This window comes from Euleptes europaea, chromosome 1 (genome assembly GCF_029931775.1).
Source record: "Euleptes europaea isolate rEulEur1 chromosome 1, rEulEur1.hap1, whole genome shotgun sequence".
Taxonomy (NCBI): domain Eukaryota; kingdom Metazoa; phylum Chordata; class Lepidosauria; order Squamata; family Sphaerodactylidae; genus Euleptes; species Euleptes europaea.
Window position 1 is genome coordinate 80,572,789 of NC_079312.1, and position 72,089 is coordinate 80,644,877.

Here is a 72,089-nt window from a genome sequence, read left to right on the forward strand (position 1 = left end):
AAATGAGATCTCGTAAGTTGTCAGTTGTCAGCTACTAATTCCCAATGCATGTGATCTGTGCTGTCAGATGGAGCAATCCTAAGCAGGTTTACTCAGAAGTAATTCAACTTTTATTCAATGGGGCTCACTCCCAGGAAATTGCTTTTAGAATTGCAGCCATTATCTATCAACTGCTCTGATAAAAATACCATTAAGAGACAACAATCAAATACTATCTAATATTAGAAACTAGTGCAAGCATTAAGTACCGTCAAATATGTTTTCAAACTTCAAGGAGAATATTCAAGCACTAAAGAAAATATCTGGAAAATAGTTGATTGGGATCAGCCTCGTTATTCATGAAGAATTCTAATGAGAATTTTGGGAGCAAATTCATTTCAGCTTTAATTTTTTTTATATAATTGGTCTTCCAGAGGTTATGTCCTTAATCTCTTTGACATTGACTTTGAGCCTCCATTTGGTAGACCAGTTTTCAGAGAGCCACTTTAACGCTTTACCATTTTATCATTTCCATGAATCCTCTAAATCCTGAAGATCTCATTCCCAGTAGAAAATAAGGTTAAATCAATTATTGCATTTGTTTCTGTCTCTTCACTCTCCCTTCCTTCCCATCTCTTTGTTGTCCACTGTACTGGTAAAACTGACATTGTAATCTTTGGGAGAGGGTGAGACAATGACCAGAACTGTTTATTTTTTTATTATGTAAAGTGCTATAATCTACAGCAGCAGCAGCAGCAGCTGGATCCACAGGTTGCTGGGCATTGCACTGCTGCACCACTTGGATTTTCCAGTTGTGACAAGAACATTTAGGAGGCCACTGATTGTGTGTGTAAGCTGCCGTCAAGTTGCAGCCATCATATGACAACCCAGTAGGGTTTTCAAGGCAAGAGACTAACATAGGTGGTTTGCCACTGACTGTCTCTACATAGCGACTCTGGTATTCCTTGGTGGTTTCCCATCCAAATACTAACCATGGCTGACCCTGCTGGCTCTCAATGTCCCTTTAATATTTTTCATAATTGAAAACTCTGAGTGTTCTTCCCTTTCCCCCAAGCACAAAATCATCCTATCATATACATTGGTCTAGATGAGATTATGGCCAATTTATCATGAGGCTCACAACAGGCAAAATTAAGGAGGACCAAAGTATTGATGGATTCTTCCAGTACTATCAACTATGGCAAAATACATGACATGACATCATCATGTTGAAAGATGCCCTGCCCAGCAAACGTCAAACAATGTTCAACAGAGGCAGGAACAATTGCACAATGGCAACATTATATTACATCTTTTGTAATAGTCAATACCTGTATTACATGGGAGAAGGGAGGAAAAGATATGGAGTTGCTACTTTCAGTGGAGACACACATGGATTATAATATCTCGTTTTGCCCTTAGTCAATTTATGCAAGGTAGGCATTTTGATTTTTAAGATTTCTGTAAGGAAACAGAACCATTATTTTATTTAAAATATTCCACTCCCAAGTGGCTTATAACATGTTAAAGTTACACTAACCAATTAAAAGCTTTAAAATAGTACCCCCAACCCAGTATGCATCAGACTAAAAGAAAAGCCTATAAAGATTAACTGCTCAACAATGAAACAGAGAAGATTAAAAACGCCAGACCTAAACATCTACAGAGCTACAAGGCATAATAAAATAGGCACAGTAGTAAGACTTTAAAAAAAAAAAAAAACAGTTAAGGGATCTAAAGCAAATTGTAGAATCAAAATGTCTTCATCTGACATGTAAAAAAAAAAAGTCAACTTGGCACCAGTTGAACCTTTGTAGGGAAGGAGTAAATGAAATACCATTTTTGACCTCACCTGTTTTCCCACCTACATTTTATCTATCACATTTTTCTCTCTTCCTTCCTTATAGCAGCATACATGAGTCTCTACCCTTTGCCTATTTTGTGTTCAGAACAACCCTATGAAGTAATGTGGGCTGAGAGAGATAGCAAGAGAGATAAAGACTGGCCCAAGGTCACACAGGCTGCAATCCTAAGGACACTTTGGTGTCCTCTGTGTAACTCCCATTAAATAATATAGAATTTACTTCTGAGTAGATCTGCCTAGGATTCCTCTCACAGTGAGTACTGGGGCTGAGAGGGGATTGGAATCCAGGTGTGCCCATTCCTAGTGTGACACTATTACTATTATACCATACTGATTCTCTCCATGTTAACCTCCATACAAACCCTCCATTTTACCGGAGACTCAGGCACTGGCAGGAGCTGATGAGCAACAGGGGAGGGGACGAATTGTGGCATGAGCCAGGGCACCTGGACACTAGGGATGCCAGCTTCTGGGTACTAGCTGGAGATCTCCTGCTATTACAACTGATCTCCAGTCGATAGAGATCAGTTCACCTGGAGGAAATAGCTGCTTTGGCCATTGGACTCTATGGCATTAAAGTCCCTCCCCAAACCCTGCCCTAATCAGGGTCCGCCCCAAAAACCTCCCACCAGTGGTGAAGAGGGACCTGGCAACCCTACTGGACACCCTATAGCTTATCCCCCTTGCTTCCTGAGATTCTGGCAGTGTAGGGTTGCCAGCTTCGGGTTGGGAAATGCCTGGAGATTTTTGGAGCAGAGCCAGAGGAGGGTGGGGTTTGGGGAGGGGAGGGACTTCAATGCCATAGAGTCCAAATGCCAAAGTGGCTATTTCCTCCAGGTGAACTGATTTCTATCAGTTGGAGATCACTTGTAATAGCAGGAGATCTCCAGCTAGTACCTCAAGGTTGGCAACCCTATGGCAGTGTGAGGGGGGAGTGATCAGCTATAGGGTGGTTGGGAGTCCCAACCACCACCTGCTCACCCTCACTGCTGCCTGAGTGATTCTGAGGTACAACTTTATACTAAATACTCTTTGCTTGGCTTGGACTTTGTTATTGCTCTCTTATTCCTGTTTATATGGTTACATCTTCCTTTGTAAATAACAAAGGTGCCAACAAAAGGGAAAAAAAATCTTAGTTACAAAAATCACTACTAAAACCTAAGACTACCATTAGGAAAACGCGTCCAACAGTCCAACGGCAGAAAACCATTAGTGAAAAAAGTGAATCACAGTTAACCAGATGCCCAATAAAGCAAATATGTCTTTGCTTAGTTCTTTAAACACTAATAATGATGGCACCAGTAGACATCTCAAGGGAAGTGCAGTGGCACAGCTGAGAATGTCCTATCCCTGGTTTCCTCATGCTTCAGCTCAGACAGCTGTGAGATGCTTTTCTATAGGCCTCTGAGGCAGACCTTAATGAACTTGTAGGTCCTAGAGCTAGTCCTGTATTGCACTGCAAATCTCTTTGAACATCTTCTAGTCCAACTTGTGTCCTTCTTGAGTCATGGGGATACAATCCAAAGGGTTCTGAATGGGAACAGGAAAAAAAGGGAAAGGGTGTTGCCTGCTAACAAGTTCATCCCAGGTACGTGGGTCACAGCCATGCAAATTCAGGTTGGCCGTAGACACAGACTTTCATATGGCTCTAGGCGTGGACATCTCTCCCTCTGCCTGTGCAAGAGGCAAAGCCTCCCTCTTCTGTGGAAATGGAAACCAAGCAGTGTCTCTTCCTTAAAGCAAACTGCTGATCCCGGCATTTTTCTGACTCCATGGTGCAGGAGGTACTTCAGAAGGAGGCCTTGCCTACAGGAAGTGCCCATTGGGATGCTTGACTTGGAACCTCCCCAAATACTTTGGAACTTTACAGAGTTTTGTGATTGCTCCCCCCAGAAGCACCCACTCCCCTTCCTCAAAATTTCAACAAGGAGAAACAAAGTTGGGGGCTCCTGTTTTGTGCAATAGAAAAGTGTGTTTGGAGGCAAGGCCAGCGATTTATAAACCTTCAAATGGTCCCTTTTCACAAATGAACAGTTGTAGTGACTTTACCTTTCTCTAAAGTATTCTGTCATGAGAGAGATGATGGGTGTGGTTTACTGTAAAATGGGACTCTTCCACCATCTACATGATGTTTCTAGGGATGCCAGCCTCTCGGTGGGACCTGGGGATCCCCTGGAATTACAGTTCATCTTCAGACTACATGTATCAGTTAAATAAGATGCTATGGAGGGTGGACTCTATGGCATTGTACCCCACTGAGGTTCCTGTCCTCCCCAGGCTCCATTCCCAAATCTCCAGGAGTTTTCCAACCTGGATCTGGCACCCCTACCCCCCATCCCCTGCTGGAGGCCATGGCGGACCTGGCAATCATACATGCTTCTCTTTCTCTCAGGTCTGTCTAAGCATGCATGAGAATGAGAAGAGTACTGACATGATAGAATGGACTCTACCACTTCAGACAGTAGGTGTGAGGCATCACAGTTTTGAAGGTTAGTTTTCTGTCTGCAGGGATTGAAAAGTGATTTCTTCACCTACTATTTAAAGCTGAACAGACCATTTTTGCCATTTCAGCATTTTACCACCTCATTCCCACTTAATCCAACTCATGTATAGCTTCGGCCTCAGCCTCCTTTACCATGCTGGGTAACATATGAGAAGCACTTCATTTGCATTTCACTTTTTTAGTTAACCGTGGTGGGAAGTTCCACAGCAGTGTCACAGTATTGCATTTAGTGCAAGGAATAGGCAAGGATAGGATGTGACGATACCATTTTCTGAAACTTACATGCAAGATGAATATGTATTGACTCCCTGCCAATGTGGTAGGTGTGGTGTGAATGGCACCTCAGATACAACCTTAATGCAAATAATGGTTTTTATAAAATAAAACATTTTCATTGGTAAACCACAGTTCTGCATGGGGGGAGGGAAGTGAAACATTTTAAATTTAGCCCCCAAAATAGAAGTACAATGTATCATTGGAATGGTATGAAAATTATCTGGCTCAGGTTCTTTTCATGAAAACACATCTACTTACTGTTCTGCGCCAAATATCTTCAGGCTGAGATGTTTCCTTCAGCCTACACAAAAATTTGAAGCTGAATTTCTGAAACAGATGGAGGTTTGTTGTATCAGTATTAGGGTTGCCAGCTGCAGGGACAGGCGTGTCAATAATTCATTGGTGTGTAACATCATTTCAGGTCAAAAACTGGAATCAACATTATGATATCAGGGGTGAGGCTCAAGGATTTGATGAAACCTTGGTTAAACAGATGCCATGATGTAACTTAAGGTTTTTTTTTTTTTGCCAGAATTGATATCCCATGCCAGTCTCACCTCCCTATTTCCCCCCATTTCTTTCTTGATGGCCTTGAAGCACCAGTGGGGGCTGGGTAAATGACCGCGAGGACTCCTGCTTGGTGTCCCTAATCAATAACAAAGGGGTTGACTGTAAAAGAGCCAATTCATGTGTTACAAAGTTGTCATGGCTACCACAGTTTGGGAGTTTTAAGTTTCAAGGCCAGATTCTGATCATGACTGTAGCATGCAGAATGGCCTTCAGCCCTGTGTCACTTTTACATCTGGAAACTGCCCCAAGGAGCTGGGGTTTGCTCCTTTAAAAAAACATTGTAACTTAAATGGCTACATGTAATTTTTACCACAAATAGCAGTTCCCTGGGGCTGTTTCAAGACATGAAAACAGCTTGAGGGTGAAGGCTAAAGCCTCTTCTCCATGATTGTTAGAGTGAGAGGAGAGCGACTCAGCATGCCCGGACATTGGGGAGCGCTAATTCATTCGAAATGTATTGGTGTTATCTCTTGAATGGGATGCTCCTCTTCGTCTGAACTTGGGGACTGCCCTGAGGGGGGCGGGGTTTGGGGAAGGGAGGGACTTTAATGCCATAGAGTCCAATTGCATAAGCAGCCATTTTCTCCAGGTGAACTGATCTCTATCGGCTGGAGATCAGTAGTAATAGCAGGAGATCTCCAGCTAGTACCTGGAGGTTGGCAACCCTAATCCCAAGTTGATGGGAGGCCTGTGGAATGCTATGTACGAAGAGCAATCCCTTCTAACTCCTGAAGGCAAACAGTTTACACCCTGAATTATTTTGATTGCTCTTACCTAAGCTACAAATACTGTTAGCAATCATGAAATTAACCCTCTCTTTTCAAATGAGTTGGTAGCCTCCGGAGGCAAGGAATTGCACTTCCCTTAGATGTTGATCTAATTTTTGTTGGGAACAATTATGTTTCCTGCACAGCTGTGGTTTATTGCTACACCACATAGTTGCCCTCCATCTTGACAAGGGTCATATCAGTTGTCCCGGGGCATCATGGTGTAGGCACTGGTTCTCACTCAGTCCTTTCCCTGCTCTATTATGGCCACTTAGTTTGTGGACTTGCTGGGTAGAATTTTTCTTCCGTTTACTGCTAAGAATATTTTGCATATGAGTTGGATAGTATAAACACTACACTATTTTCAGCTCCGGAAGCCAGAAAAAGCATAGTTGTGAAATATTTATGGGGCTCAAGTTGCAGACCGTGTTACCCCACCCCATCTCTTTATAGAATGCATATATTATTATAGTGTGTGCTTTCCATTTTGTTCATCATAATGTAATGGTTTCTGCTTCCAGCTTTCATTTAATTTTTCCTCTTTGTCAACTGAAAAAGGGTAACGTTTAGATATGTTACAGTACAACAGGTTGTAGTTCTATCTCTAATATTTGTAATTACTATTTGAACGACAGAAAACCTATTTAATTCATACAGATCCTAGGATTATTTCATATACAAAGTTAAGGCTTAAACAGAATTGACCATGTATGGACTGGCCACTGCGCCCCCCCCCCACTTGAGCCAGTCCAACCCAGTGTAGAAGGGCCATGTGTGGCCTGGGGAAGGTGGTGCCTGACCCATGCAAGTTGCACAGGTCCAGAGCAAGCAGTGCATGGCCCAGAGAAGGTGGTACCCAGGCTGGGCAAACCATGTATATCCTCTCTCTCCTTGAACCATGGCCCTGATCAAAATTAGGTGGTTGGGCACCAGGTATTTAAAGGGGAAAAAATGCCACTGGGAATCCATTCACAGAACTCCCAGTGTCATGTTTCCTTTGCCTGTCAAGCATAACTCATGTCATTCATGTTTTTTAAACCAGTAAAACAAGTTTAAGGTTCACAAATATTGCATAAATATCACATTTCTCCCTAAGTTCTGTTTTTTCCTCAGGGGAAAAAGACACGAAAACCACTGTTCTCCACCCCTCCCCCCATTTCATAGTCTATGGACATTTTACAACATTCACTGGAATCCAAAGTTGCACAGTCATCCTCATCTCAACACGGAAGTCCTGATCCAGCTACACGTGTGAGAAGCAGCCAGAGGTAAACACAGGTAATACAAGTCAGATAACTGTTGATTGTATGATCAGCTCCTCTGGGGAAGGAGGGAGCAAGGGGAGGCAGCAAAATTCAACTTTCCTCCCCTTCCCAAACAAGGAAGGCTTTTTGACTGGAATATATATATCCTTACAAGTGGAACTGCACAAAGAACCATAAGCACAGCAGCTGTTTCTGCACATGCTTCTAAATAGGGCTAGGGACAGGCCATCAAAATCTGCTTCCATTGACTGCTTAGCTGGATCTGTGCAAGAGCACATGCATCACTCTGATTTAGGGGTTCAGTACAAGTTTGGTTTTATTTCTGCCCTTCCCTAAGCTCTGTGGAATCCTGTGGGGAAATAGTAGAGCAGATTCAGAGGGATCATCCTCATGCATTTGTCTTTGTTTTCTGCGAGCATCTTGAATAACATCGCACAGCAAGATATTTCTGGGATGTTTAAAACCCAGAATGTTACTGACTTTTACATTTCCCTATATATCACTCCACGTTTGCCTCCATTAAAAGTTGCAACACCTTGAACCAGTATATCTGCTAATCAAAATATTACACTCAAAATTGGCATGACAAATTGGACCATAATTGAGACAACCCAAGGTTAAGGTCTGATACATTTTGTGTGTGGCAAGTACTTGGTGGCGGCAAGCAAAATCCCGACAATCCCCCCCTCTGCCCACCGACCAGCTGAGGGTCAGCGCCCGCACACCGTGCCCAAGGCACTTCCGGGTTTAGCAGAGACTCCAGCAACCACTGCCATAACTCTATAAAAAACACAGAGTTTCGTCAGAGACTGCTAGCGCGTCCATGCCGCTTCCAGGTAAACCTGGAAGTGACGTAGGCATGGTGTGTGAGACACATGCACGCATCACACGCCCCAGCCACACCCCCAAAAAGCTCCCGCCGGTGAAGCTAAGGGACCTGGCAACCCTAATTGTGTGTAAATTGCAGTTGACTCATGCTGACAACAGCAAGAGGCTTTCAAGGCAAGTGAGAAGCAGAGATGGTTTGCCATTGCCTTCCTCTGCAGAGACTTCCTTGGAGCACCAACCCTGCTTAGCTTCCAAGATCTGACGTGATGGGGCCGGGCTATACCATGCCGCTTTCCCTCCCCTGATACATATTACCAGTCCTTTTTTGTTTAAAAAGTGCCAGTACATATATAAAGTTGCACCAGTTTCCACCAATTCTCCTCTCTGGATTTGGGAGATCCTCAAAAAAGGTGTCAGTAATATTGGTGAGTACCATCACACATACATACACACACACACACACACACACACACATGTACACACACAAAAAGTCATGCATATCACTATTTTTGGGTTGAACCTGGAAAAAGCAGCAGCTGTGGTCATAGCCCTCATGATGAGTGCCTTTGGAGTGGTTTACCCCAACTTAGAGCTGCGAGGTCCCTCTTTGCCACCGGCAGGAGATTTTTGGGGGCAGAGCCTGAGGAGGGCGGGGTTTGGGGAAGGGAGGGACTTCAATGCCATAGAGTTCAATTGCCAAAGCAGCCATTTTTCTCCAGGTGATCTGATCTCTATCGGCTGGAGATCAGTTGAATTAGCAAGAGATCTCCTGCTCCTACCTGGCAGTTAGGAAAACAGTACAGGATGATATATATACACAAAGTGCAAATTTTATAAGCTACTGAGATGAAACAAGGACCATATACATGACACATATAAAGCACAAATATATACAATATGTACAATCTGCATAAAGCAGAAATGATTCCAAAGGTCTCAACAGAGTATCAGGTAAGTATTAGTATTGTAATCTTTGTGTATAAAGTCCATATAAAGCCACAATCATCAATGGATACGGCCGTTTCAGATCCACAGCAGTGGAAATCTTTCTTCAGTCCTTCCTAAAATTAATATTATACAATCAGTATATAAATATATAAAGATTATGACTATTAAAATATAATTGGATTTGATACAATATACTCACAAAAAAGTGCTGTTATACATTCATAATTCCTTCCCATGCAGGGTAAGTACAAATTGATTCAATCAGACGTCAGCAAAGTACATCACATAGTGCAGCTAGTAAAGTCAAACACAGCCTTACTCAATTACATAGGAAAACCCAGGTGTGCACGGTTGCTGGTGATGCATACCAAATGCAAGTTAGAAGTCTTAAAGTGACAGTGTACATTTAAACAGAAGCCAACTCAGACTTATAAAAAACATGTCAGATCATTATCTAGATATAACCCATTTGGAGACATCATATTCAGGAGGTGAATGAAAAAAGCCTCCTTCTGTCTTAACAATCTTTCATTGTCACATCTATTGAAACGTTTCTTTTGAAGTCGCCAAATTACAAAATAGCGGAGCTCATTTTCATTATGATGCTGCTCAAGAAAATGTTCTACTACCGGGGCAGAAGCTATTTTCGCCCGTATTCTAGATTTGTGTTCTAATATGCACATTTTAATCGGTCTAATTGATGAACCTATGTAAAATTTGCCACACGGGCAGCACAAGCAGTAAACACAGAAGCGTGTGTCACAGTTGGTATAGGACTGCAGTTTGAAAATGAAGTTACTGTCAGTTCTCCTAAACTCTTTAACTTCGAGACATAGGTCACAAGCCATGCATTTGTGACACTTATAGTGTCCAACAACAGATTTGTTAGAAACATCCCTATATATATCTGAGTGTACTACCTTATCCTTAATGGACTGGGTTTTGCGAAAGCCTATTCTGGGCGGAGTCCTGCAACCTGGAATGTCCTTTAAGAGGTGCCAATGTCTTTTCACAATGCTTGCAATATGTCCTGATAAGTGGGTATACTGTAAAGCAAAAGTAATAGGCTGTACTTTGTTCCTACTTCTGGATTCCCTATATAGTAAATCCTGTCTATCAACTCCACTGATTCTAGATTGAGCATTGATGATAACTTTAGGGGGGCAACCTCTATTGGCCAGGGCTTGTGATAGCTCCCCAACTGTCTGTAAGTAATTCCTGGTTTCAGTAGTATTTCTTTTAGATCTCCTGCTACTACCTGGCAGTTGGCAACCCTACCCCAACTTCTGACTAGGATTGCCAACTCCAGTTTGGGAAATTCCTGGAGATTTTGTGGTGGAATCTGAGGAGGGCAGGGTTTGGGGATGGGAGAGGCCTCAGCTGAATATAATGCCATAAAGTCCACCATCCAAAGCAGTCATTTTCTCGAGGGGGACTTATCTCTGTTGTCTGGAGATCAGTTGTAATTCTGGGAGATCGCCATGTCCCACCTAAAGGTTAGCAATCCTATTTCAGACTGCTACTAAACCTTTTTTGATCCACAATTTAAACTTCTTCAGTTTGTCAGTAATCTGTGGTTGTCAGTAATCTGTGCTGATAGTGATCTGCACCCAGACAATAGGATCATTATTACTGATATACTGGGCAGAAGAACCTAGATTCAAGCCTTCTAATGATAGATTTCTGGATCCAACCCAGATCTCCAGTTTAGACAGGTTGCTTGCTAGCATTACAGCTAGACACATATTAGCCTAAATTGATGGAGCAAGAAGGATCAGGAAACTTACTGTATGATGGTTTGTTTTATTTTATTTACTTCATTTATACCCCACCTTTCTCCACAATGGAGTTCCAGAGCAGCTTACATTTTTCTACTCTCCTGCATTATTTCCTCATAACAACCTCACCTGAGAAGAAGGTTAGGCTGAGAGTATACGTCACTCAGCAAGCTTCCATGGCAGAGTGGGGATTTCAACCTCAATCTCCCAAAATCCTAGCCCAGTGATGTAATGGCTATCCCACACTGGATCTAACAATAGCAACTTTAACTGGAAAAATTTCATTTGAATTTCCAGCTTCAGACTTGGAACCATCCTGATTAATAGGTGACCTTTTCTGTTGGGATATGGGGCATGACAGGTATTCTCCAACTTCCTGTCTCAATAGTGAAGGTAATCCTTTAGTTCTCTTCCTGCTTTGGGAGTGAACACAGAAGTTGTGAGGAATTCTGTCACTGTGAGCCCCCTAGTCAGGGCTTTGGCCTTTCTTCTCCTTCTACATTTTCTTCCAGCTTCTTTTCCTGACACAGCATTTGGATACAGAGTGCTTAAGAAGGTGATTTAGCAATTTCTCATGTTACCTCCTGGGGAGGTGGTAAGCTCTCCTTTCCTGGAGGTTTTTAAGAAGAGACTAGATGGCCATCTGTCAGCAATACTGATGTTATTACCTTAGGCAGATCATGAGAGGAAGGGCACCTTGGCCATCTTCTCGGCATGAAATATGGGTCACTGGGGGTGTGGGGGGGGGAGGCAGTTCAGAATTTCCTGCATTGTGCAGTGGGTTGGACTAGATGACCCTGCTGGTCCCTTCCAACTTTATGATTCTATTAAAACCAGGGAGCCTACCGAGATACTGTTGGACATTTTATCATTCAGGATGCTCTCCTCCTTCACATAAAAATGGACTTCCAACAGGTGGCTTTTTCTATTCAGAGGTAGGGAGAGCACACTGCCTCACTTGTTCAATATGATTGCACATCTTTGATACAGCTTTTTTCTCAGTATGCCAAACTGTTATATATTTTTGTCTTCTTTAATTAGAATCATTATCTCTTGGATATATAGAGGCTTTTGTTATTGGCCTTGGGAGTCCTTTATTTTGCATCAGCTGTGAAAGTTGCAAGCTGAAGAAAGAGTAAACTCCCCCAATCTGGACAGGAAACTGGAGAATCATCCTGTCTCTAGAAAGAGAGTCCACAATAAGTCTAGTGCTCTGACTCTGTCCATCAACAGAACAACAACAAAAGTGGGGGGGGGGGGGACTCAACCAAATATGTAGACAGAGCTTCAAAGGTTAAGTTACAAACTATACAGTATAACAAAATAATTACATTTATTGCAAGGTGTACACAGTAAAACTGTTAAAAACACAGGGCCTGGAATACACGCTACATATAAAAATCAGTTATGAAATTCTTATGCACAATTGATATACTAACAATGTAAATGACCAAATCTTGACCAGACACATTTCAGCCTGTGTAGGCTTTTCTCAGTGGTCATAAATATATAACATTATAAAGAAAACACATCCAGAAATAAACGTTATGAAAAAGCCTGACATCACCGAGATTACTCTGATTTTCTTGCATAGGTGGGGAAATTTGAAATAAGGATTCTAAAGTGTGGAGTCATTAACTGAACTGAGGAAAGATGTGTTTGCTGGGGGTGGGAGATTTCCTGCCTCCATTGGCCCTTGCCCACTGGCACACCAGTGGCTGGTAGAAGAAAGAATGTTTAAAATTGCCATCAGCGATGACGTGATGCCACTTTTGGGTTTTCTCCAGAAGTGACATCAGTCCTCTCTAGGAATCATCAGAAACGCCATAAAACTGGGGGAAGCCCTGAAGTGATGCCAGCCCTTTCTAGGAATTGCCCCAAACTCTATGGTTTTACAATTCCTAGAGAGGACTGATGTCATTCCTGGATTTTCCTGGAAATGACATCATGCCATCACTGACTGCCCTCCCCATATTATCCACTGGTTGCCAAGCCAGTCTCCTGCTGGCTATATCTAGGAAAGATATAGGAACACTTCATACCTCGTAGGGAAGACAGACAGAACATAAAAACAATTATGGGATATTCAAAACTAAATTAGCTGGGGGTGGAGTTGTCAGGCTGCTTTCAGTTGGCCCACGCTTGTATACAAATGAATTTAAACATACACATGTACCTATAAACTGGGAGACCTCCAAGGTATACCAGGAGCATGACACAGAGGCAAGCAATGGCCAACCACCTCGGGATGTCTCCTGCCTTGAAAACCCTATGGGGTTGCCATAAGTCAGCTGTGACTTGATGGCAAAAAAATAAACAAATTTGGGGGGAGCAGGTGGTTTGGAGAGGGTTAAGCTAGGTGGTTTGGCTAGGTTAAGTAGACCAGACCTTAGAAATATGGGCAATATTAGACAGTTTTGTCACAAGGGGCAATGGAAATGAAAAAACAAAAATTTTGACAAAAAAGGCTGAAAAATCATTGAAAAGTGGAAACCTGAGTTCTTTTGACTTGGCTCCAGTAATTAATCTCTCAGTTCCCTTGAAGTATCAGGAACTACGTTTTACAGATAAAACAGGTAAAGTCTGGAGACCCTTACAAGTATTGTACAAAAAACATACAAATAAATATTTACTTGCTTATAAGAGAAAGGAATGTTAGGTTTCTAAAATACAGTTCCCGTAACTATTACTGCTGATTCTATTCATACCAATCTCAGAGTGTTTAGCCAGGGCCTGCTATGTGCTGGTTGCTTGAAATTGTACTTGCCCCCACATAGAGACTGTTCTATGCAATGTGGGTTGTCTCTACATCATCAAAAACATTCCAGCTGGCAATTTGCATGGAGAAAACTGCACAGTGTCAATGGATCTATATTATACCCTGCTATATACAAACACCTTATTTTGTAGAGCAGTTGACATGCAGATGCAACCTCAGGCAGCCTCCACATAGCCACTATTGTCTAAAAGTAAGAGATAAAAATGGAGTTTGGCATCTGTCAGTAAAGGATCAAGCAACCTTTTGACTTGTACAAAACTTTGTATCACAGAGAAAGGTGGCAAACTGTTAGCAATCTCCCCCCTGCCCAATAAAACCTCAGCACTACTTACAGTGAAACAAAGACTGTTATAATGACCCCAGAATCCAAGGTTTGGGGGGGAATCACCTTACACATTCTGTATCTCTTTTATTGTCAAAATAATTCTAAATAACTTGGTGGAGATTTATAATAAAAAGGACACAAATGTAAAACTATCCTAATGTTGTTGTTATGAAGATATTTTCTGGCAGTATTTTTTCATAGTTGTAAAATCTAACCTCCATTTTCATGTAATAGTATATATTCTTCTATTTAGAATATGAGGTTGTATCCTACTGCTCAGCTAACCATGGCATGTTCTTCTGAAGTGATGAGCCTTCCTCTGATGAAAGGCTTCTTGAACTAGTGGGATATATTGCTGTTAGCTGAGCAGAATGGTAAGATACAACTCATAATTCTCAAGCATTGTCAGCAATAGACAGGTAAAGTACAAAAAGAGCATTTTGTCACACACTTAGCAGGACTTTAGAAACTGTGGTGGCACAGGTGCATGGAAGTTAAGCAGGAGTCACCAAGATGATAAGTAAGTTGTCTTTCTGTATTTTTTTAAATGGAACTAATAGTTAATGGAATCTGATAAGGGAGTCAGGAAGACTTAAGTATTATTGTTATCATTGTCATTATCTGAAGGCACTTGACTTGAGCAGCCTTTAGACATTCAGCCTTCACTATTGTTCTCCTCCTGCTTCACATTTTCCCTAAACAAGTCAAACATACAACAAATGAGGCATGTTTTGTAAAGGAAGGTGCATAAAAGGACTGGAGTTTAAGTTAGCGTTGCTAGATGAGGATAGAATTGCTAGTAAATTTATTGCACTGGTAGAACAAACCATTATACCAGCACATTGTGATGCCGTTGAATCTCATAATTATGGATTCAGACTATGGACCACATTGCATGTTACAAAGTCATTGTCAGCTGTGGGTCCTTACAACCCGACATGGGTGTTCTGTGCTCACAATTTAATTCTCAGGTGTATGAGGCCTGATTTGAATAGGTGTTATGATCCATAGGGAGAGGAGGCTTAAGCTGTTCCTCCATAGTATTTTGCTGACCTGAAACAGCCTGAGGAGCTGCTATTTGCCCGGTTGGCACATAAGTTTTCCCAATGGACCAAATAGAGGCTTCCAAGTATGTTTCAGGCAGGGAACATGCCATGCAGGGGGAAGGTTGTACTGATCGGAATCAGGCTCAGACAGGCCTCAGAGTTGAACTCCCAGAATGCATCTGCTGAAAGGACACATGAGGGACACTGTAATGTGTGAATTGGCTCAAATTACTATGAGTTTTGTATGCTTATTATGTGTGTCTGTGTTCTGCACTGGGCCCATTCCTTCCACGGGTTTTTTTTTAGCTAGTCTGCTCTCTCCCGTTTTCAACTGCTTTCCTGGCTTCTGCAACAGTGGTGATAGCAATGGTGGTGGCAGGGAAAGTGTCTTCTCACTTCCCCCTGCGTACAACCACCTCCTCTCTATCCCCCCTCTGCTCCACTAGCCACATTGCTGGATTGCATTGAATTAACTCAGGAGCCAATCACTGTGGAGCATCAATGGCATATAGGGTTGCCAAACTCCAGGTGGCACCTGGCGATCTCCCGCTATTACAATTAACCTCCATAAGACCAAGATCAGTTCCCCTAGAGAAAATGGCTGCTTTGGAGGGTGACCTTTACGGCATTATAACTTGCTGAAGTCCCTCCCCTCCCCAAACCCCACCCCCAGAATCTCCAAGTATTTTGCAACCCGGAGCTGGCAATTTTAATGGTATATGTACCAGAAAGGGAACACAGCTTATATATCAAGATGCAAAGCACTGGGCAATGCTCCTTTGCTACTGCTTCTGTAGAATTATGAACACCCAAATGGGAAAACTGGTGATGGGAACCTTGGTGCAAGAGTACTTAGTACAAGGAGGACTTTACACAAACAATCAACAGCCAAGGCTAACAACAAGTATAGGAGGAGCAGATGTTGTGATCTCCAATTCTTTGCAGATAGTCTGCTTCAGGGATCTAGACACAAATACCTACTATTGCTACATCAACATGGTTTGATTGTCAGCAACAGTGAGTTCATTTCCTACTGGCTCTGCTTGAACTGGTAAAGGTCCCAAGATGCTGAAGTTCAAGATAGCAAAAGTATGTTATAAACCCCTCATTATGATATTTGATTTGAGTGTACCTCTTAGATGGAGTTTCCAACAGCCAGGGTGCTCTGCTTGTTCTGAAAAATGAGATACTGTATTGGTAAATGTCTCGTTTTGATAAAATCCAGGGTGTAACTCTCAGCCTGTCCCATCCTGATGAAAATTATGTTGATGGAATCATCAGAATTCAAATTATCCCTCATCAGACTGGTTTTCATGGCTAATGATGGCTGTTCTAAAGATTATGTCATAAGGAAGGCGGAGAAACTGGCCTCCCATATGTACTTACACAATTGAAGCTTACTCTGTGAAGTTTCTTGTGAGCAATGAACTAATAGAATCAAGGCACGCTTACCACCACTATTCTTACCATGAAGGTAACCGATGTCTTTGTGGTCCTGACACTTTTCAGCTACTTTGAAGGTAAGTAATTTTTGTTATAATCGTTACAGGTCCATGTGTCTGCCTTTGCCTAAAGAATAGGAGTTAGTGCCTTTTAGTTCTTAACTGAATTGAGAAAACTGGGGAAAGCCAATGTTAGGAACAACCACCCTGTTATACTTCACCCATGATTGTGACATAGATCTTTTTGATATTATTAAGGAATGATATTATTAATGATACAATTCTGCCACTGGTAAATATTTTCAAATTTTGCATGTGAAAATCCTTTTCAAAAGATTTTTCTGCCAATTGTTTACACTGATTTTGTTTTTCTTGGAGAGGACCATTCCAGTGTGCCTTCTGAGTAAATAGCTTTCATCTGTTAAAGAATTGTGATCTGTGTATTTGTGAAAGCTAGATTACATTTTTAATTCTTCTAACAATGTTCCTGTTGGAAAGGGATGAAAGTGAACAGAGGAATATGATAGAGAGGGTGTGATTCTGCAGTATTTACATTATTTGTATTGACATCTAGATTAACACTATGGTGTGAATGTCAAAAAGAAGTGATAAAATGTGGATAGAGGCCAACTAAATATGACTCAATAGAGCTTGTTGTTTTTTATACAAACATCATCCTATTTATATGGATAGTTTTATTATCAGAAAGTCTAGGGAGTCCTATAATTGCAAACTGTGGGTTTAGGTGAGTCCTCAGAGATAGAGTTTTGTTTTTTAGTTCTTTGATTGTATTATTTAACCCAGTATTTATCTTTGAGGACTCCTTTGTAAGTTATTATTACCGGTAGCTAACTAATTTATCTATGACATGGCAAGAGAAATAAGTTTATATGGCAGGGCCAGAGGAAGTATAATAGGGCTTGGATCATGTTGATGGATAAAAATCTAAGGTCTTTAGTGGCATTTTCCATGTTCTGGATTAGTTCATGGTTGTGACCATTAATGAGTTTTTCTGCTTGAGGCCCTAGTTAAAAATCATCTGATTCGGATGTTTACCAGGTCACCCATGTGTCATGGTATCCCTAGTATGGCATCTCTTGGAGACAGTAGTTTAGAATTACCTCCTGGTACCTGAGGAATTGTCTTGTGGGCCAGCCTGTGAAGCCTGTATGGAAAGATGGAGGTAGTGCTTGGGGGCTATTAACTAGAACAGGATGTTATTAGCACCTACTTTTTCGAATGCCTCCAAAATGTGGAGGCCTTGTTTTACAGCAGTAGGTTGGTCCATATGCCATTCAAATTATCTGTAATCTGGAACGTCCACTCTGGATTCCAGTACATCATGTTGGTTTGTTCTTCATTCAAATTGGTATCAGGGGATTGTGGCTTTCTATGCTCAGTTGGCTTTGCCTTTCTTGGAGGACCTTGGGTCCCCATTCTAGTGGTTTGATGCAAGTGTTGCATCTTCTTTGCCTGCAGCTTCCAGAGTAGTCTTCAAATTGTGGTAAGTGGCAAGATATGCCTATCCGAATGTGCCCGCAGAAGATAACACTGTACAAAGGAATTAACCTGTTTATTGGATCTTGGAAGCTAATCAGGGTGAACCCTTGTTATTGCTTGGATGGGAGACCACCAAGGAAGTCTAGGATTGCTATGCAGAGGTACGCAATGGCAAACACCTCTGTGTTGTTCTTGTCTTGACAGCTCTATGGGCCTCCATAAGTTGACTACAATTTGATGGTTTAAAAAGTGCTGCATATTAAAGAGAAGGAGTAGGAGCACTAGGAGGAACAAATTTTGTGATGTTTGGTCAAAATAATGGATGGGTTGACTGAAAAAATGTTAAAAGAGAGATTGTAAAAAGCACTTTAGATCTGTGATTTCATAGAGGAGAATGTTATTGTATTTACATAGCTGCTATACTGATTGGTGATTGGGCTGGTCTACAGGACTAGTTACACACTCTCAGCCTATCTCACAGGGTCGTAGGTGATGATAAAATAGAGGAGAGGAGAATGGTGAAAGCTGCTTTGGGTTCCCATTGGGGAGAAAGGTAAGGTTCAAAGAAGTAAAAAATAAATAGTAAATAATGTGATAAAATAGCATTGAATTAATTACATTTTAGAAATGCTGAAGAAGATAAAAACACCAAAAGGGAAACCAAATATAGATCTTGTATACTGAGTATGCCCTGACCTGGATAGCCCCAGGCTAGCTGGATCTCGTCAGATCTCAGAAGCTAAGCAGGGCCGGCACTGGCAAGTATTTGGATGGGAGACCTCCAAGAAATGCCAGGGTCGTGACATGGAGGCAGGCAATGGCAAACCACCTCTGAATGTCTCTTGCCTTGAAAACCTCACCAAAGGTTACCATAACTCAGATGCGACTTGATGGCAAAAAAATAAATGAAAGACTGCATCTGGAAAATTAGAAGGTCTGGTTCCTTTTGAAGATGAGGTGGAGTGCTACAAAAGGTGATTCTAATATGGGGATGGAGGATGTTCAAATGTGAGATTTCTGAGGTTATATAGTATTGCAAGGTGTGTAAGTAAGGTAAAGGTCCCCTGTGCAAGCACCGGGTCATTCCTGACCCATGGGGTGACGTCACATCCCGACATTTCCTAGGCAGACTTTGTTTGCGGGGTGGTTTGCCAGTGCCTTCCCCAGTCATCTTCCCTTTACCCCCAGCAAGCTGGGTACTCATTTGACCGATCTCGGAAGGATGGAAGGCTGAATCAACCTTGAGCCAGCTACCTAAAACCAACCCCCGTTGGGATCAAACTCAGGTCGTGAGCAAGCTTGGACTGCAGTACTGTAGCTTACCACTTTGCGCCACGGGGCATGTACTACATGCTTTTCTGTATATTCGAACCAGCCTTGTTGAGGATAGGTCTGCTAGGACTGGATTTGGCAAGGAGGATGGTATTTTTATGACAAATGCTACAAAATACCTAGTACTTGCTAAGAACTTCCTATCACTCAGCCAGTAAATGATAGGTTTCATGAAGAAATGCCTGGGTGTTAGTTAGATGTTAAAATTACATTATGATAATGACTATTTCTTGTTTTATAATCGGGATGGGAGTCAAAGGGCTTCATGTGCACTTCTGCTCGAGAAAGGGAGGGGTGTCCCTGATTTCTACTCATTCCATCCCTCAAGAAGGACTTCCGCATGCTATTCCAGAGGGAGTTGCTTGGGGGAAGCTTTGCCAACCTGCAAATAGGGCTTGGAGACCCCCCAGAATTACAACTGATCTCCAGACTTTGGTGATCAGTTCCCCTGCTATTATATACAACTGCAGTCCCTCCTCTCCCAAAATTCTGCCTTCCCTTGGCTCCACTTCCAAATCTCCAGGAACTTCCAAACCCAAAGTTAGCAACACTACTTGGGGGTTTGTGAACAAGGTGTTGCAATTGGAAGGAGGAAACCAGAAAATATTGTGGTGTCAGCTGAATTCGTTTTATGATTTGGCACTATGAATCTAGGTATTTACAGTAAGTGGATGTGTACTTTGGTGCATCTTTACTCAGAGGTATTGCATTAGTTGAGTTGATGAACAGCCCAAGCAACAATCTTGTCATGAAATTCTTTAGAAAGTTCCCGTTAAAGTGAACACCATGCTAAGAACAATGTTCCTATAGGCTGCCCATCACCACTTATGGGAAATGGAATGATCTGCAAGCACATGATCTGCAGAAAGTATTTCTCTTCTATAGGTGCCAATGGAGAAGCATATCCCCTAGATTTATGGGCAATTAGACTGACAAAACATAGGTGGTTTCCACATGGGGACAGGTTTGTGTGGTTTCCCCATTGCTGATTCAGCTGCTGATAAAGCGTGATAACAGCGGGGCTCCCACATGGCAGGTTTCTCCCCAGTTTCCCTGCCCCAGTTTCCCAGCAGCAGCTAGTCCCCTTCTCCTGGGCATTTTTTTTAAATAATAATAAGAGTTTGTTTTTATATGCCAACTTTCTCTACCACTTAAGGGAGAATCACCTTCCCTTTCTTCCCCACAACAGGCACCCTGTGAGGTAGGTGGGGCTGAGAGTGTGTGACTAGCCCAAGGTCACCCAGCTGGCTTCATGTGTAGGAGTGGAGAAACCAACCCAGTTCACCAGATTAGCTTCTGCCGCTCATGTGGAGGAGTGGGGAATCAAACCCGGTTCTCCAGATTAGAGTCCAACCGCTCCAAACCACCGCTCTTAACCACTACACCAGCAGTAGAATATTAATAAACTGATATAACACTATAAGCATAGGTGTAACAGCTTCTCTGAATTCCCAGCTCTCATCTTTCAAAAAAGTAAGCCTCCAGCCCCTTCTGTTGTGGAGACATGCCTTCATCCTTATATTTCTGCTAAGAAAGGGGCCAGACATTTACTTAAAAAAAAAAAAAACATGGAAACTAGGCATTCAAAGAACCTGTTACACATACTGTTACAATGGAATATAAATATAAAAATATTCTAGTGTGAATTTTTTTTAAAGCCCCTAGGTGGCAAAGGCCTTGACCTGAATGGCGCAGGCTAGCCTGATCTCGTCAGCTCTCAGAAGCTAAGCAGGGTCAGCTCTGGTTAGTATTTGGATGGGAGACCACCAAGGAAGTCCAGGGTTGCCGTGCAGAGGAAGGCACTGGCAAACCACCTCTGTTAGTCTCTTGCCATGAAAACCCCAAAAAGGTGTCTCCATATGTCGGCTGCGACTTGATGGCACTTTACACACACACACAGGTGGCAAAGAGGAGAAAAGGGCTGCTGAGGGGACCGTGTCAGGGAAATTGTCTGCCATGTGGTTTAGAAGAAGAAAACACTTCCCAACAGCATTGAAGCTAAGGCAGATAAACCTTGTGGAAATGGCCCTAATCATGTTTACTCAGAAATAAGCCCTATTGGAATAATGCGATTTATTTCTGAGCAAATGTACTCAGAATCAAAAGCACTGAAAATCCTACTCAAACCAGTCAAAGAAGGGAGATCTGTATAAGCAGCTGCTCATTTGTGTTGTGCTTGGATAGGTACGAGTACCCCATCTGGGGTCACTGTGTCAATGTGCAACAAAACACAACAAATTTGGATCAGAGCCAGAAGCCGAGATTCACTGGCTACCTGTTCAAATTAAGTAACCATTTTATTTGTTTTCTGAAGGACTTTCCAACATTTCACAGTCTGTATATTTTTGTTGCAGATGTTGTCAGTCAAGCTAGATACAAGGTTAGTCCAAACTTTTCTATTACTTTTTCTTAGATAGTTCATACAAACTGTAAAGAAGGAATCTGAGCTGCTGCCGGTCAGATTAGACAATACTGACTTTGATGGACCAAGGGTGTGGGGTCTGATTCAGTATAAGGCAGCTTCATGTGTTCATGTGTTCATAAATCTCCTAAATATGAAAGGCTGTTTTCAAAAATATTTATGAATGTACTGAAATATCTTCAGACTATAAATAACATAAGATGAGGGTCATAATTAAAATTGAGGTTATTCTGTTAATAATATATAATGTGTTAATAATACGTAGGTCTCAACAAAAGCAAAAATGAAAATTCAGATACTCAGATATATGAACATCTAGAGAACGCACATGTAGTCATTACAGTTTATCAGCTCAATGTGAAATCATATTTTAGAAGACAAATAAGGAAAGACTCTTTTTAGAATTCTGTTCTTACAGTGCACTCTTAAGCAGAGTAACATCCTTCTCATTAAAGTCAGTGGGTTTAGAAGGGTGCAACTGTGCTTAGGATTGCAAGACACCTATCGTATATTATCCCCCTCTCGCCCAACTGTCACACCAACGGCCACACAGCACATTGCTGGGAACTAATTTCCCAATAAGGTTGCCAACCTCCAGGTGGCGGCTGGAGTTCTCCCACTATCACAGCTGATCTCCATGCAATAGAAATCAGTTCCCCTGGAGAAAATGGCCGCTTTGACACCCTCCTCAGGCTCCATCCCCAAAATCTCCAGGTATTTCCCAACCCAGAGCTGGCAACCCTATTTCCCAAGCATGTGGGGCCCCAATTTGGATTGGGACCACGGGGTGGTGGTGGGGAGTGGGCATCAGACAGATGATCTGCACATGCAGTCGTCCCCCCCCCCCCCCGCAGTGTGGCAAATGGCCCACTCAGGGCTGTTTTGGATTTTGTGAAAACCACACAGGGGGAAGGCTGAAGCCCCAAATACTTTTGAAATGAGTTCCCAGCAGCATGCCAGGTGGCTGTTGGTATGAGAGTCAGATTAGGGAAGCCAGACACATCTCTCAAAAAATTGTCTCATCTTGTTTGGCCCTTATTTTCCATCACTCTTTTCCTGAAAGCACTATCTGAAATCTGGAGGTAGTCGTTTGTTTTATGGACTTTTCCAGTCCTTGACATAAGTCTTGAAACTTGGTATCAACTTAAATGTGATTGAGAGCATAGGTCTCAACCAGCCTTTTAAAGAGGGAGTTGAACTTTTCCTTCCCTGCATGGTGTTGCTTAATTGAAACTGAGGGGACAGGACACTGCTGTGAATCTTTTAAAGGAAAAAAAGGCAGGTATCCATATTTTGCCTGAATCTTTTAAAGGAAAAAAAGGCAGGTATCCATCTTTTGCCTGTCATTTTGCTTTAAAGGGCTATTTTTTTTGGGGGGGGGACCAATAGGTTTAAGCACCCTCTTTAATTAAGCTCTAAAAGATCCTAAGAATATCCAGTCATGAGTCTCCTAGTGTCTTATCCTTTTTTTGACAGAGGAAAGCAAAGCGGAGCAAAGCATAGGAAGAGGTTGTGTATTCCTCAGATTGCTGACTCCATTGTAAACAATTTAAGGATTGCAGCCTAAGGCAGGCAAGCCTCACTAAATGCTCCTTTGTTCCTCTAGGAAGGCATGTGCCTTGAATTCCAGCCCTTATTACACAATGGGAGTTTATATTGCAGTAGAGACATCAACCCTATCATTGGTCCAGATGGCAAGACACACACGAACAAGTGTGTCATGTGCCGCGAAGTCTTGTGAGTATTAAAAATAAGCAATTGCTTCAGGGACATTAAAGCAATGATAAGAGTTGCTATACTGGTTGTTTTCCCTGTGTCTTCTCCTCCTACAGACAGATTCCTAGTTTCATCTTTATGGCAGAAACCTTTGGCTGAGGCAAATGTTGCAAGCTATAACTCCCAGAACAGAGAGGTCAGTTTCTGCCCTTTCTCTAGCACACAAGGTCGATATCTGAATTCAAGAATCCTGTTGGCATTTTCTTCAAAGCCAGCAGGATTACACATTAAGAATTATGCAGGTGTTTAATATTAATGTGTACCTGTTGTGATACTTGTGAGTGTGCCTTTAAGAAGGATGTAACATTCCCACTTCCTTTTCCTCCTGTACCTCTTCAGGTACTTACATGTGTGGATTGGTCTGTGAATCTGCTCTTTTCACATGAAAGATGCTTAAGTAAATGTGTTCTCCTGTATGATATTTTAAACCACAAATCTTTGCTTCTCTCTGAGTGCCCTCTCTGGGATGGGATGTGTGAGAGGTTCTCTTATGCAGGAGGCCTCTGCTTCTATAGGTTCCTATCACTCTGGTGGGTATATGACTGCCAGCTGGAACACACACAGAGATCCAAGATACTGGATCATTTTGCAAATGAAACGCTTTATTGGAAGGCACTATTATATAATACGCTATGAAAGCAACCTGCATGATATATGACGAAATGATAAAAGACATGGATATAGAAATACCAGAAGATGTATATAATATGGGACACATAAACAGGCAGTTCATAAGCATGAGCACCCCGTCCTTAGAGATGGGAACAGAGGTGTTGACTTAATTTCCCCCTCATTCACTTTGGCACCCAGGGAGCAAAAAGCCCCATACCCATAACATCTTCCAGCATCCCCAAACTGTATGCTGGTCTTCATATCAGTCATGAGATTGTTTTTGTTTGTCACAGTGCATTCCTAAGGAGTGTTACTCCAGTCTAAGCCCATTGAAATGAATGGGCTTAGACTGGAGTAACTCGCCTTAGGAATGCACTGTCAGAGTTGCACTTGGTCCTGGTGGCTTTATGCTTTATTAGCAGTCAGCAGCACCTCCTGGAGGCTTCCAGTCAGGGTTATTTAGGCTAGGGTTCAAGGAATGGTGCCCTTGTACAGCATGACTGTGCATGCAAACTGTTTTTCTTGTGGGGGGGGGATCCTTCTTAAATACAGGATTAAGGCCAGCGCAATTTTGTTTTCTATTCCTGTAGTTCCTCATACATCAGAAATCTACAGACTTCTGTTGGCATCCCAGTAGCTACTTATCTTAACTCAGCAGACACAGTAGATATAACATATTCCCATGGATGACCACCTCCTGTTCTCCTTCAACTGAATCCACAGATTCTCCTGAAGCCATTGGAACAATAGTTCAAAGTAGGCTTGCCATTTGCCCATTATTAGCAGGAAGGCTCCCACAATGCTCATCTGACCCTACTGGTGCTCAGTTGAGCAGTGGTGGGGAAATGGGAACACACAACAGCAATGCATCAGTGTCACTTCCAGCTGGAACTCAGAAATGACATCAGCCATGCTCTAGGAATCTTCCAGATTTCTACCGTTTTTACCACTTAGAATGGGTGCAATCCTAGAGAGTCGGTGATGTCACTTGGGGGTTCCAGCCAGAAGTGACAGTGCTATGTTCCCAATCGCCTTTCCCCCATGCCTCATCCCTAAAAGTCTCCCAGGGGTTCCAGACATTCCCCTGGCAACCCTAACTCAAAGTAAGATTAAAATTCAAAGTGCCTCTCCCCACACCAAATATATTGCACAGTGAAACACAGGTGGGGTTGTCTGGAGGGAGAGTCTTGCAAAAAAATCATTTGGACAAGCTGGCCCCCTCAATATTAAGAAGTACTTGTGATTAGTGGTACTTGCAGTTCCATGTTCCTCAGGGAATGCTAAACAATGGCCCAGGGCTGTATCATTGTGATCTCAGCAAAAGCCACAGCTGCTGATGGCAAACTATATAGAGCTGCCTTGGACAGCTTCCTGGAGAGGCAGTATTAAAATGTTTTAAATAAATACATTATACAGAGTCAAGGTCTGAAATTCATTTTGTTCAAAGATAGGGCTGTCCACTGGGCCAATCCAGGGTCAAAAACTGTGCTGGACTACCATTCCCCCCCTTTGACATACTGATTGGCTAAGGCCAAGCATGAATATCACATCCAGTGTGACCAAATTATACGCCACTCTCTACCACCTTGGCATCACCAATGATCAAGGTTGATGTGCAGTTACGATTCCCTTATTCAACATCCAACATATGGAAATAGTACAATAATATCATAATACTACACATCAATAGTACAATAATAGCATAATAGCATACTGAACAACTGTAGTACAACTATAGTACATTAGTACAACTATAGTATGACTATAAGTGGAAACAAACAAAAAATAGAGTCAAGGTGCTGCTTTCATGAATCTTCTGCAGGAAATCCTTCAGTAATCTTTCTTTTGTCCTGGTTTGTCCATTGTGTGAAATAGAATGCTGGGCTAGATAGACCACTGGTGTGATCCAGCAGGGCTAATAATTATGAGAGGGAACCATTTGTAGGAATGATTGCATTCATACAGCCTTGTGTTATAGGCATATGTTATTTAAATTTTCCATTCATAACCCTGACCTGTGCTTTCTATTGTCTTTATTAATAGGAAAAAAAGAGGATTTGTTATTAATGAAGGCTGGTCTACAAGTACTTCAGAAAAGGTGGGAAGGCATTGTTACTAAAGCATGAGAAGTCTTATTACCTAATCTGATGATGCTTAATCCTGCATTTGATGGTTTTGGTGGTGGCTGTGTTGAAATGGAAGACTTCAAATTTCTTTGTGAGTTGGAGTGTATAGTCCAGATTTACAACAATGTTAATTGATTTAAGAGTCAGGATAGTGATTGATCTTTGTATTTAAGTATATTCACAAGAAATACAAATGCAGACCTGCAGCATTACATAGAAATGTGCAATGGTCTCCTCCTTCACAGCCTTATTGATTGTTCAGTAGAAAGATGCCAGGAATGGTCCGCTTTTAATGCATGCTTTCTGACAGCCAGATTATGTGTGTTCTTCCCCCATCACCCCTAGCTTTTGAATTAATTAATATTGGATTGATTGACACTAGAAATTTGGAAACTGGGAACTGAAGGCCCACTCACCATCATCCTCTTTCCAATGAGGACAGGATGCACCTTCCCCATTCCTTTCCAGGATTATGCTCATATATATTATATTCTGGCTTGGATCCACTGGACAGGGGACTCCCAGAAGCAACATTTCAGGGTGGGGAGATTTGGGACTACGAAGTGAATTTCAAAGAGTTCAGAAAACAAATGTTCTGAAATTTTTAAAGGGTTTTTATGTAGTATCTGAATAGAGGTGTAACCAGAATGGAGCAGTTGCATCTTTCATTTCCTGGAACCTACAGTACTTTAGGAAAACATGTGAGTAATAGAACCACTTGGGTTCAGATAGGAAGTTCACACTTCAGTGCCCAACTTCCCTGAGTGGTTATGAGACAGCAGAGATGTGGGACTGCCAATCCCATATAATTATGTTATTGAAACCTCACTGGACAATGTGGCATCCTGCAAGTGGGAAATGGCAACTACTCTTCTCCAGTGAAGTATGAATGCCATCATATACCATAACTGCGAGGGCAGTATCTGTCCACAATAGGAAAGGAATGCAAAACTGAAATATGTGTAGGAGACAAGCGTGATGGTTATGCTGGAAGCAGAGAAGGCTCATTTGTTTTGTGCAGAAGATTCCTCCTTCGTGCAAGGAACCAGATCCAGATCCAAATATTTTCACTCCAGTTGATGTAATTTGTAACATTCTAGCCCTGAAATGTACTATTATTTGGTTAAGTGCAACCGAAACTTTAGCATGTTTTCGGTTTATGCCAAGCACAAAGCAGAATGCCTTGAAGATTTTTTTTTTTTGCCTTTTCCCTATTGTCTTTCTGAGACTATCAAGTCTTCAGGGGAGAGCAAGGACTACCTTCCCTGTCTGTAAAGGTGCAAGCACATTGTTGCCACTGGATTCATGCTTAGTGAAGCAATAACACACAAGAACTCCAGCTAGGACAAGGTGTGGGATCAAGTAAGCCCTAACTGCACCTTATTTATCTGGCCAATCCTTTTCTTACACAAATGTTTCTCTAGATAGCAAATAGGTTTTTACTGACTTTTCTTAATCAGCTCTTTGTTTCTTTGCCAAACTTTTTTTTAATCCTTTGACCAGCCTATAATGTAGGTAAAATTTTGAACATGCCTCTAGAAATCCAGCTGGAAGTAAAGGGGGAGCTGAAAAGGAAAAGTGGTAGGTGGGAGAAAGGTGAAGTGTGGCTTCTCCCTTGCAAATTGCTTCATCCAGCATGGTGTAGTGCTTCATCCAGAGCCAGTGTGGCATAGTGGTTAAGAGTGGTGGTTTGGAGTGGTGGACTCTGATCTGGAGAATCTGATTTGATTCCCCACTCCTGCATATGAGCAGCAGACGCTAATCTGGTGAACTGGATTTGTTTCCCCACTCCTACACATGAAGCCAGCCTTGGGCTCATCACACTCTCTCAGCCCCACCTACCTCACAGGGTGTCTGTTGTGGTGAGGGGAAGGGAAGGTGATTGTAAGCTAGTTTGATTCTTCTTTAAGTAGTAGAGAAAGTTGGCATATAAAAACCATCTCTTCTTCATACTTGTTTGTATTTGACAGAAAAAGAGTAGCAGCTGGGGTTTCTAAGCATGATCACAAAAATGTGTCTCTTATATATTTAAAATCTACCAGTCAAGAGCAGAGAGCAAAGTTCATAGTAGCTATTATACATTTATAGGTTTAGTGGAATCTCAGGCAGTGGGCAGAAACCTGAAGTTCAAGAAGACCCTCTAATAAGGTCCTTTTTACACATTACAAAATCCTCATGTTTGTTAAGCGATAACGTGAGGGATTTGAAACAGATGTAGGGCTGTTGAAAAAAAAATCGGTAAAATTCAGATTCGGCAAAATTTGGCCCATTTTGATTCGGGAAATGCCGAAGTCCAAACTCCCCCGATTCGGATCCATGCAATTCGGCGCGAGATTCGGAGTTCGGAAAAAAAATTGGCTGTTTAAAGCCATTAAAAACACATTCACGCCTTTCTGCGGCTCCGGGGGGCATGTTTGGAGGTAGAGGTCCCAAACCTTCAGTGTAGCTTGAGGGGACCCTTCTTGCATGTACCCCCAAGTTTTGTGAAGATTTGGTCAGGGCTCCCCAAGATATGGGGTCTGGAAGGTGTCCCCCCCAATCTGCCCATCGCAATAAAGCTATTACAAACACATTTGCGGCTTTCCGTGGCTCCGGGGGGGGGGCTTTTTGGAGGTAGAGGCCCCAAGCTTTTCAGCATAGCTTGAGGGGACCCTTCTTGCAAGAACCCCCAAGTTTGGTGTCGATTGGGGCTGGGGGTCCCGAGTTATGGGGCCCGGAAGGGGTCCCCCCTCCACCCATTGGAATGAATAGAAATAAATAGATCGTTTGGACTCGGAGTTTGCAAAACCATGCAAAGCAACACGTGACGCAACCTTGGGAGTTTGCAAACCATGCAAAGGGACAGAAGTGCGCTAGCTATGCATAAGGAGCAGGTGGGGTGGAATTTCCCCTTTTGCACGTACTTGAGAGTCGGGATTCTCGGGACTGGGCAAATGCAGAATGACCAGGCAGAATGGGCAACCCCCCCCCTCAAACCAGTATGGCTCAGCCCCAAACGGGGGAAAAACCAAGGAGGAGGAGGAGCGGGTGCCGAGCGGCGCCAGGGAGCGACTCACGCAAGCCGCACTGTCACACTCAATGCCAGGCTAGGGGCAAAAAACAAAAACACAGCACCACATGCACTCCCGCAGAGGTGAGCGGGCACACACCCTCTGCAGAACGGGAGAAGCCCCCCCTCAAACCAGTACAGTTCGGCTCAACCCCAAATGGGGAAAAAACCAAGAAGGAGTAGGTGCGGCCCGGGTGCCTAGCGGAGAGAGACTCGCTATCCGCCGCACAGACTCAACTTAAAACTTTAAAAGCAGAACACACACTCCCGCAGAGGCTAGTAGGCACACCCCTCTTGGCAGAACGGCTTCCCCACCCACCCACAGAAACTGCTCCCCCACACATACACACAGACTCTGCTTCCCCCCCACACACACACACACAGGAGAAAAGGTATAGAGAAAAAACCCCAAAATCAAACTGTGTGGATGTCTTCCAGCAGGAGCACGGAGGAGAAGTAAATCCAATCCTATTTCGGTAAGTACCAGCAGCTCGGCCCAGTCAGGAATCGGATCGCTCAGCAGCACTGCCACCAAATTGGAAGGCAATGAATACAGTCGGGGCGGGAGAGGAGGGACAGTAGTTTTTAGACTCTTCTCTTGGCCATTTCAAAAGTGAGAATCCCTGCTCTGATTGGCCAGGAGAAGACCCAGCTTGACCACCACTGGCCGCGGGAGAATGCTGCTTACTAACTGACGGTTATGCTGCTGATTCTGAGCCCCTGAATTTGCTGAATTTATTTGGCGTGCCCCAAACTCACTGAATTCAGCTCCTCATTTTCCCGCCTTTTTTAAAATTCTGTTCCATCCAAACTGAAAGCTGCCGAATTGGGGGAAATTCGGCTGTTTTTCGGTTCAGGACGAACCGAATCACAGTCCTAAACAGATGTTCAATGGGACTTCTGTGTCTCCCAGACTCATGGAAGTCATTGTTTTTACAACCAGGGAACATGTGCAGAGGTGGCTTTGGCCTTTCCTTCCATTCTGTTTTTCCCCCTTTTAAAGACCAGTGTGGATTCACTGTTGGCTCTGTTTCAGAACTTATGTGCTGCTGCATAAGTAATGTGATTTCATAAATGAAGCTCATAGTAACTTCTCAGGGTGCTTTAAGGAGGAGAAAACAATGTGCAATCCTAAAGAGAGTTACTCCAGTCTAAGCCCATTCTTTTCAATGGGCTTAGACTGGAGTAACTCTCCTTAGGATTGCCCTGTTAATCTGCTTCTGCCCACACAATGCAACCACAAGGAGAAAACGGCACACGTGAGTCTGGGAGACAAAAAAAAAATCCCATCCAATATCTGCTTCAAAGTCCTTATGTTATTGCTAAATAAACAAAGATTTTGTAACGTGTAAGGAGGCCCTCCGTCCTATTGATTTTATAGGCGTTAGACATGTGTTTATATATCCTGTTGATTTAAAAGGTGCTTAAAATACTTATTTTTCTGTGGATTGCAACCTGCATGATTAAATCATAATTTTCATTATTATACAAAAAATATTTCTAAACCTCCCAACTACAAACAATAAAAAAGAACTTGATCTGCTAGTTTCAGTTCAGTGAAATGTGATTGATCACCATTCTTATCGTATTGTTCTCTAATATTCCTTCCATTGGAATTTACGTTCCTTCATCACTCTGGCAAAATTATGACGTATGGTAGATTTTCTTGAGTAAGGCTGCCAGGAGAAAAATTAATCTTTTTCCTTCACTGTAGGATGATGGCTGCAGTGAATACATGCCTTTTTTCATGAAAGGGGGAATTACTTGTACGAGAGAGAATGACCCAGTTCGTGATGCTTTTGGCAGACAATATAGCAATAAGTGCATGATGTGTGCACAAAAGTTGTGAGTAGAGAATGACACATTTGCTGGTTAACTAAGTCAAGTTGTGCTATCCAGAACAATCTTTTGTAATATTTTGTAAACATTTTCTTGCAGCAAAAATGGAGGGAACATGCCATCGTATGAAAAAAACAAAATAGAAAACGAAAGAAAGGAGGTGAGATTAAACTTTACCCAGGTTTGTATCCAACCATGAACATTCTGCATTTATGTTGCAGCTCATGGAATCTTGCAGTGCCTTGTAGACTGATTTCCACCACTCTGGGTGACAGAGACAGGAGAAAGGCCAGGTTCACCTAGAAGCATGCTGCAAAACTCTCCCTATATAGTCACAGACTTGTCACACAGTTCAGACATTTTTTTAGCCTGCTGCTGGACAGAGTACCTTTGTACTAATAGAAGTTGGTGGTAAACTGTTGTGCATGTCCAGAGTGTTGGCTTATGTACAGAATCACTCTTAGTTGCCATATGATGGCCATAAGTTGTCCCATACCCCCATAAGCCATGACATTTACTCCTAATATAAATTTGAAGAACTTTTGCATTCTATTTTACTCAGACTTAAACTTAAACTATTTGATTGTGGAGTTACTTGAGCTCATGATTTCAGGCACCAACAGGTGAAATGAGAACCATCCTAAGTAGTTCTTCTCAGAAGTAAGTTCCATTTTTTCCAATGGTACATACAAAAAGTTCTTGAAACTTTACCCAATTATTATTTTCTTAATGCTTGGGAAATGAATGTTCAATTTTAGTCTATAATTTCAATTACAGTAAACAATAAAGAATTTTCTGCTTAGGGGAAAAATCTGAGGAATCCTTGGAGAAGCAAAAGGGGTATGGTAAGACTAGTGAAATATATCCGGGTAGGGAATCTGCAAACTGACATGAAGCAAATATGGCTTTTGTTGAAACAAGTGATGGTCATGAGAAATTCAGACATATGAATTTTACGAGGAGCACACTAAAATGGTCCAAATTTTTTAAAGAGAAATTATAAAACTTTTTGACCATCATGCTGAAAAGAATAAATTACTCCGTCATTTGTTGACTTGAAACTAAGGACATTAATTTCACATTTGCAGTCATCCTCAGTAAAACTTTAACAAAAAGGTATTTGCCATGAAATAGCTTTGCAAAATCAAGACCGGTATTGCTTTCACCCCAAAACACAATTTGCTTTTATTTATCCTCTAATGCAGGGGTGGGGAACCTCAGGCCCGGGGGCCGTATGTGGCCCCCGAGGACATTTTTGTGGCCCTCGGGAGCTCCGGGAACCCTGCCACGGGAACCCTGCCGTGGAGCTCTGGGGGGAAAGTGCATGGAGACTGGGGCCCGGTTGCTTGGTGCTCCGTGCGCCGCCGGGTGTGTGGGCGGGGGAGGTGGGGTGGCTGGGGCCCGGTCGCGCAGGCAGGCATGCGCCGGTGTGTGTGTGTGTGTGGGGAGGCTTTTCTCTCTTCCTCTTTTTCTGTCACTCTTTCTCCTTTCTCTCCCTCTCTTCCTCCCTCTTTTTCTGTCTCTTTCTTTGTCTCCCTCCATCCTTTTCTTTCTTTCTCCCCTTCTCTCCATTTCTTTCTCCCTTTCTCTCTCTTTCTCCCTCCCTCTTTTCCTCTTTCGCTGTTTTTCTTCCTCCCTTCCTCCCTTGCCAATTGACTGTGGGCTGCGCCCCCCTGGCACCTCGTTTTCTGGGGCCCACTGCTGGCTGCCCTCCCACCTGGGAGGGGGGAGTGGGGGCGCCCTGCAGGCCTTCTCTGGGTGGCCTCCCCTGGGGTTGCCAACCTTCAGGTGGTGGCTGGAGACCTGGCAACCCTAGCCTCTCCCCCCCACGGGAGATCTATACCTGGTATGGCCCCCGAAAGATTTTATAAATGTGCGAATGGCCCTTGACAGGAAAAAGGTTCCCCACCCCTGCTCTAATGCATTTGTATTGGGACTCTAAGGGCCAAGTAGGGTTCCCAGGTCCCTCTTAACCACCAGCAGGAGGTTTTTGGGGTGGATCCTGAGGAGGGTGGGGTTTGGGGAGGGACTTCAGTGCAACAGAGTCCAATTGCCAAAGTGGCCATTTTCTGCAGGTGAACTGATCTCTATCGGCTGGAGACCAGTTGAAATAGCAGGAGATCTCCAGCTACTACCTGGAGGTTGTAATAAAGAATAGTAAGGGGCTCTCAATGGTTATACAAAATCACAAGTATTATTTGACATATAACAGTTTACTGTGTCAACATTACAACACTAAGACAACAAAGTGCTAAGTGATTCTCTGTGTTACAAATCATCTACATGTGCAAAAAATGTTTTCACTATATAGTTGTTTAAACAACTATATAGTGAAATTTTTTTTGCACATGTAGATGATTAGGGATATATAGGAAAAATGCAAGTCTGATGACTGAAACCAAGTTCTAAACTATTGTTTTGTATGTTCTTGTATGTTGATTGTAACACATAGAATCACTTAGCACTTTGTTGTCTTAGTGTTGTAATGTTGTAATGTTGACACAGTAAACTGTTATATGTCAAATTGAATACTTGTGATTTTGTATAACCATTGAGAGCCCCTTACTATTCTTTATTACAGCTTAACTTTGTAGTATCGGTGAATATTTTTGTTGAACTACCTGGAGGTTGGCAACCCTAGTGCCAAGACAGATGTGTCAACAATTACTGATCTCCATTTATCAGTAAAAGGCAAATTTCAAACATGCAGGGTCGTTATTTGAATTGGAGCTGTGCAGGGATGGGAGTTTAATAGGGTTGCCAACCTCCAGGTGAGGGCTGCAGTTCTCCTGTAATTACAACTGATCTCCAGACTACAATGATTAGTGCCCTAGAGAAAATGGCAGGTTTGGACAGAGGCCTCCATGACATCACTTCCCAGCTGAGCTCCTTCCTCTCCCCAAACTGCACTTTCCCCAGGCTCCACCTCCAGCTGTCCAGGAATTTTCCAAACTGGAGCCAGTAATTCTAGACTTTAACCCTTCACATTCCACATAGTTTCACCAATCAGAACTCCTTCCCCTTGTTATTAATAGCACTTTAAAAGAAAGAGACATTTTTAGAAGGGTCCATCTTTTTTCCTTTAAAGTGCTAATGACAACTTGGAGTGGTAGCAGCAGCTTTGATGTGGAGACAGAGAGCCAAATCTTGCCCCTGTGTTGTTCTGATCTGAACTGGGGTTGCACATGCTTGCAGTTTGCCTTTTGCAGATGAACTTTGCCATGTCTATTGGCCCTAAATTCCCAACACGCACCATGAGGGCTGATGCAAATGAAGTATCTGAATGGATTTAGTGCTGTTGACCGCCTAGTGGTAACTGCTGTAATCTGGGGGAAAATGTTGAGTATAATAAGCATGTTGGGAAAAGAGGGGGAGATGCATTTTATCATTCAGATCAATTGCATGCTTTGAATATCCCTGCCAAATAATAATAACTAGGTTGACCATAGGAGGCAACACCCAGCACATGGTACTAAGAAAGGCATTCATGATTCTTCTGACTGACAGCCCACTCAGACACCAGATAATGCATGATGTGGTTCACCCTGTCACACCCTGACAATGTTTATGTGAGGCATTTACTGTGGATGAATAGCCGCTAGAGTTTCTAAGAACCAGTCCAGCAAAACAAAGATGGCACCTCACGAGAAACATGATTTTCTTTCCCTCCAGAGGGGTGATGAGTGCTATGAATATCGATCACAGATGAGGCCAGATGGAGGACTCACCTGCACCCGTGAGAATGACCCAATACGTGACATTTCTGGCCGGACACATAGCAACACATGCATGATGTGTGCAGAGAAATTGTGAGTATTATAAAGCACAGGTGGAAACCACGATATCAGAAGGAATTAGAATTTAAAACTGGAGAATGGCAAATGTGCCACCAAGGCGTTGGAGCCCACAATCCATCAGTGCAAGTATCAGGGATCTTTCCCATGTCCCCTTGCCCACAGCAATTCCATCTGAGCCTGTAATAATTTATTCACAGTGTCCCACAGGGACATGATGCATGGTCTGGAGGCTGTAGAGGGGAGGAGGAAGGGAACAAAATTTCCCTTCCTACCTCTTCCATCAGTGCAGACTTCCAACTGTCTGCCCAGTGCATGAAATCTAGAGAATTCCTGATGGATGGCTGTCCAGTCTGTGTTTGAAGACTTTGATCATGTCTCCCCTCAGTCTTCAATTTTCCAGGCTGAACATCCCCAGTACCTTCAACCTCTCCTCATAAGTTTATTTTCTAGCCCTCTGGTCATCTCTTTTAACTTCCTCTGAACTTGTTCCAATTTGTCTACATCAAGTGTGGTACCAAATATGATGTAGTATATTGCACCTATGCATATCTGCAGGTGCTTATACAGGATGCAGGGAGGCTTTCAAGGTGACACTAGCATCTCTCGGGGCTAGGAAATTGTATGTTGATGACTGAAGTGGAAAATGGTGCCTCACACTTCTAACTAAAAGTATAGGCTCTGGCCTAGCAAAGGAGACATGGAGAAGTTAGCTGCTGAATTAGAGAAAGGAACCATGTGTGCAAAACCTATCAGTACATGTGGTACCTCATGGAAGCCTGCTTCTGTGTATCTATAGCCCATAGCTTTATCTGAGTGATGAAACTGACAATTTGTTGCTCTTTAATGGCACCCCAAATTTGCTTCCTGATAGTCTAATGGTAGGGTCAGTTCTAATCCTATGGACAGCTATTACACATTTGTAGGGCTTTTCCCTACCCTTGGCTTCAATGATTTTGTATTCCTCAGCACTGTTCACTGTGTCATTCATTATTCTGTGTGGGTGTCAAGAACAATGCTTGTGAACAGCAACAGTTTAAACTCCTCTCATTTGCTATCTTAAATGGGGACCATGCCATATTTTACTTTCGATTTTCCCCAGTACCATCGTCAGACAACTCCAGCAACATCATAAACCAGGAAACAAGGCTCTAAGGATGTGCAGTATATGAACCAGTCAATATTTTATTAATTAATTTATTAAATTTCTATCCCTCCCTCCCCAGCTGAGGCCAGGCTCAGGGTGGGTAACAACAATAAAATTCCAGTCACATGTACATCTCATTAAAACATTTAAAACAATAAAGCATAACAGTTTATAAAACATTAAAAACATAGATGGTGCACAATTCTTACAGCACCTCTTGTGTCAAACAGGCAGACTGGCCAACCCCCCGTAACGCAATTGTACCTAATACCAAAAAGAGGGGAGAGGATAGGGAGGCCAGCATTGATATCACCTGCCCTCAATTATAGGCCTGGTAGAATAGCTCTGTCTTGCAGGTCCCGCAGGGCCCTGATGTTACTTGGCAGTGCATTCCACCAGGATGGAGCCAGGGCCGAAAAAGCCCTGGCTCTCGTCGAGAACAGCCACACACTCCTAGGGCCAGGAACCACCAACAGATTATTATCCATAGATCTTAATATCCTTTGGGGAGTGTACCAGGAGAGGTGGTCCTAAAGATTCAAGGGTCCCAGATCATGTAAGGCTGTAAAGGTCAAAACCAGTACCTTAAACCTGATCCGGTACTCCAGCTGGAGCCTGTGCAGCTGGCAGAGCACTGGCTGTATATATTCTCGGGGCGAAGTCCCCATGAGGAGCCTCGCTGCTGCATTTTTGTAGGAGCTGGAGCCTCCGGATCAGTCTCTTACTTCCTCTCTTGTACATGGACATTTTATCAGCTCTTATGGATAATTCATTCTTCCGTGGAATTGTCTAACAAGTGAATCCAAGTTTACTGACCCTAACAATCATTCGCTTCAACATTCCATGCCTTTCAGCAAAAAAGAAATCAGAGAAGGCAAGTTTGGTAGTGGAGGAATAATCCATAATGCAAACGGAAACAGAATTGTTCAAAGCAACATAAACCGAGGAAATGTAAATCAGGTGAGGAGGAATGATGTACAAGTTGCTACCTGACTGTTACCTTTCTCCCCAGTGCTGTCTGTCTTCTTTCCAATCATTTTTGTTTGTTTTTGTTTTTCATGGTGTGGACAATCCAGATGCTATTATCTGAATATTCATAACTTAGATGGCATTTTGAGGCTGAGATATTACAACCCATGTTCTTAGTAAATGGTTTTCAGCAGGCTGGATATATAAAAAAAGGGATTAGTCAAAAGGCTTAACAACTTGTGATAATATAGTAGAGAGCAACAGTCAAATCATTTCTGAACACCAGCCACAATTTCTATGTGATGGGTGTTGCCTAATTGCTATTACAGAATCAGAGCTAGGAACGAACAGAACCTAGGAATACTTTATTGTTATGGAGATGGCTCACCTGGATAGGGTTCTCACCTTGTAGAAGGATGCTACGAGGTGGAAAGGAATGAAGAAAACCCCTTAGGCTCAAACAACTGAAAGATGACACATCTCACCTCATATTGTTCTGGCCCACTGATTCATTGTTTGCACACAGGAAACCTGTGGTGAATTAATTTCCCTGAAATTGATATTTTTGTTGGTGTCTCCTGATATTTGGCACACCCTCCCTTTGTAGGTTTGTGTGTACAGTCTCTTCTCACTTTTTGGAGGAGTAAAAGCTTTCGTTTACACTGCAGAGGTTATATTAAGCAAATGGTTCTTGTTGGCTTGTTTTTTGTTTAGTCTGATGCCCTATTGAGATTGTCCTACTCTTATTTGGTTATGCTCCTTTCCTACACAAATTGTATAGTAAACCAAAGCAAGTATTACCGAACAGAAATTGTCTCATACAGTTAGAACAAGACCAGCAGCATATTTGGATATAACTCTGAAGACACTGACTATTCAACAGTACATTATTATTCCATATATTATAGTAAACTAATTGTGACCAAAATTATTCACATTTATACAATAAACACTGAATATAGCTGCATATGTCTGCAGTAGACACAGAAATTATCATTATACCTTGCCTTTAAAAGTTATTTCACTCATTCCAGATGCTGATTAGGCCTACAGCCAAATCATAAATTATAAGAATCTTTATACAGGAGGGGAGCTTATACATGAATCCACTATTAATGAGATAATTTACAAATGATTCAAAACAGCCTTTTGTGTTTTATATTTCAATATAACAGAGAAGTTGTGAGATGCAGCCAATCTTTCATGTTTGTTGTGTCATCACCACATTCATTTAAGAATGAAATAAAAAGATGCAAAATTTCCACATATTGTTGAGGGAAAGGGGTATTTACTGGTCAGCATTGTGGCCCTCTTTTATCTAAGGAAAATATAGTTCTGCAGCTAACAGCAGAACCCTAAACTCTAAGGGCAAAAGCCCTTAGAAGGCCAGGAAGGTGCTGCGACGGCATCCGGGGGCCCCACGCCGGGGGCCCCACGTCTGGGCACCTTACGCCTGCATTAGTGGCCTGAACACAGACAGGCACAGGCATTCCTCTCAGGAATGCACTGTAAAAGGGATAATGTATGTGCCTTGCCTAAATAAATGCTAGTCCATTTGTTTGATAGGGAGCCCCATGGCGCAGAGTGTTAACCTGCAGTACTGCAGTCAAAAGCTCTGCTCACGACCTGAGTTTGATCCCGACAGAAGTCGGTTTCAGGTAGCCGGCTCAAGGTTGACTCAGACTTCCATCCTTCCGAGGTCAGTGAAATGAGTACCCAGCTTGCTGGGGGTAAAGGGAAGATGCCTGGGGAAGGCACTGGCAAACCACCCCGCAAACAAAATCTGCCTTGGAAACGTCGGGATGTGGCATCACCCCATGGGTCAGGAATGACCCAGTGCTTGCACAGGGGACCTTTACCTATTTGTTTGATAATCTACATCTGTTGTTGCAGTCTTAAACATGCTTGGTCTCTATAGTTCTTACTTCAAAGTAATAATAGTAGCTAGGATTGTGGTATAAAGTTTCCCTGGATAGTGGCTCAGATCCTATAATGACATGCAAGGCCATTGTTGCCCATTTTCCAACTTAAAAAAAAACGGAACCCAAGTGGGTGACTGTCTGGGAAGATTGGTTCTTCCATGACTACTTTGTGCACTACATGTCTCCAGTCTCTATACAGTTTTATTGTGCTAGTTGCTTTCCATGTGGAAGAACTGTCACACCAAAAATTATCCAGAAGAAATACCATCTTCTGGTGATGCACATTCCAGTCGGTGTGGCTCCAGCTTTACCTCTCAGACATTAGTCCTTCTGTTAAAACAAACAAACAAACATGGTGCCTATTTTTAATTATACATCATGTAGAGAGAGAAAGGATAGAGAGAAAATACTCAAACTTTGGTAGTAAATTTAAGTACATGTAAGGTAGACCACAGAAACCACTTCTTTACACAATGCATAATGAACTTGTGGGACCCAAAGCTGCAGGATACTATTGGCTAGTAGTATTTTTATTTATTTTTTGCCTTCAGGTCGCAGCTGACTTATGGCGAATTTTCAAGGCAAGAGACATTCAGAGGTGGTTTGCCATTGCCTGCCTTTATGTGGCAACCCTAGACTTATATGGTGGTCTCCCATCCAAGGACCAACTAGGGCCAGCCCTGCTTAGCTTCCAAGATCTGACAAGAGCTGCAAAAAAAAAAAAAAAGTTCCAGAACTCATATATAATGTTGCATCAGTTTTCCATTTCAGGACTTGGGAGATCAGTGAGCACTATCACAAAACCACCCCTGCATATCACGATTTGGGGTTGAACCTGGAAAAATCAGCAGCTGTGGTCATAGTCTTTATGATGAGAGCCTTTGCAGTGGTTCGCTACAACTTTAGACTGCTTCTGAACATAAACATGTGTAACTCACAAATGGAGGGAAGGCTAACAGGAGTTTGTGAGGGAACACCAAACCAAACCAAAAAGTCTTTGCCCACTGGCTGAAGACAACAATGGAGGGAGACAGATGAATCTCTCTGGGAGGGAGTTCCAAAGTTTTGGCGCCATGACCAAGAAGGCCCTTTCCCCTGTCTAGTCTCAGACGATGGGGCACCTGAAGCAGAGCCTCTGAAGATGACCAGAGGGGTCAAGTAGGTTCACATGGCAGTAGGCAGTCCTTCAGGTATGCTGGCCCCAGGCTTTATAGAGTTTTAAAGGTCAAAATTAGCACCTTGAATTGGTTCCAGAAGCAAACTGAAATCCACTGTAGATGGGAAAAGACAGGAGCGATATGGTCTCTCTGATCCACTCCAGTCAGCCTTCTGACCCAACAGAATCTTCCAGACAGTCTTCAAGGGCAGCTCCACATAGAGTGCATTGTAATCCTTGTAAATCCGGGGATTTAGAAACTATTGAGCATGTCCTTCTGTACTGTAATTTTTATACAATACCTCACTCTAAGTTTATTGAGCCCTATATACTGAGAATGGGACCCGACAAGGAAAGAGAAAAGACCGAAAAGTTCCTATAAGGTGATAATCCCTTTATTACTTCTCAGATCACAAATTTTTGTACGGCAGCAATGAAAATATGTTGTCATAGAGTATTCTCTTAGCCCAAATGGTAGAGGTAATCTGGTTGATATTTTAAGTGAATTAAGACTTGGACTGTAAACTGTTGTCTGTAATTTTATCTGGCTAAGGGCCATAAATAATCTGAATCTGAGTGCATTGTAATAATTTGGATCATTGGTCTGATCCAGCAGGATTATTCTTATGTTTTTAAGTTCTTATTGCCAATTTTGGTGGCACAAAATGTTGGATTGCCCAGAGCTTCTCTTTTTAAAAGAATACATCATTATTTGGGAACATCCCAATTACAGGATACACAAGCATCTCTGTGTCACAATATCTCCATTTCAAAACACCCTATTTACACCCTATTTGATATTTTTCTCATGATCCTGAGCTCTCAAAACAGATTGCCCTTATGTCCAGTATTTAGCCTTGCACTGATTTTAATGTTGCAGAGTTAGCCAGCCAACATATGAATGAGGATAAGGCAACAGAAGTTTCCCTATCCGCTTTGAATTTGGGAAATCCCACCCATGATGTTATGTAGTTTTCACATACTTCTGTGTAATCCATTTTGTAGCCATCCCTACATATTAAGGCAGATTTTGCTGTGCATGCTCTTTTCACTTATTTGCGCTATTTATTGGCTATCTACAAAGTTCTGTCTCGAAGGATTTCAGAACTTGGCAACAGTGGCCTGAGTTCTGTATATCCCGTAAGTGTAGGCCCTAGCTGCATGGGGGAGGGGGGGAGAGTTGCCAGATCTAGGTTGGGAAATTCCTGGAGATTTGGGGATGGAGTCTAGGGAGGACAAGGACCTCATTGGGGTACAATGCCATAGAGTCCACTTTCAAGAGCATCAGTTTTCTCCAGGAGAACTGACAGATGGCCATCTAGCCTCTGCTTAAAAATCTCCTGGGCTCTCCTTCCCTGAAGGTTTTTAAGCAGAGGCTAGATAGCCATCTGTGAGCAATGCTGATTCTATGACTGTGGGCAGATCATGAGAGGGAGGGCAGGAAGGTTTGCATCCATGTTTGGCTCTTATGGCCCTGTCTTGCACGCCCAGGGTAGTGCTGATCACCACTTTGGGGTCAGGAAGCAACTTTCCTTCAGGCTTGTTAGTTTGGCCAGGAATCCTGGAGGGTTCTTTTTGCCATCTTCTGGGCATGGAGTGGGAGAGAGGGTTTACTGGAGGTGTGGGGGGAGGTAGTTGTGAATTTCCTGCATTGTGCAGGGGGTTGGACTAGATGAGCCTGGTGAACCCTTCCAACTCTATGATTCTCTGTAGTCGAGATGACCTGTTATTCCAGGGGATTCCCAGGTCCCACCTGGAGGCTGGCATCCCTAGCTCTAACAGCGTCTTTTTCTGCTTGAGAATACTGCTTTGGATAGTTTTGCTTCTAAGGGCAGAAAAACCCAACTTTTTGTGAACAAGCCCAATGGTAATCTTTACATTAAACATGCTTCTTCCCCATTGACAGAACAACTGCAATCCAGTTGGTGGGTCTCTGAACAGAAATGATGTAAATAATCCCTGCTCAGCAGATGGCAGGATTGCATTGGGTGATTACAGATCTTACACCAACTGTGGAGGGTGAGTATACGACAAATATTGCATCATACTAACTATGAGGCATGGGGGGAAATGGTCAGTTCTGATCCATGATGAGGGGATCAGGTAGTAAATATCTGGCTCCTTTTTATCAGCTGAAATTCTCACTGGATTCTTCTGCAATAAAACAAGGACAAGGGCAGATCTATCCAGAGATGTGGAATGCTATGTGCTCAATCCCCATCCCTCCATTTTATGGGATTTGCTCCAGGAACCACATTTTCAGTTCTCATTTGGGTGGATGAAACTGAAGATGTGGTCTGAATACAGACAAAACAGAAGTGTTGCTGACTGGTAATCCCTGCTCTTAGAAGTTAATTGCCATCTGATGAGGGATGCATTTCTCTTTGTTGCTTAACGAAGTCCAGGAACTACGTTGAATCCTACCATTTTGTTCCACCAGTAACCATGTGTTGCTCCTGCACAAGGTACCTTCTGCTGAGGAAAAATATACTTAGGCTGACATAAGCTTGTGATAACCGCTCAGCCCCCTGAACAAAGATTTCCTTTGGGACACCCCAGGTGGGGCCTGGAAATTTCCTGGAATTACAATCCAAATTACAGAGATCAGTTCCTCTGAAGAAAATGGCTGATCTGAAGGGTGGACTCTATGGAATGATACCCCACCAAGGTCCCTCCCCTTCCCAAACCCTGTCCACCTCAGGCTCTACCCTCAAATCTCCAGGAATTTTCCAACCTCAAATTGGCAACCCTAGTAACTAACACATTTAAAGTAACACAAAAATTAAGAATGGAAGGGAAAGGGAACAGGATAGAATAAGTCCCACTGTTCTCAGTGGGATTTACTTCTTCATTGCTTCCTCTCACCATGGCAAATCAGACACAGACAGAACTCACTCCTTAAGGAACAGAGTAGAGAAAAGCCTTTCTAGGAATCCAGATACACTTTCGCCTCTGCTTAACTGGAAAATCTAGCAAATGTACTCTTGCTGCAGGAGAACACATAACTATGATTTCAAGCAAAGCAAAGCAAAGGTTCAAAGTAAGGTCTTATGCATTCCTAGAAATTGTTGAAGCCCTGAGACATTGTACTGGCTCCTCCCTGCTCTGGCATCAAGTCAGCTTGTACCAGAGCAGTATGTGGGTGCTGATGGAATAACGGCCCATTCCTGAGTTGAAAGGACGAAAGTCCTTAGGAGGCTTAGAAGGGGCTGCGCTGGCATCCAGACCACCTGCACTGGCGCCCGTGCCAGGGTGGCATGGACACTGGTGGGGGGCACGCACACCATCCTCCTTGCGCTGCTGCAGCAGCAGCGCCTAGGGACACCAGCACACCCTCGCACTGGTGTTCAGATGGTGTACCTCTGTGCACCGTCCTCCTGGGGGTGTTCCGGGGGTATTCCCGTTCCAGTCCAGAAGAGGAGCTGTGTTTAGGCAGCCTCCTAAGCCCTTTCGGCCTGGGAAAGCCCCCTTTGCCCTTATTTGCACTTATGCCACCTTTTGAGGTGGCATAGCCCTGTGGAACCCTATGGAGCAGTTCCACAGAGCTTGCAAGTAAGGTCAAGATTTCGGCTTCAGGTGGGAGGGCGAAACCTCCTTTGGAGACAACGTGCTGCGCCGCCTCCAGCTGCTGGCGCAGCTCTCCCCCTCAGAAATGGGCTGTGAGACTGTAGGATCCAACCCTCTATTTCCAACGTAATTAAACTGTAGGAAACACACCCCTAGTGACCAGAAGATGGCTAAGATGCCCTCCCTCTCATCATCTGCCTAAGGTCACAGAATCAGCATTGCTGACAGATGGCCATCTAACCTCGTCTTAAAAACCTCCAGGGAAGGAGAGCTTACCACCTCCCGAGGAAGCCTGTTCCACTGAGGAACCGCTCTACCTGTTAGAAAATTCTTCTTAAGGTCTAGACGGAAACTCTTTTGATTTAATTTCAACCCGTTGGTTCTGGTCTGACCTTCTTGAGCAACAGAAAACAACTCGGCACCCTCCTCTATATGACAGCCCTTCAAGTACTTTAAACAAAAATTAAAAAAATCATCATCAACAACAACTGTAGGATCCAATTCACTGCTGCTAATGGAACAAAACTCTAAGATCTAAGCCAATGTGCTGCTGCAGGAATCAGGAGCCCATTTTATCAGAAACGAGAGCAATGGCAACCAGCCTGTTGTGGCTTTTAATGCTGATCTGCCATAATTCATTATACATGCACCTACTCTTGACCTTCAGCTGGTTCAGAAGTGTGGTAGCCCCAGTTCCTTATGGATGCAGGTCAGCATGTGATCAAAGTGTTTGTTTGGTTCAGTACAGCCCAGGTTTGGCCTGGCTGAGGGCATTCCTTTCTCTCTGAGTTTCTCCAAGTATCTTGAGATTATAAGGGAGAACTCACTTCACATCCAGTGCCAAAGGAAATGTCTTATGGGTATGACCCCTAACTCTCGGAGATGACATCTTACACCTAATTCAGTGGAAACCCTCCCAAGGGAAGCTTGGTTATACACAATATTACTGTCTTTTAAAAGACAGGTAAAAAATTTTCGCCCTGACCTGGATGGCCCAGGCTAGCCTGATCTCGTCAGATCGCAGAAGCTAAGCAGGGTCAGTCCTGGTTAGTATTTGGATGGGAGACCGCCAAGGAATATCAGGGTTGCTGTGCAGAGGAAGGCACTGGCAAGCCACCTCTGTTAGTCTCTTGCCATGAAAACCCCAAAAGGGGTCGCCATAAGTCGTCTGTGACTTGATGGCACTTTACACACACACACACACACACACACACACACACACACACATCTTCCTGTTTAGAAAAGGCTAGCTCCTCATTATTTGTAAACAGGGGTTTTTATCGGTTTCAGCTGTTTGATTTTGCTGTTGCTATATCTTATTGTTACGTAAACTATCCTCATTTTAGGCTTGCTTTGATGAAGGCCGAATCTGTATCATTATAGTCATCATCACAATTCCTAAGCATTTACATAGCCCTTTGTGAGTGGTGATAGCATTTCACATACACCATCTTAGTAATCTTTATAAGGCCAATGTGATAAGGGTCATCCCTGCCAGACTGAAAGTACTGAGCCTGACTCTCAAATCAGGTTTGTGTTCTACCTCACAAAAGCTAGAGGAGGAGTGGGTTTTTTAGTTTTTTAAAAAAGATAAGGGTGGGGCATGATACAGGTTTATAAAACTATGAAAGGTGTGGCAGTAGAGAACAAAGAGATTAATTTCTGCCTCTCAGAACAGTTTTAGATTACCCAAAAAAACTGATTGGCAGTACATTCCGGGTCATCAAAGGGAAGCATCTTCTCCATGCAACACCTAATAATTAAGTTGTGAAATTCACTGCTACTAGAAGGTGTGATGGCTTTTTTGAAAAAGGATTAGAGAAATGTGTGTGCTTCCCTTTTCTTCTAGGGTAGGAGAGTCATCGCAATACAGTGCCAATTGTGAAAAGCGTTTTTTCAACCAGAAGAAGAAAAAGGCTGCCATTGAGCACAAGGTAAATTCAATTTGTGATACAATAATGGATGAAGTGTCTGTCACAAGATATAAATTACTATGTGGATGGTCACTGAGCCCCCCCCCCCAATTCTGTTCCTAGGCTTCAGAGGATGCCAGCGTGGTGTAGTGGTTAAGAACGGTGGTTTGGAGTGGTAGACTCTGATCTGGAGAACCGGGTTTGATCCCCCACTCCTCAACATGAGTGGCGGATGCTAATCTGGTGAACTGGATTTGTTTCCCCACTCCTCCATATGAAGCCAGCTGGGGGACCTTAGGCTAGTCACACCTCTTAGAGCTCTCTCAGCCCCACCTATCTCACAGGGTGTTTAGGGGAGGGGAAGGGACATAAAAACCAACTCTTGTTGTTGTTGTTACGACCAATGTTTGGGGGTAGTGGAGGTGTGCAATGGGGGGAGGAATCAATAAATATCCTTCCTCCTCTGACAATGGAAGTACCATTCCATTAGTTTACATGCTGTTATGCCAGCAGAAGAGCCCCTTTGGGTCCAATCCATTATGTTTGTAAGAATACTAGAGTCTCTAAGACAAATGTTTAAAGTCTTGGAAAAACTGGCCATGAATTTTTCCCATCAGGCTGAGATTTTACATTCACATTCATTATTGGTATGTACATCTGAGATTACACTAAAATCAACAATTTCAATAAGGGTCAGTGCAAAAAATCTCAGAAGATGTGGCTGCCCCCAATGCAGCACCCCAGTTGCATGACAAGGTGCAAACTTCTGCAACTTGTTCTGTACTACAACTTTTTAAAAACATACCAGCCACATCCTGTACTGAATTTGGCAATTCCAGTGATTATGGTCAAGCTATGAGATTCTGAAGTACCTTTGGGGATACATATAAATGGATACTACCTTTTCAATGAAGGTTTCTTCTTCCAAGTCGTATGCCCATGGCTAGGTGATTTTCTGTGAATGGAAGAACGCAGCTGGTTCTGTTTTATCATTCACAAATGCCCATGTGCCGTTGGTTACCAAAACACCTAATAAATGTCAGATAAGTATGTTAATTGCTACTGCCGAGATGAAACATTGCCCTCTAGTGACTGTGATCAAAATAGTCTCTTATGTCAGCTACTTAACATCAAGGAAGGGGTGCATTAAAGGATGACTCTTGTGGTAGGTTACAAAGAATGCAAACATACTGTATAAATGACCAAATCCATCATTCATGAGCCATTCACTAACATGCTTGAATATGTATCCAGTCCTGGTGATCAGAGAGTTCATTGTGTGAGTTTACAAGAATGGCATTGGCTTGTGAAACGTTTTGCTCAGGAAAGACCACAGCTGGCTCACCACCCCCAGCTACCACTGCCACCTGCTTATCCAACAGTAGCCTGGGGAACTGCTGGTGTGGTATTGTTGCTTGGGTTCTGAGAGGTATCCATATGCATAATTTTGACTCATTGGGGAAATCCTTTGCTATTGTTACCAAAACAGCTCACAGAAATTGTTGAGAAGACTGACAGTAAGGCACATGGAGGGCTAGAAACTGATGGAAAAATGAAGTGCAGTTCTTAAGAAAGATTAGAGAACTAGTGTACTGTAGTGTGGTGGTTAGAACATTGGAATAGGACCTGGAATGACCAGGTTTGAATCCCCCCTCTGCCATGGAGGCTCACTGGGTGACCCTGGACTTATGTGTTTAGGATTACAACCTTTCTTCAGAATAAGTACTGAATGAGTGGCCCTGATCTGGATGGCCCAGGCTAGCCAGATCTCATCAGATCTTGGCTGCTAATCAGGGTCCTGCATTGAACAGGGGGTTGGATAAGATGGCCTGTATGGCCCCTTCCAACTCTATGGTTTGTACTTGAATGGGAGACCTCCAAGGAAGTCCAGGGTTGCAATGCAAAGGCAGGCAATGTCAAACCACCTCTGTGCGTCTCTTACCTTGAAAATCCTACAGGGTCACCATAAGTCATCTGTGACTTGATGGGCAGATTCCATCATCACTAAATGAAGGAACATTAAGTTGTAACTTTTGAGATCCAGTTATTAGGAGTCAGTAAACAATGACATCTGTCAGCAACAATTTCATTCACAGTTGAAGTCATCAGGAAGAACTGGACAGCCATAATCTCTTCAGTGGTCATAGGACAAATAGTCTCTCTACCACTTCAACCTAGCTGGAAACAACTGTAGACTACCATGCCAACCAATACCTGCAAAGTTCATAGCTCTTACTCTCCCCCTCTTTTCAGTTGAACTGTGGCCAGGTTTTAGCTGATCTAAAAGAAAAAGGGAGTGCCTGCAGCTCTGTGTGGTCTCCTGTTTGTGGCACTGATGGAAAAACATACAAAAATAAATGTCTCCTGTGCTCGGAAATTGAGTGAGTATAAACAAATAATGCATTGTAAATTGGCATTGTAATTTGGCAGATGTAAACCTTCTTTGTGACATATTGTGTTTATATCATAACAAGCCAACAAACAGTTCCATGGTAATTTGCCATGACAAACACAGAATTTAAAACACTTCCAATTAAAAGAATGACAGATAATTCAGGACAGTGATTAACCCATTTAAGAATGTCATGTTGGTCATCAGTCATTTGGAAGCTTCAGCTGTGTTTAACGAAAGGCTAACTATTACTTAAGCAAGAACATCCCTTGTAAAAGCATTGAATGAATGAATGAATGAATGAATGAATGAATGAATGAATGAATGAATGAATACATGAAGTGTGTGCAGAGACCCATCTTCAAAAAGCAGATAAATTATGACTCTGATAATGGAAAGAAGTCAAAAAAAGTCATGTGTCCCTGAATCCCAGTATCAATCCTAAATAAAAAGATATGCAAGTTGCCAAATTCCACTTTGAAGCTGTGTATAAATGCCACTTTTCCTTTACTAAGAACTGGCTCACTCAGCCATTGGGAGTGTAGGAGTGGTGAACACTTGGTAAATCTGTGGGGAAGCAATCACATGTACCAACTGCCATATGCAGGGTTCACCCACTAGAGATTTTTCGAGCTTTTACAGAGAAGTTGCAAAACTGAGTCCTGTACATGGTGCAAAGGGCATGTGAAAATCTTAGTGTGGGGGCCACAATGTATAGGCTTGTTTCCCAAGCTTGTTTCTCATGGTTGCTTTACACACAGTGTAACTAAGGGTCTTGTGACAGCCTAAAGACTAACACATTTATTGTGGCATAAATGTTTGTAGATAGAGCCAATTCCATCAGATGTGTGGCACATATCACCGGATGAAATTGGGTCTGGCTAACAAAAGCTTACAATACAATCTTTAAGGCACTACAAGACTCCTTGGAATACTAACTACAGATGATTACATGGCTACTTTCCTGAATTTACACCCAATGGTCATGTGAAAACATTTTATCTTAGTACTCTGGCAGCATTTTCTAGTAGTAAAATGTATAATACTTTGGTAGAGCTGGGCACTGCGGAATGGAGAAGCCATAGAGCCAGATTGGGAGTAGTACTGGGATGTCCTGAGTGTGAAAAGTATTAGGCAGTAGTTTACCAGATTTGTGACCAAAGTGGCACCTTCAGTCCTTTCCCATCATATCTGAGAACCACAGAGTAGCGCCCCACTTCGGAATGCTTAGGATGGAGAAGTAATGGAACCATCAACTGCTTGTCCACTCTCAGTATGCTTTGTGTCATCACCATCTATGTTGTCCTGAATATGTTCCCAGCATTCCATAACTTGGCCACCAGCTTTCCTCATTTTATTGAGCCATTGTACTCTGTGATAATGGAAAACCACTTAACACCCCTTCCACTATCTGCAGGAGAACTGAAGATGCCCTTGCACTAAAGCATGAAGGCGAATGCCCTGAAGATGTTCATGGAACGGTGAGACTATCTTTCTTTCACAGTGCCAGGAATTCATGCAGCCTGATCCTATTCACATTTACTTGGAGTCAGAAGTCTCATTTAATTCAATGGGACTTACTCTCAAGTAAGTGTGCATGTGATTTCAATATTAGTTGTTTGCTTTCATCCACCAAAATGTTACTGTTGCTGTTCACTGCTCATATCAATATAGCATTACAAAGTCCCAAAATTACTCAAGATCCAGCAGCATTAGACACAAGATATGGTTATTTAGGAGAAGCCATGACAGATAAATCTGTGTAGAACTGGCTCCAGAAGACCTATATTACTGATAATTAGTGAACTTACAGCAGTGGTTTGGAGCGTGACTGGCGTGGTTTCTGTTCGCAAAGGTGGTGCAGGGGAGGAGGGTCTTCAGCTTTCCCACCCACACCATTTGCCAGAGCTGAAATGGCTGCAGGGGGCCTGTTTTCCCCATATGTTGCGGTCAGTGCACATGGCACCCCCCTTGCAGCCATTTCAGCTCAGAAAAGTGGTGCAAGAGGGAAGGCTGAAGACTTGCTCCCCCCGCACTATTCTCACAAGCAAAAACCAACCATGCAGTGCTTGGGAATGATAATTCCCCATATGACATGTATTGTGAGCTCATTGGGGGATCCCCAGCTTGATTCAGGTCAGGCATAACTAAGGCATAAGTAACTATTGTTGGAAGCATATCAGAGAAGGAGGATCTGGCCCATTGCAATACCATAGGTATTGATCCATGAATATGCTGTGTGCGACCATTGAAAACAATTCAGATTAGGAGAATTTATATTGTTTTTAGGTGAGTTTGTCTGATATTCCCCCTGGTTTCAGCTCTGAGAATAATTTGAGAATAGGATTAAGGTTAGCCTTGACACTGATTTATTAACCCTAATGGAATGCCTCAAGGTCAGGGTTGCACATCTATTGATGAACACTCTTCAAGTCTCTCTTCCAACGTTGTTCAAATACATAAGAACAAAGCCATCTTCTGTGAGTGTTGATTTTGGTATTTTTGTTACTGTGTCGTTAGGTTGATTGCAGCAGATATCCCCAGACGAGAGGAAAAGTCCTTTGCGAGAGAAGTACTCAGGAGGTTTGTGGCACAGATGGTGAGACATACAGCAGCGAGTGTCTGCTTTGTGACAGAATCCTGTGAGTATACCAACTCCTTTGTACTCATCTTCAGCCTGCCCTGTTCACACTGGGTCATCTGCTGCCTTTTCATCACTTAATAGGTCCTTGCCCAAGGAAAAGGCAGCCATCAATAAAGCAGGCCTCTTAACTTCAAAGTCACCCATAATTGTGCCCTTCAGTCTCCCTTTTATTTTTACAAACTTATGTGGAATGCTATAAACTCAAAGTGGGCACATTACATCAGAACCATTTGCATTTCCTAGTGAAGAAAATGTCAGAATGTTGCTAGGATACTAATTTTTGAAAAAAGATATCTACAATGAGGGGAAAAAGTATTTGATCCCCTGCTGAATTTGCCCATTTGCCCTCTGATGAAGAAATGGCCAGTCCATAATTTTAATGGTAGGTTTATTGTAGCTGTGAGAGACAGAATAGCAACAGGAAAAACCCCAGAAATCCAGAAGACAAAAGTCAGAGATTGATGTGCATTATAATGAGTGAAATAATATTTGATCCCTTTGCAAAAGATGACTTAGTACTTGGTAGCAAAACCCTTGTTGGCAATTACAGAGGTCAGACGTTTCTTGTAGGTGGCCACCAGGTTTGCACACATCTCAGGAGGTATTTTGTCCCACTCCTCTTTGCAGATCCTCTCCAAGTCAGTAAGATTTCGAGGCTGATGTATAGCTACTCGAACCTTCAGCTCCCTCCACAGATTTTCGATGGGATTAAGGTCTGGAGACTGGCTAGGCCACTCCAGGACCTTAATGTGCTTCTTCTTGAGCCACTCCTTTGTTGCCTTGGCTGTGTGTTTTGGGTCATTGTCATGCTGGAATACCCATCCTCGACCCATTTTCAATGCCCTGGCTGAGGGAAGGAGGTGCTCACCCAAGATTTGACGATACATGGTCCCGTCCATCGTCCCTTCGATGCGGTGAAGGTGTCCTGTCCCCTTAGCAGAAAAACACCCCCAAAGCATAATATGTCCCCCTCCATGTTGGACGGTGGGGATGGTGTTCTTGGGGTTGTAGGCAGCATTCCTCCTCCTCCAAACACGGCGAGTTGAGTTGATGCCAAAAGAGCTCAATTTTGGTCTCATCTGACCACAACACTTTCACCCAGTTCTCCTCTGGGTCATTCAGATGTGCATTGGCAAACTGCAGACGGGCCTGTACATGTGCTGCCTTGAGCAAGGGGACCTTGCGGGCTCTGCAAGATCTCAGTCCTTCACGGCGTAGCATGTTACCAACTGTTTTCATGGTGACTATGGTCCCAGCTGCCCTGAGATCATTGACAAGTTCCCCCCGTGTAGTTCTGGGCTGCTTCATCACCATTCTCATGATCATTGCAACTCCATGAGATGAGATCTTGCATGGAGCCCCAGACCGAGGGAGGTTGACAGTTAGGGTTAGGGTTAGGGTTGTCACCTTCTCACCAAGCTGCTTGGCAATAGTCTTGTAGCCCAGTCCAGCCTTGTGCAGGTCTACAATCTTGTCCCTGACATCCTTGGACAGCTCTTTGGTCTTGGTCATGGTGGCTAGTTTGGAATCTGATGGATTGATTGCTTCTGTCGACAGCAGAACCCTAACCCTAACCTGGCTGGTTGATAGGGGATCAAATACTTATTTCACTCATTATGATGCACATCAATCTCTGACTTTTGTCTTCTGGGTTTCTGGGGTTTTTCCTGTTGTTATTCTGTCTCTCACAGCTACAATAAACCTACCATTAAAATTATGGACTGGTCATTTCTTTGTCAGAGGGCAAATGGGAAAATTTAGTAGAGGATCAAATACTTTTTTCCCTCACTGTATATGTGAAAGAGAGAAACAAAACATAAATATATAACCATAGCCTTAATGGCCCCTTCTGGCATATGGTGTAATCTCTCCATCCACTGTTGGAAATACTAATGTTGGGTGAAAACAAAGTGGTATCAGCAGACATACACTTTTTTAGTAGAACACCTCCCACAATATGTCTCACAATGTGTCATACTGATGATGACAGTGATGGTTAGGATATAGTTTTGTGGAGAAAATGGCCAATTCTACAAAGTAGGTCAAATCATAGAAATGTGATTGATCTATGGATGGAATTTGCTCTGAGTGTATGTGTTTATTTGTTATTGTTTATTTATTGTTTATACTTGTATCTGCCCTCGCCCTGCCTAGCAGGGCTCAGGGCAGCTAATTGGTGCCAGCGTGGTGTCGTGGTTAAGAGCAGTGGTTTGGACCGGTGGTCTCTAATCTGGAGAGCCGGGTTTGATTCCCCACTCCTCCACATGAGTGGTGGACTCTAATCTGGCGAACCGGGTTGGTTTCCCCACTCCTACATGTGAAGCCAGCTGGGTGACCTTGGGCTAGTCACAGCTCTCTTAGCGCTCACTCAGCCCCATTTACCTCACAAGGTGTCTGTTGTGGGGAGGGGAAAAGAAAGTGGTTGTAAGCCGGTTTGATTCTTCCTTAAGTGGAGAAAGTTGACATATAAAAACCAACTCCTCTTCTTCTAATGACAAAGACAAACATTATAACAACAGAATTTAAAAATATTAAAACTACAACTAGGGAATTCTGTTCACTGCATCTAAAACCATATAAAGATGGTGCTTAATAAAAAAGGAGGTGGAGAAGAGACCGTTGACATCAAAATACCTAACAGACTGATGCTTTTAGTATAGGAGTAGGCTAGTTAGGAAAAATCAAACAAATATCGTAACATAAATTATAACCAAAAAAATGTCCCTGCTATGACAACCTCACCAGAACATTTAGGCAAAGGAAGGAATAATATTTATTTTTTAAATTAATTTCAATTGAAAAGGGTGGATTGAAGCATATTTTTAAAATTCCAATTTAAATTTAAAATGTTTCAAGGAAAATGAACTTTTCATTTTCATTGTTATCATATATGATTTTTACACAAGTGATGCAAAAATGTTGAAATTTTGTTAATATCAATGGGAAAAATTAATATGAGGAAAAAACTGGTTTGAAAGTAAAAGTATTACAGGTTTATTTCTCGGAAGGAACAAACAAACAAATTGAAATGGGTTATTTGAATCAAACCAGACAGCTTTTGAAATTTTGTCTCATCCCTACTAACCTGTGATGTAATATTTGCAAGAGCTGAGGAAGCTGTTCATGATAGTCCCAGCGGAAATCTTCAGACTGAGTTAGAAAATAAATCTTTCTAAGCTTTGACAACAGTATTAGAAATTCTGCTAAGAAGAATTTAGTATAAGCCAGTGGGATGTTACTTCAACTGAGGGCCAAACAACAAGTCAGTATTTTTAAAGTCTTGTGGGTGGGTTCCCCTGACCTGACTCAAACAGTCATAGATCAGCTATGAAGGAACTCATTTGCCAAGCACAGAGGGCCCCAGTTTGGATCAGGACCAACGCATGGCAGAAGGGGCTTTGTCCTTCTTCCTGTGCTGTTTTCCTGACTCAGAATGGCTCTGGGGGCATTATTCTACCCATTGCAGGACATTTGTAAAGGTTGGATTTGGAGAACAATGCAGGAGGGAAGCCCAAAGTTCCTTCTCCCCACATGCCATGGTCCCAGTTCAAATCAGGGCTCCACACATGTGGGAAATAAATTCCTTCACAGCAGATGTGTAACTGAGTCAAAGTCAGGTCAGGTGAACCCGGATAGAGCACATTAAAAATCATGTAGTTTCAGTCTGAGGATAAACTTAACAGGATGCTAGGATCCATAAATAGTTCTCCTTGTGTTTTTCACTGGTAAACGGCACCTGTGAAGGGAGGTTAATGTCAGGGCTGTAGCATAGTAGAAGGAGCATACTGATACTTTTTCCCCATGCCGTTTTCATAATCTCAATCACACCTCCCTCTTCCCAGGCTGGAAGATTCCCTCCGGAAAGAAACATAAAAGTTGCTTGTTTGTTTTCACTAATGGAGTAAATAATAGGTCGTGGAGGGCATTGTAAGGTTGGGACAACAGCATGGAGTAAAGGGTTAGGCCAATACTTTCATAGCTCTAATACCATCAGGGGCCTGCTATTGATCAGTACAAAATCCAAGGGAGATCTCAGTCTGACTCTGAACTTCAGTTTAACCCTGAGTGTAATGGGCCTTCTGGTGGCACAATCAGTAGGACTGCTTGTGTGTTTGCACTAATTTGTCTTCTTTTCCTAGGAAAACAAAATCTGAGATTGGTATAAAGAATATTGGACCGTGTCTTAAGGTTTGCCTTTCTCTTTTCTTATTATATTGACTGAGCAACTGTAACATTAAAACCAGAGGAAAGTGAGGTCACAATTGTGTAAAACAATTGGCGTAATCTGACCCACTCCATGTTATGGATGTTTTGTACTCTGCCCCCTCTGTCACACCAGCTTTTTTAAAAAAAGTTTGCTTGTCCTGCTACAGTCATTCTGAGAGATGTGGACTATCAGTTGTATAATATCAATTTCTCACTATGATTTTGTTCCCAAAGTAAAAGACTTCAGATTGCCAGAAAGCTTCAAGGATAAAGAGGGGCAAAGGTAATGGAAAAATAAGTTAATATAGTGGAAATACAGACTACTATGAAGAAGCATAAACCATTGAATGGAACCTCTGTCTAAGGGTCTTAGCAATTATGTCCCCATACCCACGACTGCCAAGGTTATAGGAATTAGGGTTGCCAGGTCCCTCTTCGCCACCAGCTGGAGGTTTTGGGGGTGGAGCCTAAGGAGGGTGGGGTTTGGGGAGGGGAGGGACTTCATGTCCAATGGCCAAAGCGACCATTTTCTCCAGGTGATCTCTGTCAGCTGGAGATCAGTTGTAATTGCGGGAGATCTCCAGCTATTACCTGGAGGTTGGCAACCCTAATAGGAATGGATGACAAGGGTAGAGGGACATTTACTAGGAAGGATTTGTTTGGGGAACAAATGGGTAATCCTAGCTGCTCTCTTACTCATGCCAATTTTCCACTGCAAAGACCCAACCTGTTTTTCCCCAGCCAGGCTCATTTTCAGTTTTGGAGCATAGCTAAAAGAAAACAAATATATTACAAACTGCATGGGAGGACATTTCCAGGGGAGTATCTGTGCTGGGGAAAACACTCACCCATGAAAATGTGGGCTTCCATGTTAGCATATAACATCTAATTTCACCCTAATACAACACATGACATTTCATTTGGGCCTTTCATTACAGCTTGAACCAACTCCACTAAACCTCCTTTTAGATGTGGGTCTGATCCAGAACCAAATTCCTCTGTATGGAAATGCTGACACTAGTTCTCCTTTGGCTGATCCAACAACTTGGAAGGCCAGGATTTAAAATGAGGCAAACCTCCTCATTGCCAGATTCCTCAATGATACAGATTTATTATTTAAGCCCTAGACTCCCTCTCCCATCTCTATTAGAATTGCCAACAGGCCTGGAGAAAAACATCCTCTCCCTTTAATATGGGAGGCTTAATATATGGAAATGGGCCGCTGAAGCTTTTCATGGCATGTGGTTAAATAACATTGCCTGGTAAATAATATTGCATTAAGCCATAATATCCCATTAAAGGGACTGTACATTTTTTTCTCCTGGCAGTTACCAACCCTAATCCTTCTGTCCCACCCTAATATCTGCTTTGTTGAGGGGAGCAATGTGGTGGTAAGGTCAGGCAATTGAGAAGGGAAAGTACTTGCCACCTCAGTTTTTTTTTTCCCTTCCCCCATGCACTCTGGGAATTGTAGTGCCAGAATGCCTGAGTCAATAGCAGGTGTTGTGGAAACTAGAATTCCCAGAATGTCCTACAGTTCCCAGAACACATGAGGGAGAAAGACAAAAGGAGAAGGGCAAATGGGAAGTGTTCGGTGCATTCGTGGAATTTGGTAACATCCTTAAAAAGCAGCAACAAAGAACTCTAAGTAAGAATCCCAAAAACTCTCATAAAAACATAAACTTTACCTGGCATATGAATATTACAGACTGAATCCCTTGGGATATCAATGTGATTCAGACAAAAAAATTGCAAAAATACATACCTATTATGAATAACAACATCTTCTTTTCTCGCCAAGCCACTGCGGATACTAAATGCCTCATATTTTCTTCAGGGCAAGAGATGGAAGAATTGACATGAGCCATCAAGGAAATAAATGAATCTTCAAGTGCTTCAAAACCTGCCATCATCCGTCTATATTGAGGAAGCTGTTATATATAATAATCAATTGACACAATCCTGGGCTGCTCCAGGTGGGGCTGGACTTTAATGGCCAAGAAGCCATCAGATTTCTATCAACTAATTGAGTTCCACCCTTGCCCCTGTCTCTGGGACATCCCATCATACCCACAGTCTCATTGTGCTTCTCCAATAAAATAAATTAGGAGGATCCCTGCCATTTTCCATTTGTCCATATTTAAGGAGATACTTAGTCAGTATAAAAGTTCATTTTTAATCCTAGAAGGAAGAATAACTATGCTAGTTGATGGATATTCCACTACATTGATTGCTTGTCCTTGGTTTAATTCAAATATGAGTGTGCTCATTCTCTTCAAAAACTTACAATGAACAATTGCATGGATTCCTTACTAATAAAATTTCACATTTACATTGCACTTTCAGTGTTCAAAGGGCTTTACATACATTATTTTTGTAATCCTTTAAGGTAGGCCAGTATTATCCTCCTGCTGCAGATCAGAGAGGCTAAAAAAGAACAATTTGCTTAACACCATTGAGTGAGTACATGGCAGAGGTGAAATGTGAACTGGAAGCTGCATCTGGTACTGCTTGGTACAGATACATAGAAAAGGTTCTAAAGAAGTGAAAGGGAGAAATGTTTTACCTAACCACTATCTCCAGTTGTCAGATATAATACCACGTACAGACAAAATGTATTTTATACCATAAGCATAAATCAACATGCCTTTCTGCTTCTTCGATTTCTTTACCTTTAGCAAAAATATAAATTTAACCACTAGGGTTGCCAACCTCCAAGTACTAGCTGGAGATCTCCTGCTATTACAGCTGATCTCCAGATGATAGAGATCAGTTCACCTGGAGAAAATGGCCACTTTAGCAATTGGACTCTATGGCATTGAAGTCCCTCCCCAAACCCCACCCTCCTCAGGCTCTGCCCCAAAAACCTCCTGCCAGTGGTGAAGAGGGACCTGACAATCCTATTAACCACATTACAGGGCTTTAAGAAAGAATTAACTAGTCTGATTTACTCACATACAGCCTTTTCCAACACACTCACACACCGTGCATGCCCCAGTCCTGTCAACCAGATGTGCCCTGGGAGAGAGATCTGTGCTCAGAACTTAATTCACAAGCACATGTGGGACCCATTAGAACAGTACCTTGGCATGCAGTGGAAAGGGGGCTTAAGCCTCTCCCCCATGCCATTTCCCCCTACCCGAAGCAGCCCCAAGGAGCTGCTACTTCTGGGGAAACTTACAAGACAAATTAGTGGCATCCTGGGGATATTTCAGGGGGAAACAGGGCCAGGATTAAGCCTCCTCTCCCCATATACCATGGTACAAATCTGAATTGGATCAGGATGCACCTAGGAATTAAGTTTCAAGCACAGAAATCCCAGAGCATTTTTGGTGAAGAGGACTGGGGCAGCCACACAGAAGACACAAGGATTTTGTGATTAGCCCTTTATAGCTATAGTGACTATGATGCCAACAACCTTCTATATGAAGATAAATGGGTGATCCACTAATTCCCTCTCATTTGATTGATCTCTTTGGATGGAGATTATTATACTAACAAGCAGGGGGCCTGCAAGGACTTGCAGGGGGCATCTCATATTCCCTTCACCCACTCTTTCCCTTCCCTGAATTCCCTGTAGCCTCTCCCCCTTTCCTGCTTCCTTCTCCCCTTAGCATTCTCCAGCCAACCTACCTTTATCTTCCTTCTGTCTTCAGCTCCTTCTCTCTCCTGGCAGCCTGAACTTGGGAAAGCTATAGCCCAGGTTGTTAGTAGGAAACTTACAAGGACTTGCAGGTGGCACTTCACAATTCCCTGTATCCCCTTCCCCACACTATTTCCTTTTTCCCTCCTCCTCGCAACCTCCATACTCTCACCTTTCTCTGCTGCCTTCTCTCCCTCCCACCAATCTACCTTTTCTCTACTCCTCCCCCATTTTCAGCTATATTTATTTCCTTCATTTATCCCCCACCTTTCTCCACCATAGGGACCCAAAGCAACTTACAGCAATCTCTTTTCCATTTTATCCTCACAACAACCCAGTGAGGTAGGTTAGGCAGAGAATGTGTAACTGGCCCAAGTTCACACACAGTGAGCTCTCATGGCAGAGTGGGGATTTGAACCTGTTCTCTGAGATCCTAGTCTAAAACTCTATCCACTATACCACACTGGTGTTTGTGGGATGTTTTCTGCTGACCAGTATCAAGCAGCTGGGCCTGGGTGAGTCATGCAAGTTGTATGGCAGCAAGTTGCCTTGTGGTTGCTGCCAGACTTCACTCAATGAATCCTCTCTCAATGGCTAAAACAGCTTTGGAAAGATTGCCTAGAAGCCTACTGTTGCAGTTGCTTACCAATGGCTACTAAAGGCATTTGTTCCTTAAAACTACAGGCACTGCTTCTATTTTTTGTGGGGGGTTTAACCCCCTAATATAGTTAAAGATTTCAGATTTTTCTGTAAACCTCAGGCTTTTTAAAGATTTGTAGAAAGATCTGTCTTGTCCATCCATGGTTCCAATTGTTAGATTTACGTATCCACAGATTTGGCCACACTGACAATTAGATATATTGATGACAAGAAGGGAACACTGAATTGATAACAGTTTGATAACCACTGCCATTTTCAGCATATTTTGGTTTTGGATTCTAAAAAGAGAAAAGAGACATGGAGACTTTTTGAGATTTGAAATAAAATATTGAGTTTTTTCAAATGAGACTGTATGCTCCACTTCATTGTAAGTTACAGGAGCAAAGAAGTGTTTAGCTTTCAGGACACACTGCAAAGGTGCCCTGGTAGCCTTCATTTTGCAATCCTTTTGAAACCAAGTGCTACTTCGTATTTTTAAAAGGACCACCCATGTCTAAGTGTGTGTACTCTTCTCATGTGACATGTCCACATACAGACATCTCACAGTCTATAAGGGAAGAAATTTTATGTTCCCATCCCTGCAGCCCTTGCCATATTCATTGAAGGGGCAGAAATTTTGAATGCGGTTTCACTTGTGAGGAAAGTAAATTTGTGAAAGATGGAGATACTCCATACTTCAATGTTGCATTTTGTTGTTTTGTGAATCATGTGAATGAGGTATCCTGTGTATTGCATATGAATTTTACTGTACTTCTCTTCTATGTTCTCCTGAAGTCAAAGGATGACTGCTGGCCAGTCTCTTGAAAGGATATTTCAGGAAGCACATTAGTTCCTGTACCAGCTGAACATACATGCTCTACAACTATGAAACCCTTATTTCTAACTGGTTCAGAACTGTATTATAGACTCTGATTTTTTTCTTGCACAAATGGAATGGAAGAAAAGGGTGGAAAACCTCTCTTCCCCTACACCTGATTCACCCTTTAAATAGCAGCTCAAGTGGATGCATTCAGTAAAATAATTCAAAGGAATGTATAGTTCTGACTTTTACTTAACCATAAAGGGAAAGAATGTAGGGGGATAAATCACACACCAAGTTTACAAGTTGAATAGTGACTATGCCAGTTGTCCCTTCATCCAGTCACTCATTGCCCAGTAAAGAAATGATGCCATATTCCTGCAAAACATGGTACCTGGTGGGGGTTTTTTGTTCATTATTGATATATTTGTGCCCACAGTGTCATGTTATCTACTTTCTTAAGTTGTGAATGCAAGCCTCAGCTACCACTCTGCCATGCTATTTTATCTATTTCATTATTTGCAGTTAGCCTTTCTCACTCAGATTCACAACAGATTACACAGTGCAAGTCAAACCAATCAGTAGGATGAGATAGCTAATAAACAATGTAATAGGTAGTGGACATGTTCATGGAGGATAGAGCTATCCATGGCTACTAGTCAAAATGAATACTAGTAATGATGCATACTTATTCTCTCCAGTATCAGAGGAGCATGCCCATTATATTAGTACCTGTGAAACACAGGCAGCATAATGCTGCTGCAGTCGTCTTGTTTGTGGGCTTCCTAGAGGCACCTGGGTGGCCACTATGCGAACAGACTGGTGGACTTGATGGGCCTTGGTCTGATCCAGCATGGCTTTTCTTATGTTCAGGTTTACAACAGTCTGAAACAAAGGGAGCAATACTAAGGAGGACTACTCAGAAAGAAGTAAACGGGGCTTACTCTTAGGAAAGTGTCCTTAGGATTGCAGCCAAAGCATAAGGCATGATAAGTTAAAGAATTCAGAAAATGGTATTTTAAGGTGTAAAAACAAAGCAAGTGAGAGTAAGAATATACATTTAAAAAAGGATAATGCATACTATACACACTAGTATAGTTCTCAATTGGTCCCATAACTTTTATAAAACCGCTTCCTGACCCATTTTATTATCATCTGGCCCTATCAATGCTATAAAAATGCCCTGCACAATTCTGTTTACATTGTTTATACAGTTGCCATCATTTGCAGAATAACAGAAGCAAGGGAGCTTTCCTGACCACCTCCTGCAAACCATTCCACAAGATGCATGTCACAACAGAGAATGCATGTGTACAAGCAGCTGTCAATCATGCCCATTTGCAGGGTGGCGCCCACAGATGGGCCTGCTCATATGGGTGAAGCAGTAATGGTAAAGCATAGGAAGAAAGGCAGTCCTGTAGATAAGAGGGTCTAAGGCCATGAAGGGCTTTGCATGTGATAGCCAGTACTTTAAATTAAACCTAGTAACTGATGGGCAGCAAGTGGAGCAACTGCATAATGGGCATAATTTGCATGTACCACCTAGCTCCATTAATAGCTGAGCTGTGACCCATGAAGACTACATTACAATAGTGACCATAGTCTGGATCCAGGTGGCCAGATTGGCCCAGTCGAGGTAAGGGGCCATCTGCCAGGCTAAACTATATTGAAAGATAGTGTTTTTTTCAACCAGCATTAACTTCAATCTCCAGCAGTAACTTTGGATCCAGTATAACCCCATGGCAGCAAGGATCACCTGAACCCCATCAAAGGTGGGAAGCACAATGTCCTTCACGACCTTATAATTCCCAATTATAATTACCTCCATTTTGCCTGGGTTCAGTTTTAATTTATTTGCCCAAAGCTATTTAACCACAGCAGTCAGGCAGTGGCTCAAGACCTCTACCACATCATCAGGAGAATGGGATACAGAGCTGGGTGTCATCAGCATATTGGTAACACCCAATTAAAAAACAACAACTGATTTCTCTTAAGGGTTTTTACCTAGAGATTTAAAAGCATTGGGGGGGGGATAGGACTACACCCTGAGGAATCCTGCAGGGCAAATCCCCCACTGATGACCACTAGTCTCCAATGGTAACACCTTTCAGTCCAGTATGTAAGGAATTATTTAAACCTATCCAGAACTAGGGTTGTGCAAAAAAAAATCAGCAAATTTTGAGAGTGGGTTTATTAGGCCTGAATTTTTCAGTAAACCCAAAATAAGCTGAATACCCATACTGGTAAATAAGTCCATGGGGATTTTTTCGAAGCTCATGGGGGGGGCATTTTTGGAGGAAGAGTCCCCAAATTTGCAGCATGGCTGCAAGAGACTCTCCTTTGATGGTCACCAAAGTTTGGTGAACATTGGGACGGGGGGTCCAATTTTATGGGCCCGCAAAGGGCTCCCATCCTCCAGGTATTTGTGAGCTGAGCTGTCCATTGGTTTGCAGGTTCAAAAGTTCAGCATTGATGAGGATTGTCAGAAAGATCCAATTCCAGGTTAATGCCTCAAAGTCTGGGGGCTGCCTTCGTTTCTGGGTCGCTTTACATGATGTCCATGCAAATGAGCTTCCAAACGGACGAAAAAGACTTACATGCAAGAGAAATAAGGCACAGAAAACATTTCTTTTGGTGCCAAATGACATCCTGAGAGCAGTCCTTTATTGCGGTCATGAAAAATCAGATTCCAAGAGCGGGGAAATGATATCAGAGCCAGCTGCAGTCATGATCAGTGCAGCTCATGTTAAGGTGATTGCTCATCCACATGGGTGAAGGAGTCTTCTTCAGAAGGGCCATGAGCAGCTGACAGAAACTAACATTCTCCGGACTGAGTGAGCCCCGCCTTTTAAAGTACAGATCAGGTCAGCTCACTGCTGTCATTTGGTCAGACCAAGTAGGCTCTGATTACATGACCCCTGTCTCAAAAGGGCCCCAACTATAAATTGAGCATGCTGTTTGAAATCTAGAAGGCAGGAGGATCCATTGGGCGAGAGGTATACAATCTCTGAAAATTCTGCACAGCTGGATATGGGAGGGAGATACTGCCAGAAAATGTGAATTATTTCAGAACACAGTACATTGCTACAGTAATTCTTCTCCCCCTGCAATCTTTTACTAAATGGTCTGCGTGAAGCTTCCATATATACCACAGTCCCTCATGACTGTACAATCCTGACTATGCTAGTTATACTGAAAAATTGTCATGTAATCAACTAGATTTATCTCTGTTGTCCATGGCCTCAAAGCAAATATTCCATTAGTTTATATAGCCTCATTGAGACACACATCCAAGATATCTTGGTAGAACATTGGGCCTTACTGCTTTTAGCTTTGTCATCTGCAAACATTTCTTTTATGCTGTATTGCGACAATCCTTTGTATGTTTTGGCAGAAGAATTTCACCTGTTTCCAAGTTCTCTGCATTTCCCCACTAACTTTTATATATCATGCAGATATGACTGTTGATCTTTCACTATATTCAAGAATCAATAAAACTCTTTTTGTAACCCTTTAATTCTTCAGCTTCTTTAGAACACTAAATACTATGGTCATCTATTCTATGGCTTGAAGAGTTATAAAAAAACCCTGATAATTCCACAAATTGTTCATTTAAAAAACATTGCCAGGGAAAGAAGAGGTAAAATCAGATTTTATACAGAAACAAGTTAGAGTGAATTTACATGTTGCACATAGCTCTGTGGCCTTTTATGCATGGGTAGTTAGCATCGTGATCTCTGCTGGACTGCTTCGGGGCTTTGTTGGAATTATGCATTATTTTTCTGACCTTTAGAAGTCACTTCGCTCCCACCCCACACTTTCCCTGCATTTTCAGGATGCTGTTTTGCCATGAATTTAAAGGCTGCCTCGATCCCAAATCAAAAGCCTGTCCTGTGCATAGTTTTGCTTCAGGTTTGTATCCCTCCCTACCCCCATTCTCTGATTTCCTGCCTTCCCCTCATACGCCTCACCTGGTCAGTTTCACAGCAAGAGTTTTCAAACATCAGGGATTGAACAGAGGCGGGCTGATTCCCCCTCCCCCATCCTCTTGGTCACTTTTACAGCGAATGCTTTCAGACATTGGGGATCGAACAGAGCTGGGCTAATTTTTCACCCTCTTCTTATAGGGTCCTCTTATAGGCATGAATGCAAGTTTACCAGTGGAATGATGAAATGGAAATGACCGTGCAAGTGTTTTTATGTTCTTATAACCCCTGCGTTGAGATAGCCAGAAACAAATTGGTTGAGGGGGAGGTTTGTCTGGACCCTTCTCTGCTTAGGCTGTAAAATGGCTATTCATTTCAGCTAAATTGAAAGAATCCTGCTGTAGGGCTGGCGGGGGCTAGTGACATATTTCAAAAAAATACACTACAACCAATTACAAAGCAGTGTTTTCAGGGGGAGGGACTCAGAATTGCCACATTTTTACTGGAGATGCATAATTGATCACAAGGTACTCCTGGGATTTGTTCAGGGGGAAAGCCCCTGTGCATAGTGTTTTGAGAATTTGAATGGAAATTGTGCATCTAGAGAGTGGCAAATCCAATGCAAACTTTCTGTGCATAATAGGCCTGTGATTTCCCCTCCCTCATCTCATCTATGAAGTAAACCAACGATTACCAGCCTCAAGGTGGGGTATTGAATTCTTCCAGAATTACAACTGATATCCAGACTACAGAGATCAGGTCCCCTTGAGAAAATGGTATCTTCAGAGGGCAGACATTATGACATCACATCTCTGCTGAAACCAAATCCATCGAAGACGGAAGTCCTGTGGCTCGGCTGGGGTGGCTCGGGGTGGGGTGCTGGCTCCCGACTCTTGACATCATGAACTTAACACCTTCATCTGCTGACAAGAGCCTGGGTGTGATCCTGGATGACTCCTTATCAGTGGAGGCCCTGGTCACAGCCGTGGTCAAGGCAGCCTTTTTCCATCTCCACCAGGCCAGGCAGCTGGTGCCTTACCTCTCCTGCCCTTATCTAGCCACAGTGATCCATGCAACGGAAACCTCTAGGCTAGATTACTGTAACTCACTCTACATAGGGTTGCCCTTGGGACTGATCAGGAAGCTCCAGCTGGTGCAAAATGCTGCAGTGAGGCTCCTTTCAGGACTTACAACTGAGGGCAGCCACACGTTTTTCCATTACCATCATTGCTGGCCTCCCCATCTGCCTGACCAGGTTTTTCTAGTGGCTGTGATCCATGACCAATGAATGTCATCTTGTTTTACGGTAATGTATAGAGAATGTAATTTTAAATTATGTTTTAACTGATGTTTTTATGTTTATCATGTTGTGACCCGCTCTAAGCCTGGCTTGCTGGGAATGAGGGCGGGCTAGAAATGCAAAGAATAGATAGATAGACAGACAGACAGACTGACTGACTGACTGACTGTTAGGAGAGGGAAGGAAGGAAGGAAGGAAGGAAGGAAGGAAGGGCCTTTATCCTAGACAGATTCTGTATCACTGAGTAGAAAACACTACGTACATACACCTACCCAAAACATCACATAACCTGCTGAGGAATCTTTTCTTAAAACCCTAGTAGGACTTTACTACATGTTTTTGAAATTAATATGTACTTTGCCTGAAAGATTGCATAAGACCTTCACTTGACATACAGCAGATTATGTTCAGCTTGGAGGAGTCTGGCCCCTAAATCTTGGGCTGGCTACTATATCCAAAGAAAATTTTGTCTTATAATTTAATGATGGGTAATTTAAAAGAAAAATGTAAGAGATGTTTCTGGTTCAGAGTTCAAAGGGAATCCTGGACTGGAATAATTTCCAGGGGAGCCACTATAGGAAGCCTAGAGCATGGGGCCCTTATTTTTTTGAGCCTCTGGGCATTTTTGGAATTTTGAGAGGGGATGGTGAGTGCCACCCCAAAATGTCTGCCAAAGGAGGCAGAACCAAACCCAAAATAGTTTCCACAGGAGGCAGGTGAAACCCAATACGTTCCTTCTCGCTTTACAAAAGTTTCACAGAAAGGAAATAAAAAGAAATTAAGGAAATCCCAGGGGACAAAAGAAGAAAGGCAATGGGGAATAAAAAGAAAGAACGCTTGAAGGGGCAATGGAACCTTACACTGACGTAGGAAAGCCACCCGGGTGTTTACCAGTCCTCCTGATTCCCCAGTGACTGCTATTGCAACTGTAGAAATCCTTTCATTTGTATGAGGGCAACCAATAACAATTAGGGCTGTTGGGGAAAAAAATTCTGTAAAATTCAGATTTGGCAAAATTCGGCCTGTTTTTATTCGGGGAATGCCGAAGTCCAACCTCCCCCAATTCAGATCCGTGGAATTCAGCACTATGTTTGGAGTTTGTGAATAAATTCGGGCATTTAAAGCCATTAAAAACACATTCGCACCTTTCCGTGGCTCGGGGGGGGGGGGCATTTTGGGAGGTAGAGGTCCCAAACTTTCAGTGTAGCTTGAGGGGACCCTTCTTGCAAGAAAAAAAGCAGAATGCAAACTCCCACAGAAGCGAGCGGGCACAAACACACGGCAGAACTGGCAAACCCCCTCCCCCTCAAACCAGTACAGCTCGACTCAACCCCAAATAAAGGCGAGCGGGAGAACGGGAGTTTTTATACTCTTCTCCTGGCCAATTCAAAAGGGAGAATCCCTGTTCTGATTGGCCAGGAGAAGACCCAGCTTGGCCACCATTGGCCATGGGAGAATGCTGCTAGTTGCTTACTAACTGATGGTTATGCTGCTGATTTGGAGCCCCCCGAATTTGCCGAATTTATTCATCAATCACCCGAACTTGCCGAATTCGGCTCGTCATTTTCCTGTCTTTTTTTTAATTTGGTTCCATCCGAACTGAAAACCGCCAAATCGGGGAAAATTCGGTGGTTTTTCAGTTCGGATGGAACCGAATCGACAGCCCTAATAACAATCACTGCCTTCCATTAGATCTGCCCATTTTCAGAAAAGCTTAGGGGGCACCAGGGAAAGCACTGGTGAGTGTTGTGGCTTCCACAGGTGCAACACCAGGGAACCCTGGCCTAGAGTGTACAGTTTGTTAAGTTGAATAAGATTTTGTTCTGCTTTCTGTTACTGGCAAGTGTTGGAGTCTCTCATTTCAGGGTGTCTAATCGCTTAGCTAATGACCCATACCCCTGTCCTTTAGAACTATATCTCTTTTAGGGATCTAGACTCCTTATGTTTAAAATATTTGTAAATCCACTCCAATTATCTGACACATATTGAGTGTTAGACTTGTGCATGGGGGTTTGTTTTGTTTCTTTCATTTTTGCTATTAATTCCAAGATGGATTGTATTGTTGTTGGGTTGCTTCATACAGGTTTTTTCATTATTGTTTCTTTCATTTCATTTTCATTTTCATAATTCTATTTTAATATTTTTCATTGGTTTCAGTAGAAGACCCTCTCTATTCTCAGGTCTGTGCCTTCCCCATTTTCTATCCAAAATGGAAAAAACTCAGGGATATTGCAGCTCTCCCCTAGGACACTCACATTACAAAATTTCAAATATGCGGACTAAAGCCTCACCCCTTTTTGAGGCCATGAAAAACACCCATGTTTAACATTAAAGTCTATGGAAGAATTGGTAGGAAAGATTCCAAAATGTATCACAGACAGCACTTCAGCAACTGAACTTGAAGAATAATAGTACTAGGAAGAGGTAGGCTGACATGGTAAGGGCATTTGGTGGCACAAGGAGGGTAAGGCATCTGGGCTGTCAGGCAGCAGCAGGACAACCTTGCAGGCATGGCACTGGTGGTCCCAGGGGTAAAGAGAAATACGCTGGGTAAGGTGCGTGGCAGCCACCCCTGCCAAAAAGAGGGAGAGGGAGAGCAGTGGCCAGTACAAGCTGAGGGCAGGTGGGCGGCGGTGCTCCTTTTCCACAGGCCTGTGCTCCCCATACCCATGCTGATGCCCTCCCTCTCCTTGTGCCCGGGGCAAGTGCCCCCACCAGACCCCCCTCAAAGATCTGACCCTGCAACCTTGAGGTAGATTTGTTTCAGTGAGGGATAAGGTTTGGAGAGCACTGGGCAAGCAGGGGTGAGCAGACTGCAGGAAAAATTCAGCAGGACAGGGCAGGCATTAGGAGGAGAGAGAAATACAAAGTCCCATTCTATATCCTTCATGATTAGACTACTTCTCACATTTATGTAATAATAGTAGCTGTAGCTTGTAGCCAGTCAAGAAAACCCAGAGGTTTCTTCTCCTCCCTGTGCTTTCTTTAAGAAAATGCTCCCTGCCTTCAAAAATTTGAAAATAAGCAGACACTACAATAACAAAAGAAACCAGAACAAAACACAAAATCTTGTTGTTGTTTTCATTCTAAGCTGTTTACCTAGGGAATTGCTTTAGTTTTCTTATTAATTACGATAATTACAAAAATACCTCATTTTCATAATTATTGTAACTAATAATGAAAGAAACACAGAAGTCTACTGAGCATCAACATTTAATGCAAGAAATATGAGATTTTAGTTGCAGGCATTTGCTCAGTGGGTAACTCATTCTTTGTAATGCATTTAGTACTGACTTATTTAATTTATATCCCTCCTTTCTTCCCAATGGGGACTCAAGCTTACATTGTTCTCATCTCCATTTTATCTCAGAATAAATTTTACTTGGAATACAGCCTAACCTACCATTCATCAAGCCTTTCTCTCTAGCTAAAAATTAGCAGTATGTCACAGCCAGAAGCCAATGCAACAGATGCACCCTTGGTAAATATCTAACTCAAATAATTATTTTACAGATGCCATCTGCATTTGATTAGGTCCAAGAGGTGCCAGACTTATCTACCTAAACCAAATAAGGGAGAACTGTTACACGTCTTAACTGTACAGAGCTGAGAAGAACAAATAAGGCATTGTTTTTTTCCTGTTCATGTGTCAGCTAGGGCTTTCTGTCGACCCCGGATAAACAAGATGGTTCCTCACCAGAACAAAATGGAGTTTGAGTTCGCTCCATCCTTCCCCGTTTGCATTCTGTCCCCCGCCCGGTATCTGCACCACAATGGAGACCTGCCCGAGATAATCGCTGGTATGATACCAGGTCTCGCAGACCAATGCCTGGGAGCCCTGGAGATCGTCTAGCTATTTCACGCATTAATTCCTTGTATGCGTTTCAATAAGTAGTTACTGGCAGTTACCTTCTGTATTGTTTCCTTGTATCTGAACTATCAAGACAGCTCTGCCGCACCTTGTCCTTTTGTGTTATACCCTGAACATAATCAGTCCTATTGTATGTACCCTATAAATGTACTGGTGTTTCCCCACGTCTGTATTCTAGCCTTATATTTCTATGGACTTACTGAACTTGCTGGCTTTCTTAAAACTTTTAAACTTGAGACTACGTCTGGAGTGAAGTTCCTTATGAAAGAAACACAACAAAGTACTGCAGTCTGACATCATGCTACCATATATGTAGAAACAAGATGATAGTTGATCTCAACAAAGCTTAGACAAGGCTCTGAGCAAATGAATTGGTTTTTTTCCCCTTAACTATTGATGGAGCTATGTTCCTATGTTTGGTTACTATGTCCCTGCCCCTCTTGGTTGGCTTTCATGATCATGAGGAGGAGAGGAAAGAAGAACTGACACAGGTTCTGTAGGATATCCTTACACTTTGGTGATTCTGTGTGTGTGTGTTTTGGTTTTTTGTTTTATAATTCTTGTTTTATTAAGTGGTGGTGTTTCAGTGTGGACATAAGCTAGGGTTGCCAGGTCCCTCTTCACCATCGGTGGGAGGTTTTGAGGGTGGAGCCTGAGGAGGGTGGGGTTTGGGGAGGGACTTCAATGCCATAGAGTCCAACTGCCAAAGTGGCCATTTTCTCCAGGTGAAATGATCTCTATCGGCTGGAGATAAGTTGTAATAGCAGGAAATCACCAGCTACTACCTGGAGGTTGGCAACTCTAACATAAGCCCTCATAGGGAAAGGTCTTTTTTTTAAATTACAAACAATTATTTTCAGCATACAGATTGTCACCTAAGTATGCAGACATTCTAATATTAGCTGTCTTCATGACAGGAACATGATGACCATAAAGTATGCTATTACAGTAAGCAGGCCTGGGAGTGGCAAGAAATTTTGTGTGTAAGTGGGGGGTGGATTTGGAAAATTTGCTTTCACAGCCTTCCAAATTTATTGGGCATTGTTACGGAATTCTAACCGATTGAGACCAGGCCTTGTTGTCTCTTTTCGGATTTTCATCTTTGATTCTCCTTCCCATAAGCCTTTGCAAACATACTAATGTGAGCCTTAAGAATTCACTGCCCTGCCATTGTCCTTTGGCTGTGTTATTTCAGACATGCAAAAGCCTGTGTACCATCCTTAAAGTCTAAACATCCAAGAGACTCTGGTATCAGAGATTAACCTTGATGGTGACCTGACCGGGGCACGTCTTTCGCCTCAGATAGGGCAGGGCGCTTGGACGTAATTCTTGTATTACACGTGCATCCCCCCCATACCACCTTCCCCCAAGGGGTCTGGAGAATGTACAGTTACTTACATTCTTTGATTGACATTTGTTATCTCTTCTATGGACTGCAAAAGGTATAAAGCTTAGTTGATTCCTTTATTCAACACTCCTTGACAACAGTCACAAGTGCTTTGATCGTGCCTTGGTATGAAGACGGAATATATTCCTTATTATTATTATTATGCATTTGCATTAGTGTATTTCTTAGGTTGTATTTGCTATGCCTGTTTCTTTTTAGTTTGCTTTATGGTATAATAAATAGTTGTTAAGTGTTCAAATGTCAGTTGCCCTTGAGAATGTGGTTATAGAGTCACTCACTCCACCTTGTAATGAACATTAAAGGGAACAATAGGGGCTGCGTGACAGCCCTATTTGCTAAATTCCTTAACAAGCATCCAAGTTTCTGAACTTGTATAAATGAGGACATACGTCTGTCAAGAAATTGAGCCCATTAATGCAGTTTCGTGTTCTCTTACACATTGGTTCAGGCTTCAGTCCTACAATAGAAAAGTTGAAGTTGGAAAATAACTGTGCTGTTGCTTGAGATTCAGCAAGCTGTGACCTTTTGCAACCAGGGTTAAGAGTCCAGGTGTTGGGAAGAGGCCATTTCTAACCTGACTTCCCTCTAGTCTCCAAGGACAGTGGAACAGTGGAGCCACATTCCATCCAATTAGTGAAAATGAAATCATGAACATCAACACCTGTAAGAATTCGGAGGGCTTAACTGCAAATAAGCCCCCATCACTTCATTTCACTCTAACCCCCACCCCCCAGGTCACATGGCTAGTAACAGGGTTACGCAGTTAATTGACATCACCAGCGACAATCTAATTGATCAAATGAGCTGAGCCAATTCAGACCCTTGGCCATCAAGTTTAGCATTTTCAGTCTAGTTTTGCTTTATTCATGGCTCTTTGGTCCAACCTTGGATCTGTTGATTTTGTACCTGCTTTATGGGTCAAACAGGTTGTCTGTCCATGCTGCCTCTTGGAAAGAGTGGACTTTGAATGCTGGACTAGGATTTCACCTGGAAGGGTGACATCTGGTAATCTAAACTAATGTTATTACTATGTAGTTAGTCCTTTTGAATTAGCCTTTGTTATTTTAATCCTCACTGCTCACTGTCGTTTTAGAAATATTCTTGCACAATTTTAATAAATCTTGTTAATTATATCTTGTAGTGTTTTGTCTTCAGGTGGCTTCTATCTAATTCCAATACCTAGGCCTACATGGCTACATCTACCAGAGTTTTGTAATTTTGTGTGTTGCTGGCTCATCCCTTGGACTAGGGGTCCTTGACAACATATAACTACTAACCACAATATATACACTTGGGACTTTTTTTGTTAATGAGTGTTGCTTTATATCATATGCTTGAAGTCTTTCTTGCTTTGCAACATAGTCAGCAGCCACAATATAAGGTATTTCTTTATAATAGTCCCATATAGCTTGATCCGCATATCCCATTCGTTTTGCATCTGGTAATGGGCACTGATCCGCAATGAGCTCTTTAATGGGTCATCTATGAACTGAGAGCCAGCATAGTGTAGTGGTTACAAGCAGTGGTTTGGAGTGGTGGAGTTTGATCTGGAGAACCAGGTTTGATTCCCCACTCCTCCACAGGAGCGGCGGAGGCTAATCTGGTGAACTGGATTTGTTTCCCCACTCCTCCACCCGAAGGCATCTGGGTGACCTTGGGCTAGTCACAGCTCTCTCAGCCTCACCTACCTCACAGGGTGTCTATTGTGGGGAGGGGAAGGTGATTGTAAGCCGGTTTGAGTCTTCC

General features: G+C 42.7%; 2 protein-coding genes across 2 annotated transcripts; both read left to right on the top strand.

Annotated features, from left to right (window-relative positions):
• The first annotated feature begins 16,355 nt into the window (after positions 1–16,355).
• Positions 16,356–34,319, top strand: LOC130475674 (serine protease inhibitor Kazal-type 5-like). The gene is made up of 7 exons (XM_056847509.1): positions 16,356–16,448; positions 21,557–21,582; positions 23,231–23,361; positions 26,056–26,110; positions 30,902–31,032; positions 31,126–31,186; positions 34,236–34,319. The coding sequence occupies exons 1-7, from the start codon at positions 16,397–16,399 to the stop codon at positions 34,317–34,319; spliced, it is 540 nt and encodes a 179-aa protein (XP_056703487.1). The 5' UTR covers positions 16,356–16,396.
• Positions 34,320–34,702: 383 nt separating this feature from the next.
• Positions 34,703–56,644, top strand: LOC130491801 (ovomucoid-like). Its single transcript, XM_056865597.1, has 9 exons — positions 34,703–34,835; positions 36,822–36,927; positions 41,921–42,033; positions 45,431–45,515; positions 47,748–47,875; positions 49,304–49,367; positions 50,407–50,528; positions 54,670–54,718; positions 56,574–56,644. Exons 1-9 carry the CDS (start codon positions 34,732–34,734, stop codon positions 56,592–56,594), a joined length of 792 nt encoding a protein of 263 aa, XP_056721575.1. The 5' UTR covers positions 34,703–34,731; the 3' UTR covers positions 56,595–56,644.
• The last annotated feature ends 15,445 nt before the right edge of the window (positions 56,645–72,089 follow it).

Excerpts from the sequence above, each read along its gene's own strand:
- LOC130475674 (XM_056847509.1), top strand. The coding sequence starts at position 16,397 with ATGAAGGTAACCGATGTCTTTGTGGTCCTGACACTTTTCAGCTACTTT. Across the intron at positions 21,583-23,230 it reads TCAGTCAAGCTAGATACAAG|GAAGGCATGTGCCTTGAATT; the intron begins GTTAGTCCAAAC and ends TTGTTCCTCTAG. Across the intron at positions 23,362-26,055 it reads GTCATGTGCCGCGAAGTCTT|GAAAAAAAGAGGATTTGTTA; the intron begins GTGAGTATTAAA and ends CTTTATTAATAG.
- LOC130491801 (XM_056865597.1), top strand. The coding sequence starts at position 34,732 with ATGAGGCCAGATGGAGGACTCACCTGCACCCGTGAGAATGACCCAATA. Across the intron at positions 49,368-50,406 it reads CTGAAGATGTTCATGGAACG|GTTGATTGCAGCAGATATCC; the intron begins GTGAGACTATCT and ends CTGTGTCGTTAG. Across the intron at positions 50,529-54,669 it reads CTGCTTTGTGACAGAATCCT|GAAAACAAAATCTGAGATTG; the intron begins GTGAGTATACCA and ends TTCTTTTCCTAG.